The sequence below is a fragment of the Seriola lalandi genome, unplaced genomic scaffold (genome assembly GCF_002814215.2).
Source record: "Seriola lalandi dorsalis isolate HSWRI2012SDOR001 ecotype SW California unplaced genomic scaffold, Sedor1 jcf7180002054901, whole genome shotgun sequence".
NCBI classification, from domain to species: domain Eukaryota; kingdom Metazoa; phylum Chordata; class Actinopteri; order Carangiformes; family Carangidae; genus Seriola; species Seriola lalandi.
Genome location: NW_019525453.1, coordinates 1,000,270 through 1,071,539, shown reverse-complemented (window position 1 = coordinate 1,071,539; position 71,270 = coordinate 1,000,270). Strand labels below are relative to the sequence as shown.

The following is a 71,270-nucleotide window of genomic DNA, read 5'->3' as shown; positions in this document are numbered from 1 at the left end:
CAGCCGAGTGGAAACACAAACAGTCCGACTTGAAGGAAGACATGTCCTAATATTAGAAAATGATTTTCATCTGGATTCGTATCTGCACCAAAATACACACAGTGAGACAATCAGATGGATTTTGAGAGAGTCACTAAATTCTTTCTACACGGGGAACTGTGCATAATGTGAATGAGTCAGACTTGGCACTAATGAGTTACAGCCATCTGAATTCATGATGCTGCTCCAATACCACAATAAGTCAAATTGCATTGAGGGATTGTTTAGAGTTGTGCAAAGTGTTCAAGACTTATGACAAATTATTTAAAACCGGCAACAACAATTCAGTTAGTCATACAAAAACAAAATTTAATACCGAACAACAAACAATTTTTCAGGGTCATCAAAATATGTGCTATGACTAAAGATTTTATTTATGAAAAATCGAAAAAAAAATTGATTTATAAACGGTAACATGGTACTAATTAATGCTTCCTGTCTACTGCGTATTACTGTATATCTTTGAACAGTTTTTGGGATAATCTGCTAAATATCTGACAAGCGAGACAATGTTGGACAGAAACATAACTTCGTTCACAGAGGTAATAATTACAGTTTTACACTGAGTAGATGATACTATTCAAATTTGCATCTGGATGACATTGTGTATCTTGTGTGTTGTATATGTTGATCTTGAGCATAAAAACTACAACTATTGCAGGGATTAGCTGGGGAGGTGCCTAGTCAAATCAACCTGTGTCTTTGCTGCAGAGTGGATCATCTTCTGCGATCCTCTTGGAGGCAACACAGAGGACATCAGTTTCTCCTTGCAAACTGGGAAATAACTAATTTTGTGTTCCATCTAAGTGCTACCAAGGGTGATGACTGTTTGTTATTAGTAAAACACATGGATGACTGTGTACAGTTTTTTAGGTGCCTTCCTGATATTGCTTCAGTGTCTTCTACAATGAACTACAAGCTGCCAGGTTTGCAACATAAAACAACAATATCAGGTTTTCCACCCATAATAATAATGGAAAAATGTGGAGCCTACCCACAGTGATGATGCCTCTGCCTGCTGTGATAATGCTGCTGCCCATAATGATGACACCTGTGATGGATTTTTATACCCAGAGTGACATTTCTACCTGCTGTGATGACATCCAGACACCACATTTTCTGTGCATTAGCACCTGCCAGACTGAGGCTGAGTGTATTTACACCCTGACGCTCTTATTTTAACACTGAGGGGTCTCACTATCTTTCTTACCTCTTTTCTCACTCGTGTATACAGGCATACAGGAAAATATACAAATGTAAATATATTTATATACCCACATAGGCAGATTGAGACTGTCCTCTACAGTTATAGTAGTAGTTTTTTCCAGGATGAGTAAAAATAACTCCCTTTAGTGGCCTGTGGATTTTTTTTTTATCAAACTCATTGTAACTTATCAGTGCCTGCAAACTTTCCATGCAGCTTCTATGGTCACTCTTCAGTCCTCTATGTTATTTATTTAATTTTTTCTCCTTCATGTTTGTTTAAGTTGCTGTTTGCTGGTACGCCTGCTTGCATCATGTCTATAAACTCCTCATGTCCATGTGGGTCTTCCAGTTTCATGACCACTCAGTGTCTCATTTCACTGTTTTCAACTCTGCATGTTTACTTCCTCTCACAGATGCTCTCTTTGATTTTTACTGAGTAACTTTATTCATGTGTTTTTCTTTCTTTAATACAGAGAAAAACAGAAAGTCTAAGGTGTTATAAATCAGGAGGAGGAGACAGATGGCCCCTCATTTCCCAGCCACCTTACACACACACACACACACACACAAAAAAAAGATGAATTCATGATGAACTACACATGAAGAGAAGAAGAAAGCCTGATTCTCAACTTACCTAGTCCAGGTATGAAGGTGTTCAGAAACAGACAGATGACAGCAAGAGGGAAAGGCATTGTGGGTATTGCAGCCCGCAGAGGTCCCTTCTTCTCCCTGACCTCCACCACCACTCCTCCGCCTGCAATAGGGGCCCCGGCCATGGCTTTGGCCCCCAGATTGTCCCCTGTCTTAACACGCCCCTGCTCTGTTCCTCCTTCTTTCTGTGCCATCCTTCTATTCTATGAACAAAGACTAAGACTAGCTGGTGATAAATGAGGGTTGCTTTCCTCCCAGCCCTTCTCCCTCTGGATTTAGATTATTACTGATTCAGTAGAAGGCAAATATAATCAATGGTGATTGATTGAATCCCCTGAGGATTATCTAAAATATTCTGCAGTACATGAAACAGTTGGCTCACAAGTCACCACCTATTTCACATTCAGTAGCAAATAAATTAAAATATCAACACGTTGTCTGAAAGCAGTTTCTGCAGTTAAATGGATTTTAAAAAGCTATATATGTCCAAAGAACAAACAGAAATGCTTAATTCTAGTCCAGAGGAGGTTCCCAAAGTCAGTTTTGAAAAACCTTCAGATTTATCCAAGGAATATTTTGGTGCCTAAAAGCTTTTCATGAATATTCAAGCAAATTTCAGTCTACCCTGGAGAGCTGCTATCTTCTAAATTCCTCTGGAGAAGTCACCTCATACTTGTAGCTGTTGATGTCCAAGCAAGAAACAGTCTGAGGTAAGGTGAGACTTTTTTCTTCAAGATTGTTGACTTGTCCTCACTTCAAGTGACCACACTGGCTCAACAGACGTCAGTGGTGTCTGCCATTTTTTTCCATGTCCAACATATTCTCCAGGAATGTTGATCAGTGACACTTCCTCCTTGTTTGAATGTCTTCAGAAAAATCCTCAAAAGATATGAAGCACTTTTCAGAAATTTCCTCTGAAGTCACTTTTCTTTTTCTTTTTTTCTTTCTTTCTTTCTTTCTTTCTCCCTCTCTCTCTTTCTCTCTCTCTCTCCGTAAAATCACGCTCAACCCACACACCTCTCCAAGACAGAGAAGAGAAGGTGCACATTACAACCCCCCTTTTTCTACTAGGTCATCTCCCTCTCTCTCTCTCTCTCTGCTTCTCTCTCTCTCTCGCTCCCTCTCGCCTCCCTCTCCCTGTCCCTCTCTCCCTCCCTCCCTGCGTTCCCCATCCTCTCCCTCCATTTAAAGGAACAGTGCACCAATCTTATGTTACAGTTCAATGAGATCACATTCAATAAGCCATAATTTGGTGCATCAATCAAAGCTAATGCACTCAATGACTAAATGCATTAAACTGTCATTTAAATTAATGAGCAGGATGAACATACATACTTAATGCTAATAGATTACATTGTTGTTTGTGCACATTTACTTCATCCATTCGTACATTGACAAGAAATTTACTGTAACTGAACAAGCGTTTGATGAGGAGAAATAGACAGAGAGAACAAAAAGACATTTGCAAATGTCCCCAGTTTCAAACGATGGTTCATTTAATCCGATGGTAATGACAATGTACTATTATAAAGCATATTTTCAAATCTAATTGTTGCTCATCTGTGTGAATATATAACCTGCTACACCAACAAAAGACAAATATTGAGTGAAAAAGAAACAAACACAATCAAAAGAGCGGAAATCAGAGCAACTCTGAGAACCCTGAAATTATTCTCAGCCTTTGTATAGGCCTCTCTCTCTCTCTCCCTCTCTCTGTCTGTCTCATCTTTCCCTCTCTCTCATCTCTATTTGGTTTCCTAGCAACCTAGAAAGCTGTAGGTAATTATACAGAAGATATTGATCTCTAGGTTTTTGGCCCTTTCTCTTGTACCCCTCCCCCGCCTCCCTTTCTAATCTCTCCATTTCTTTCTCCTGTTCAATTCCCACTTTTAATTTCCTCTTAATCTGAATCACACAATTCAGCAGCTGTAGAAGGTATTTTTACTTTTTCTTGTCATGCAAAGCCGCGTTATCATGTGTCTGACAGGGCAGGACTCTAAGAAATCTGGGCCACTCAACCCAATCACCATCGGATTGTTCAGCCAAAGGCATGCCTTGTAATCTGCTGATGCTTATTACCATGACAACGTGACAGGAAAAGTTATATGGCAGACATCTTACAGTGACATTTTGGTTATGAGAGTTACACCAGGGACTGAGAAATTTACCTCTGTTAGAGGAGTGCTAAATGACCGACATTAGACTGGTTATGTACAATCTAATTTCCCTTAACAGTGAGTATCCTAATAGGCCTCTGATTGTGTGTGTGTGTGTGTGTGTGTGTGTGTGTGTGTGTGTGCAAGACATATTCAGCAGTGTGTGATATGAAACAACTAACTAACTTGTTTATTTGCTTTTGTTTGTTGGCTGTAATTGTCGTCTGTCATTACCTTTCATTTGTTTTCTGTACCTGAAGCAAAGTGTGTGTGTGTGTATGTGAGAGAGAGACTGGCACGCATCTTCGCACATGCTGTGACACTTGCTAAAATAAGGTTCTTACACATTCAAGTGCGTGATCGTCACTTCTCCTGCCATCTTTTTGAGTATTTCTCCATCCTCTCACACTGCTGCACATACACACACACACACACACACACACACACACACACACACACACACACACACACACACACACACACACTCTTATTCTCTCAAGGTTTAATTTATATTGATATCATCTGTCATGAAAAGCTGACTTCACACACTGGTTATTTATATATCTGTGTGTGTGTGTGTGTGTGTGTGTGTGTGTGTGTGTGTGTGTGTGTTCCTAATGGCATCCCATTGTGTCCCTTGCCCTGGACTGGATCATCACCACAGTGACTGTTCACACACTCCTTTATTCTTGCCTTTCATCTGCAGACTCTGCCTTTTATGTTTCTCTGTTTTTCCTTGTCTTTATATCACTCAGTCTCCCTGAACGCCACATGAATCCCCCATACAAGTGAATCACAGCTGATTGTGTTTTCTTTCAGCTCTTTATAAACAAAACAAAAACCACATCCCTAGGTCTTGGTTGACAGACAGAAACAGCCATTGAAGACATCTCTGCACAGAAAGTAATGATTCTTTCTATATCTCTGATGAATTCAATATGAAGCCAGTTAAAATACTCAGCTGTGGAAATAACTAAGTACATTTACTCACAAACTGTACTTAAGTACAAGTTTGAGGTGCTTGTACATTACTTGAGCATTTTAATTTTCTGCTGCTTTATGTTCCCACTCCTTTCCATTTGCCCTATGGTTATTTGATAGCTTGAGTTACTTTGTAGATTCATATTAATAAAATAAGATATAATCAACAAATGAATTAGGATGTATTTGTAACCAAGGTAGTTTAGCCCCAGATTACTATTATGTCACTGTCCCTTTAATGGGGTTGATAGGTTGTGCTCAAAAAGTGCTTAGAGTGACTCTCTTACTCTACAAACACCTTTTTTTGTTTTTCCCTCGATGCGATGCAGACCTGCAAGAGATAAGCAGCCACCTGAGCCACCTGCTGGATTTAGCCAAAGTTAGAGCTGGATGACAATTAGTTGTAAGTTTATGCTTGATGCTGAGGACAAGAGTTGATCAAAGAGCTGTGACTTCGCATATGGATGCTTAGACTGCGAACATTTCATATACCTGTGAGTTAGCATTTGTAACTCATTGTCTGCTACTTTAGCATGCAAACTACACTGGGAAATGATGCATGCAGATAAACAGAGTAGATAAAAGCTCTGTACTTCTATCAAAACCAGTCGGGACAATTGTGAAGGGGTTAAAACTTTATCATGAGTGTGTGATAATTGTTTTGCAAGTCCTGCTCAGGCATTAGTCAGGTAAATTGTGTGTTTTATACTTCATTATCATGTGGAGTGCAGCCATTGTGCGTGGCTAGCATAAGCTTTCATGCTGCTAAGCTAAGCTAAGCTACGTATGAAGTCTTCTAAAAGCATGTTTGAGTACAATAAATAGGTCTGTTAGAGAAACACTGTTTAATTTCTTTCATATGTTTATGTTGAGTTAATGTACTTTGAGGTATACTATGGGTTGTATTGTGTTACATTTGTTTGAGTTAATGGAAAAATAGGAAAAACATTTTACAGCAGTGACTTTATTTAAGCAGATCAATGGACATTTATGATGATTTATGAGGACTTGTGAATAATTTTCCTGCAGTCTCTATAGGCTGGTTTTGAAGAGATCTTCTGTTGAAAGTAGAGCCATGGTCTGGCCTTCCTGTGTCCACCATCTCGTCCTGTCGTCCATCCACATATCCATCTCATCTGCCTCTCGCAGTCCTCCCAGGAAGTCGCCATCTCCACTCAACCATCAGTCATCAGTGAGACAAGGGCGGTAGGACATTTTGAGTACACTCATTTATTGTCATTTGTCATATTGTTATTTTATTTAATTTGTTCCTTATTCGTTGAACTTTGAAGGGTTACTGAGATATCAGTGGTTTTTTTGGGGGGGGGGTTAAACTTGCCTGTTTTTGCCTGTTTTTGCCTGTTTTGGGTCAATAAGTTTAAAGGAGAAGCATCAAATGTGTACAAGAATTTTTCTATGTACACTTAGTGGGATTGCAGAATAAGACTGTTATTATTTTATATGCTTGTTGTTGGGTATCTGGGATCTGTTTGCTTGTGATACAATACTGGTCATATATTTAATTTCCTTACAAAAAATGGTGTATTTTTGTGACCAATTGAATATGATACCCTTCCCTTGTTGTGTTTGACATGATGACATGATGTTTCATGTCTACTAGTTTAGACAAGTAACGAAGCCCAAAGAAGTAAAAAATTATCCATTATTTCACAAAAAAGCAATGATTAAAGAAAACTTCATAAATGAATGCAAGTTTGTGAAGCAGAACTTTATTTATTCTTCTTCCCCCTCCCTTTAATCATCCTACAACACCCCAGATTAACAGAAGCAGCCTGACGCTGAGCTTGGTGAAACCCTGAACTTAACCTACCTGACTGTATAAAAAGCCATGCTGAACTCACAACATACAAATAGCTCCTGTAATGAAGGGCTTTTACTTGTAATATATTTTTACACTAATATATTGGTACTTTTACCTAAAGCAGCTGAACACTTCTTCCACCACTAGTGACTGTAAAACCTCAGGCTGCTTGCTTGTGTCCTAGTTTTGTTCTGCTACAGGTAGGTCACGCTGACGGACATGCTTATATGCAAATTAAATAGGGCATCGCTGAGGCTCTCTTCTTGGTCTCATTAATTTTATCGCTGCAAATACAACATGACAGAAGATCAAGTGAGATATGGCTTTTGATGTTGTATTCATTAACTTGATTCTTTTGGCATTTAGCCCCTGATATGCTGAGAACTCACTCTATTGATTAATGTGTTTGGTGCTTTGAAAAACATCATCACAATTACAAACAAGAAGCACTAAGCGGCTCCATCTCCCGCCTGATTTCTTTTCCTTATTAATATGCAAATCTGTTCAGCAAGGTCCTCCAGAATCTAATCAGACCATCTCCTCTAATGGGTCACCTGTGGTGTGAGAACAAAGCTTTTATCATGACCTCTTATTGAGTAATTGTGCTCATAAGATCGTGTATGTACACACATCCACACACACACACACACCATATGAAGTGGCATGGAGGGTGGCAGGACATGAAAATGGGTTTGAAACTATTTAAAGAAAGCCTGGGTGAACGTCATCTGAGGTGTTGTTCTGGGGCAAGAGATGATTTTCAGGTCACTTTGTCTTGAAATATCAAAGTAAGAGCAGTGGGAATGAGACTTTATCTAGCGATTTTCTAGTCTTAACCACCACTCATAGGCAGCCACCACAGCACAGGTCACATTCACCCGGTCACACACACACACACACACATTCAGCTTCTCTAATATAAACCGATGGTACATCATCAGGAGCAATTTGCCAAGGACACATTGACATGCAGACTGGAGGAGCTGGGGATGGATTAGTAGAGCAGCTCTACCTCCTGAACTGCTTTACATTGTCTTAAATGTCATTATACGGAATATTTTCCCTTGAGTGTGTTTCAGTCTTACATTGACTCCAGATGGGAGCCATCTGAAAGGGTTTTAGTTATCACTTTGTAGGCTTTACACATAACTGACTATGCTGTGGTTTAGCTGATTTAAAGAACTGAATTGTGATCCTTCAAACACCATCTCACTGAGCTGTCGTTCCTCAGAGTGCAATTACAAATGTGATTAAAGAAGTCCTCATTTTGCTGCACCTAGAGCATTAGAAACCAGGCTTTGGAAACCACTAAGAGACAGTTCTGAACTTTAGAGAATGTGAAAAGGAGAGAAGAGCGACATCTATTGGACACAGAGCTGCATCAGACACTAAACTGAAGATACAGGAATGCTGACATAGGGATTATCACTCATTTACACAGAATTGGAAAAACGTGATGTTTTGGGTTTTTTTTTGTTTTTTTTAACTAATTCCCCAAAGCCCAATTTACTCGTCTGTTTAATCTGATTGTTTGTGCCTGACTTTTAAGCCTTTGTGGTGCAGATGTGAGTTTCCTGTGGCTTTTTCAGTGAGAAACCACATCAATTCTGATGCTGCACACAACAGATATTTCAACAGATTATATATGTGTATAATCTTACGGTCATAATGTCATAATTCATTCTTTCTGTTCAAGCTTGTGTTACATGATAAATCAAAATAAAGAGAAAATAATAATAACATATATATTTAATTTTTTTATTTAATGTCAGAATAATTTTAGTACATGATTCATTAGAAAAGATATTACATAATCTTTCAATACATCCCTTGAAAACACGTCAAAATAGACGAAAGAACAAATAATAAAAAAGAAGTCAGAAGAATTTATTTTTAATATAATAGAAAAATAATCTATATAAAAATAGAGGCAGCTATGACGATAAACCACAGGTTTCCACTACACTGCCGCTTCAAAGTGCAGTGTTATAAAACACGCTGGGTCAGGCGGACTCCTTGGACAAAGAGCTCTCTGCTTTTCTAGCCAAGGCTTTTTCTTTGGCCTCGATGATGTTCTTGACCCACACCACAGACGGGTCGGCACAGATTTCCCTTTCACTTGACATCGTGAAGCTTAAACGGAGACAAAGATCGTTGTCAGTGTCAGTTTTTGTGACAGAGATTTGGTGTTTTTTTTTTTTTTTTTTTTTTTTAAATGTTTCTGATAAATGTATATTAATATATGAACTCATGTAGATGCTGTGCATTTGATACTATTTGTTGAGGTCTGTTTTCATACTTGCATGCCTGTACATAATGGTTACAGCATGTGTGTGTTTGCTTAAACTTTGTGCAGCTTTGTTGTCGTGTTGTGTATTTGTTCTCGACACACAGCTACTAAAGACATGAGTCAAATGTGTTGTATATTTTTAAACAAACAAGGCCGTTAAACTTGACTCTGAGATAAGTTACTCACAGGACACCTTCCATTGGACACAGTTTATCTGTGTATTTGTAGCTCACTACCTTCTTCTTAGGGAGGGGCTTAGAGAAGAAGTCAAAGCAGCACTTATCCGGTCCGAAGCTGTCTGTGACGCCGCGATAGAGACGGAACAAAGAGAGAGAGAGAGAGAGGCAAAGTGGGATTTAACACAAATCCACTAAAATAAAAATAAAATGAACTTTTTTGTGTGTTGTCCTTTTATCATGTGGAGCCTTTAGAGGCCAAGTTAACACATAAAGAGTCCTCCACTGTAGCTGTAACATGTTGAAACAAGCTGGTATATTTTAAAATGCATAAATGTGCATTTTCTCCCAACTTTTGACGCATTTCATAATGTGTATTAATAACTTTTATCTTTTTTTAATTTAATAAATAACTGTTACTACTAGGTTCAGGGGGCTTATGTGGAACCTTTTTCATCCCAAAACTCAGAAATCAGACATGATAAACCTTGTCAACTTTTAAAGTAAGGAACAATATCATTTACCATTTTACCCGATATAAAAAAAGATGAGGTAACACTTTATTGTTCTCAAGCAGAGATATTAAGTTAGATTTTCCTTTTTACTTACTTAAGAAAAAAAAGTTATGTTTAGTCAACTTACTCAGAGATGCCAGAACAGCGAGGGATGAGAAAAGCAAGGTGCAGGCCACCAGCACGACGGGGTTCTTCATCATCATCATCATCTTGTCTGGATGTTTCTGTCGGCGTCTGTCGTCTCTCTGTCCACTTCTCTCTCAACCCCTCACTTTTATTATGCTGCCAGGTGTGTGTGTGTGTGTGTGTGTGTGTGTGTGTGTGTGTGTGTGTGTGTGTGTGTGTGTGTGTGTGTGTGTGTGTGTGTGTGTGTGTGTGTGTGTGTGTGTGTGTGTGAGAGCGAGCGAGCGAGCGAGCATGGGTAGGTTCCATGACATACCTGAAACCTACATAGCCTGCAAACAGCCTGCGGTCATGTGGTCAATGTTTCTCAGTAAGGAGTAGTCGGGGGGAGGGGGAGGGGGAGGCGGAGGACAGGGGATGTTGTGGGTGAGAGCAGATTCGACGAGTCAATAGAAAACATCTCGGTTGTAGTTCAGTCACTGTGCATGAGTGTGTACGTGTCTGTGCAGTATGCAGATGCACTGTGGTCTTGAGCCCCACTGATTCTGCTTCATTTGCTTATAGTTTCAAATGATAATACATGACAAATGAAACATCTTCGTTGTTAGAAATGTGTGTACTACACAAATTACTCTTCAAAATGTAGAGTATGCTTAGAGCAGGTTAAGAACTAAACTTCTCATACAGTTTCATACATTTTGGAGGTCTGAGAAGCACAGGAGCTAAATATATGTTGCTTTCTTTTTATTTGGTCTGAAACATCTTTGAGATGTGTGACAGAAGAGTGATGACAGGAAATAGAGGGGACAGAGATGGAGAAAGGCCCCCAGTTGGATTTTTCAACAAGTGAAAAGCTGCGGTTCATGTTTAGCACCTTATAGCCACAGGAACTCTCTTGCCCACCTCTCAAACTCAAACACGGTCGACACACACACTAAGAACTGGATGCCTCCCCCCTTAATACTTTCATTTTTTCAACCACATAGTGTAACATACATAGAATAACCACATTCTAGGTCAATATCAAGTGTAAAGAGTAGTTTGTAAGTGAAATTATTATCACATGAGAAAAGGTGATATTAAAGTTGATTTGATTTGGAAACAAATTTTATCATTTCACTATATACGTAGTTGTATCACTGAAAGCTTAATTCTTACCTACATTTTTAATGATTACTCATCTACTCAATTTCAAATGATACACTGAGCCTGACTTATCTGTGTCTGCACTGTTTGATGTGGATGTTTGTGCCTTTGTACGATTTGTTGTGTTTAAGGTGTGTAAGATCCTGTGTTTTGTAAATTTGACTTTCGTTGCAAATTTAATTTTACAGATCAGAGCACACATCTGTAAAGCTGCTTCTGCTACTAAGATGCTGGAAACAAACAATAAAAAAGTATTCTGGTTATGTGTCATGGCTTGTACAGAAGTTAGACAGGCAGACAGATGGATAAATTTAACAGACAGACATACACTGACACAAAACCCCAAATGCTGACAGCAGCAGAAATCCACCCCGTGCTAATTCAAACTGAAACCTGTGGTTTGTCACAGGGGTTAGTTAGTCAGGGGTACAACACAACAAGAATGCACAAATGTAGATGTGTGAAAACCAAAATGATCTTCAGTAACTGATATCACTTATTTCTAACCGATACACACTGATATTAGCACAGAGAAAATTATGTTGTTATGGTTTACTGTATATACTGTATGTGGAAGCCTCAAAACTTCTTCATTACGACTTTAGGTTTTGGGAAAATGACCAGCCTACTTGTAGAACCTTGGGACCAAAGATGAAATTTAACATTGTAACATGAATAGTAACTGGGCTAAAACTGCATAGAACAAATGGCTTGGTTGTGAACTCAAGTTGAAGATAATCACATGTCAAATCCATTTAGTTATTCTCAATAGGAAAGTTTGCCACTTTTAAAAATAAAAAAGTCAGATTATTGATCTTGGCTAGTAGTAAAAATATGAAATAAAGCGTTCTGTGGCTCGGTAAACAACTCTACATGGATTAGGGAATTTACACGAATTACATCACTGGAGTAAATTAAGGTTTGGTTCGGAAAGTCTGACATGGAAAGTCTTGCTTGGTGGTTGGTAGGAAGAGGAGGGCTGCATTTGTCAGCATCAGCAAATTATCACCGCAACCTATCTCATCTTACCTTCTCGCCTACCCTTGCCCTTAAGATTGTTTTCCAATTTTGGTTACCTCAGCAAATCTCCACCGAATTGATCGATCGGAGAACAGATCTAATTTGTCTCTTTTATTCAGTCATCTTGTTCAGTGTTTGTTTTTCATTCTACATTCTAAATTACTTTCATAGTTATCAAGCATACCAAGCAGTACAAACCACATGGTGGCCCAAGTAAGCAGCTAATGTTACTGTCATTGAAAACTCCCAGTTTATCGGTTAAACTTTAAAACTGATGTGACTTTTTTTCATTTTTATCTTAGTGTTATATTGCTGCTCATGCTTCTCTAATGACATGTTTTGTCTAAACATTAAAGTTGTGGTGGCCAAAGTTAGCAGCTAATGTTACTGAAGCATTATACTCTATCCAGATAGTATAATTAATTAATCAATTTAGCAGCAAAAGTTACTCACAGTGAATCATATTACCTTCACTTTAGAATCATTATGTTGTAATATTTATTTACCATACTACTTAAGTTTTAGGAGACAATGGTGGAAGTTAAACCAACTGTCATTGTTTCATTTCCAACCAATATTGAATTTGATGGCCAGAATTAGCAGCTAATGTTACTTTGAATTTTTTCTTTTTCCCTTGACATTAAGTGACATAATTAGTGGCCAACTTGGCAGCTAAGGTTACTTACAGTGAATCATGTTGCATTCACTTAAGAATCATTGTATTGTCATTTTTTTAATTTGACCATATCACTTACTACTTAGGAAGCAACGCTGGAAGGAAACAGAGCTGTCACAGTTTCATATCAAACAAAATAGAATTTGTGATGCCCAGAAGTAGCAGCTAATATTATTTTCACTCTGTCCTTTTCCCTTGACATTAGATTGTTGGAGGCTAAACTTAGCAGCTAATGTTATTGAAGAAGTTATATATTATCCAGATAGTTGGCCAGTTTAGCAGCTAAGGTAACTGACAATTGGCAAAATCACATAATGTTGCATTCACCTTAGAATCACTGTTTTCTTTTTCCTTTTTTTTCTACTGACCATATCACTTCTCAGGAGACAATGGTAGTAGAAAAACGCAACTATAATTTGTGGAAGCCAGAATTCAGAAATCAGTTAACCTGAAAAACAACGCAGTCTGTGGCACAAGGCCAGAAATGTCACAGTAACTGCAGTGACCACTTGGAGGCAGCAGAGTCGTATGGGAAGGAGAAGAATGTAGTCTTTGCAGTTGGTGTTTTTCCTTTTTACTCCAGTCACAGCTAAATTACGTTCTTTGTGTGCAGTGATTTGTTTGTGCACCTGTATTTTTGTTGTAAGACACCAGACAAGCCAGTAGATTTGTCTGATCTAGTTACAGAAATCGTGTCTTAGATAAATAAATCATTTGAAAGCTCAGATTATTTTAATGCTCACAAAAATTTGTAGATGGGACGTGTAAAATAAGAATCCCACTGTGATCTATATGGGTGGGAAATGATTTCTATGTATCAGGAGAGGAGAGTGGCCTCTGAGTGTGCAGTCATTAATGACTATGCTTTGCTTTTATTATTGGGGTGTAATATTATGTATGTGTATATTTAAGCTTTGTCTTTTCTGAGAATACATCCTGTCTGTCAGTTTAAGAGGAAAATGTTTAGCAAACAATGTCCACCCTCTCCTCTCTGCACATCCTCTCCTCATCCTGGCCCTTGACCTGTTCAGATAACAGACGCTCATTCATCAAGTGATTCAGTGTTCCCTCGGTTTTCATTCAAAGTGAGTGCTGGATCTCTAAGACGACTAACCTGCATGCAGGAAAAATGCCAAACAGCAACGACTGCAAATCTAAATAAGACAATTACAGCACAACACTACAAAAGCCTCAATAAAAGAGTTAAATCACAAGTCCAGCAGTAACGGATGCTGAGAAGTGGTGAGATTAATCTGGATCTAAGAAGTGAAATGACACACAAGAGACTGAAAAAAGTAGAATTAGTGCTGTGGAGGGTACAACATTTAAATACAGGGAATGAATTAGTAGAGTAACGATAAGCAAAACACATTTTTGAGTGGACGGTGACTTTAAACGAAAAATCCTCCTTATTTTATCATAAAGGCAACAACTGTGGGAACTGTGTAATTCCTACCTTAGATGCATTTAAGTGCAATACTGCCTTGACATCGACTCACGTTGCAGTAGAATATGTCATTTCAAAATATATACTCAAAGTAGTACATGGAACTCACTGTGCTCACAATAGTTGATTAGAACCAGATTAAATGTAATGACTAGTTATTGCCCACGCCTGAATAAATGAGACCTGCTGTCTACAGCTGAGTCAGTCTGGAGCCTGTTTTCCCTAAAAAAAAAAACATAATGTACTCTGATAACATATCAGGGAATTCCTCATTCGGAGAAGTCTTGCATAACAATAATGAAAACTTTGTTCCTGCATGTGTACACACACATTCACACACACATTAAAAAGATACAGGAAAATCACCAAATTTAGGATTAACTGGAGGCAGTTCAAAACACATTTCATAAATAACTATTGTAGAAATGTGATTAGCACGAGCAGCTTAATATATGTTTCTAAAAAAACCCTCCCAACCATTAACTGAGGATGACCGACTGAAAAGACTCCGTACAGGAATGGATATATTTTACTGTTGAAATCAAGTACTTGAATTGGCAGTAAAGACTCATTGTCATAGGACTTGTAAGACAGTAGAATATCCAAGGTCTGTTTGGTTTTGATGATAAAATAAAATCAAGAATGAAATACAAAAGTTTGAAATTTTATCAAAAATGATTAAACAGCAACATCCTGGAGGTTATTTGTCAGGTCTTTCGGGTGATACATGGAGGAAATATCGGATCACAATAGTGTGTTATGTTGTGTAATCGTTCTATGTAACAAGAATGTCAACTATTGTGGTGTTTTCTTTCCCAGAGACACTGTATCTCCATACAGGCTGTTGCATAACTGATTCGTCTGAGTGAAGTTGATGATGAGATGCTTTTCAAGTTTGTTTGTAAGAGACTTTGTAACAGTTAAAACAAGTGAAACTAGTGTCGTTTCGGGATGTGGAGCATTACTTCATGGGAGAATTTCTAAAAATAACAATCAACTTTATTTGTCCCCCTCAAGCCTGAAAACCATTTAACACTGAGGTTAAATTTATTCCCCGTCCACACGTATAAAGGATATACCCGATATGCTTCCTGGTTTCCAAACAATGATGCTCGTCATTTTAAGGGTCAAAGTATCAGACCTGTTTGGCAGGAGTCTCAAAAGCGAGTTGAGATGGACATGTAGCACTCACTGAATGGGCTCAATGATTGCATCACATATGCATGTGTGCCTATATTTGTGCGTGTGTGTGTGTTTTTCCACAAGATGGTGACCTCGTCCATGACCTGCTTAAGCCAGGAAGAGGTTCAAGGAATGGCCACCAGGACCTGGGGTTACTTTTAACACACAGAGACACAATAATTGTTTCCCTCAGTCACAGGATGCAAACATAGCAGAGACACATGACCTGACAACAGTTCAAACAACATGTGCAACGTCATTCATTGTCTTTATTTTTCATGGTTTGTAGCACGATTTAAGTTACTCAAGTTTATCCACCTTTGTAATCACTATTAGATTCATATGTGGGATGTAACAATATCTGTCATTTAAGAAATTTTAAATGAACCCTTGGTACAGACTTGGTATCCCTTCACACACCAGTAATAACAAAGTTGTCAGTCAGACATTGACCTACTACTAATTTCATTTAAATTTGTGTTCCGTTTCATTATCACGCCCTGCTCTTACACTTCATGTCGCTATGGAGACAGAGGGCAATTAACAGTAGAGTGTCACCATTCGGCCGACCTTGTGACCACTCCACCCTCAAACAGACACGCACCCGCTGAAACAGCGATGAGTTGTGACTCAGAGAGAGTCATGAGTGGATGTGTCAGTGTTCTCAGCTACTATAGTTTGGACCAGGTTTAGTCCACAAACAAAACTGTCAGTTTTTGCCAATGGGAAGCTCGTGAGGGATCAGCTCATGGTCACAGCACATGCAACTTTAGTGGAGCAGCTTGTGCGTGTTTGTGTGTGTGTGTGGGTGTGTGGGGGGGGGGGGGGGTTGAAAAGAAGCAGATGACCACTATAACTGTCAGAGGTAGCACATGTCTGTCTGCAGGCCCCCTCAGGTCAGACTGAAGTGCTTTAGAGATGAACAGAGCAGGAGATAATAAACTCGCCTCTCCCTGATGTGTCAAGAAACACATATAAGTTTGAAATGTTTTTAAAACAGAAAGGGAACATCTGGCGAATTCTAACATATATGCAGGCCTTTAATGTCAAGGGGGTTGAATTTATTTAGAAAAGAAATTGATCAAACAAGAAACATTCAAGTTACACATTATATACAATGTCGTTGCAAGGCCTGTGTGTGCATGTGCGAGTGAGCACTTTGTGGTCACCAACATACCCACTTACATTAAGAAGCTTTGTTGTACTTAAGGATATAATCATGTCATTTTAATAAGTAATTAATCGGATGTTATCAAAATGAGTAATTAAGTAGGTAATTAGTAATTATGATAATTATTTGTCTTCCATCCTTTTTTGCTTTATCTAATACATTATGATGTTTCAGTGTCATTAAATGGAAATTGAAAGCCTGTGAATGCATGTTACTCATTAATAAGTCAATCTGTTAGATTGGATGTTTATTTTTATCCATTTAGTCAACTGGTTAAAAATAATCCTGTGTTACATGACAACTGAGTTAAGTCCTCCTCCAGAAAGACGGTAAGATGAGGCAGAAAGCTCCAGACAGAAGCCAGTGAGTGGGCTTTTAGTTCAAATTGTTTGGTCAAACTTTCTCTCGGTATTCTTCTTTCTGTCTTTCTCCTTTTCTGACTTACAGTTGTGGGATGATATTAGCTTGGGTTTACAGCAGTCATGACGGTCACGTGTGTATCTGAGTGCATGTGTGCGTCTGTTTGGGTGTGTGTGAGAGAGCGTCATCCCCACCCAGCTTTCTGAAATACCCGTTCCCTCGGGTGTTTGGGTGTTTACATGTAATCATGATGTATAGCTTCCTTCACCAGACAAACACACACATTCATCACATATATTCCCTGCATGTGCACAAACACACACACACACACACACACACACAGTTCATGATATACAGTTTCCCCCTGAAATGATAAGATACCAACTAAAACCAGAGACATGATTCAGCTGTCTCTGACTTGAAATTCCTTTTTCCTCCGTCTGTCTGTCTCACTGTCCGTCTGTCTGTCTCTCCTCTCTGTCTCCATGGGCACTCTCCATCGTTCTGTCTTATTTCCCCGGAATTTCCAGGAAACACTAAAATACTGCACTTAAAATAGTTTACTGTTTTTTCCGTTGACTTATTTAATTTATTTTCTCCATTTTATGATCTGGGGATGGTCCCTGAGCAATGACCACTGCAATACACACACACACACACACACACACACACACACACACACACACACACACACACTGGGCATAGTTGCCTGTACAGTCTCTGATCTTTGTTAATTATTCTCCAAATAAAAATTTGAAAAAGGCTCATGTTGATACCAAATCCCTAAGAACTGAACTTTGTTTTTCATTATTTTATCATTAAAATCTGCACAAATATTGCTGAGGCTTTAATTCCTCTGGGTTCTTTCCCTTCAGTGGCCTATTAGATAAATAAGAGTAATACAAAATTAAAGTTGACTCTGAGACTGATCCACATCAAAAATATTAACATCTGTGTGTGTGTGTGTGTGTGTGTGTGTGCATGAGTGAGTGAGTAAGGGTCAAGGTGGGACAGACAGGAAATGGAGGACAAGAGCAGAACTTCCTGTGTGAGAGGATAGAGTGCTGCATCTTCCCTGCATGTTTGTGTGTGTGCGTCTTTGTGTGTAGGTTAAAGGGGTTTTGAGTCACAGGCCGAGGGGATGCTTTCACTTCCTGCCCCCACCCCCCCCTCCACCCTGATGTGCACACACACACTTTACATTTGACAATTTATATTTTAAATGACAATTTCGCAAGCTCATTCGTACTGTAGTTATTTCATTTGTAGGAGCTAAAGAAATGTTCTATAGACAATTTTTTTGTGGCCTCAAACTGAACATGTGTGTGTGTGTGTGTCTTAAAGTGGGAAAGAAAGACCCAATTCTTTTCTGAAAATAAAATCCATTCCATTTTCTTTACTTATTGGTAGAGGTTGTTTGCTCCTTACTACTGAGAAGTTAATTTGAATCTTATGACTTGCACATTAGAGAAATTAATTTAGACTGTTTAAGGTTCCAGAGTGGGTTTACTGTAATTTAATTCAAATAATTTGGTATATAATCAAATTCAATTCAAATTTTTGCATCATAATTGAGTTAATAGAATGTTATCATCTACAATATGTTGTAGTCTATCAACATCCTTACACAAACAAAAAAGGGCAGTAAGTTGAGTAAATGAATTTTATTACATTTCTAGACTGTTTATGTTGACAGGAAAGCAGTGAAGTACAGATTAAGCAATGCATCACCATCTCAAAAACAGACAAAATACCATAACACCAGTGTTTCCACTTAGTATGTTTACCAGTAGGCAGGAATTCATGTTGCAATCCCTCACAGTATGAAACCAACTTCAAGTCAAGTTCAAGGGCTTTGTATAGAGAATAGGGAATTCATATTCAACAAGCAGATATTTTATTGTCTGATCATGGCTCTTCTGTCAAGTATGAGCAAGTGATGCAGTGAGTGTTCATGGAATGAAAGCAGTCTTCTTATGTACATTAGATTCACAGTAATAGCACAGAGACGCACAGGGAAGGACATTAATGGCTAAACTGGAAAAAATGTTTCAGTTAAATCAATTCTAAAGCTCAAAATGTCTAATTCCCAACACATTAGTGAACATATCATATGGGGATCCAATTTTAGTTAGTTTATTGTTTCAGCTTATGATAGCGATTCATTAAAACTATGATCCTAAAGTGAAATATACATACACACATATACTGGCATAATGCTACGTAATACATCAGAAACATTGTAAAGAGGAATTACATTTATTACATGTGTACAATTTTAAATACATGAAATAGAAAGCCAATTTTTTTTTTCTTCAAAAACTAAAAGAAACATTTTGAAAAATGTGTCGATTAGTGTTTGTCATCATCACAAAATAAGCAAAAAGCTGTGTGCTCACTCTCTGGACTGCAAAGTTTGGTTAGTGAACAGCAACTGATCAATTTTCAGTTAATAACCCACTGGAGTAATCCCAACTCAGTAGCCTATGCAATGCTTAAGACTTAGTACATATACGTTACAAATAATAACACTGATACATGTGTTCATATGCATACATAGAATAGTCAGGTCTGCCCACACAGAACCATGAGCGCCTGCACGTTCAACAGCACATTTATACTGAGCGTGTCAGCACACTGATGTGTCCCATAGTATGGTTTCATATTATAGTCACAGTATCTTTTAAACATGTTAATGAGATTCAGAATTATTTAAAAAATCCTTGAAGAGACAAACCACTTAACATTCTTAGGTTCTCCCCTGCTTGTTTCCCATGAAAGAAGCATCTCCTACTCCATTGTAAAAGAGCCTCTTAATGTCCATCCAACAACACAAGATGGTGACGATATAAACTCCATCCCACACACAATAACTAACATCAGCACATCACATTTTTAAATTTTCAACAGTTAGTGATCGATTTAGACCGTTTTCTTTTTTTTGTGTTAACTGGAGGTGCTCCACTCTGTCGTTGTGGTTACAAAATACAGACCGGGAATGGTGCTCATTTTCTGTGCTTATGTGAGTGTGTGCGCTTTTACACATTGGTATGTGTTTGTGTGTATTCTCAAGCCATTTGACAGGAAATCTTTGTAGTTGTTCAAGATGTCGCCATGAAACAAAAGCCATACTCAGCCGTGCCAGGAGACCAAAAATAATGCAGGACCTCTCGATACAAGGGCTGTGAAATGTTTTGGTGGTCGTGTGAAATACTGCAGTTGAACATGAGTTTTACTGAGCTGATTACAGTTGACAATATAATAACAGTTCCTATTATAGATAAAGTTTTAATGGGGATAAACCATTTATTTGCAAATTTTATATCCTTCTCCCAAAATAATCCCTCCAACAAAAAATTCTTTCTTCCTTCTTTTTGTCTTCTCATGTTTGCATCTCCCCCGTTTTCTTCCAGTAGTTTAGACCGACTTACATGTTTTCTGTATTCCAGTGTTTATGTTTTAGACTTGTAGTTTTTTTTTCCTTTACTAATCAACATATCAGTTGTCCTAACATCTCTAATACCTGTCCTACCTGACATTTCCCAATATCTCCACTTTACATAAAAGAAAGAAGACACTGGTCTAAAAGACTTGACTTTAATTAAAGAACTCATCCAGATCCAGTTTTTCTACCCTGGTAAAAGTTATGTCAGCACTGCAGAAATATTGCATTTAAATCCAAATCTTACTAGGAAGTCAAATCCTATAGAGCTATGTGTAAAAACTGAATTTAACTGAATAATTTGTTCTAATATTTGCCTCTTGAAGGTAAGGAAAGACTGGGCAACACGGTGGGTTGTGTGGGGATTTTTTTTGCTATAACGCTACAGGAAACTTCTTCTACCTCTTTTAATGCGAATCATTTTCTCTGGAGATGGGTGTGGGGTCTACTTACAGGTTTTGGAGCAGGGGGTTGAGGTAATCTTACATTTACTCAAGTATTTTCCTCTTGGATGGGGGCACCAGGTGTGCTGGCAGCTCTGATGGCAGTTCATGTCCTTCCAGTTTCACTTTTATCAGGTGATTGGCCAGCGCAAACTCCTCATCATCCAGCATCCCATCCTTATCGATATCTGCCAGCTTCCAGATCTTTCCCAGCACTGTATTGGGCAGTTTTGACTTCACCATCTCCTTCTTGGCGTTGGCTCCAGTCACCTTTCCGTTGACAGGAGATAATGTGTAGAAAATCTCATCATAAGCCGGTTTGTCACGTGCGACGACCCACTCCGCTTCGTCGATGCCTTCACCGGCGCCTTCGCCATACCCGTGGCCGAAGGGGCCGTCCAAAGTGCCATCGAAGGCACCGCCCTTCACAACTGGGTTAGGACGCTGCGTTTCTTCTTGACGGACCAGGACCATTAAGCCAGCAATGTCATTGGCTAGCATGTCGTCAACTGCCTCCAGGAGTTTGGGTTTCAGAGGCTGGAACTTGGTGAGATCCTGAGCCTGGAGTTGATCCTGGAAGACCGAGGGGGAAAAAAAAAACACATCACAAGTTTAAGTCTTATCTATCTAGACCTCTATCTATAAATCTACATTCCTTCACTCTTTCCTCTTTACCTGCATCTTCTTCAAATTTGGGAAATCTCCAGGTGATATCTGATGCTCTCTTTCAATGCGTTTATAAATATCTCCCAGACTGCCGATTAGTTCTTTCTTCTTGTTTTCCTTCCCGAACACAGAAGGCATCTCTTTCTTCAGTGAGCTGATGATATAGGCATGGACCTGCATATGGAGAGAGAAAGAGGCTCACGTACTCAACAGAAATTCACTGGCACAGCAAGATCAAGTTGGACTCTTACGTTTTAGTGTTTTAGGTTACTGTATAGTCCTTAAGATTTCAGTTTTGGTTGATTTGGTGACACCTGTGGTTAGTGGTGGTACCACTAAAGTACCACAAAAGTCTTAATAATAAGTCCCAGAGTTTATTCATCACTAGGCTGAATGCAAATCGAGCAGTTACTCTGTTTAGAAATCCAATAAAAAGAAGACGAATAATATTTTTCTGTTTACATTGCAAATTTGATGTCTTCATCATAAATTGTTGTAGTGACACAAATGTTTCCTCTTCAAAATGAGACGAGCTGTTCCACATTTCCAAATTATGTCATTACGTATCTTATGCTCTGTCAATACACCCTTCTCCTAAGTGTAATGTGAAATTCCACCCAACGTGAGACAAAATTGTTCTCATGAGAATCCATGTGTATTGAGAGCGGGAGACACAGCTCTTTCACTGTTTTACAAAACTACATCACTGATTTGCATAAGATTTACACGAGTCCTCTGAATTATTTACAATTCTTGGACAACAGTATAAAGCAGACAAATACAGTTTTGTGTTAACCATCTTTTAACATGGCAAAAAAAAATAAGGTTCTTTCAAGAAACAATGAAGGACTTATGAAGCTAAACATTAACTCATGACTAAATTATATTTGCAGTTTCTTTGTGATTTTATCGTTGTCCCGTTCTCGACCTTCAGTGTTCTTCCCATGTAGTTTTTCTGGGTCAGACCTTTTGATAAATGGCTAAAATGTAACATTGTAAGCAGCAGACTGTTGAGATCTTGGAGTCTGGGGACACTCAATACTCCTTTAGCCACATTAATCATACACTAAATCTCCCAGATTACCTTAATATGGACATTTGTTTCTAATATTCATGACAAATGAAAACCTTGCAAAAGTATGGGAAAACCCATATTTGTTATGTTACTGGGGTGATGTGTGTGTATGTGTGTGTGTGTGTGTTTTTATGATTCCCTGGATCTACCACACACACACACTATCAGCTGTCAAACAGGAAAAATGCACTTATACTGTTTGAGTGTGTGCATGTGTACATCCTCTGTGTTTCCTCAAACTACAACAGGCAGCGGGCTGTCGCCTCTCATACCTGACTTCCTGTCCAGAGAGGAAACAGGAATAATTCACTCAGAGGAGAACGACTACATTTGTCTGGTTCTATTGCTTCTGTGACAGCGACAAGCTTTTTCAGTCAAGGTTAACAGCTGGACAGGGTGGAGAAGATGAGTGAATAAATAGGAAACACACACACCTGTGCTGAGAAATGCAACATGTCAGTGTATCAGCAGGAAGTCCATTATTTTAGTTTATTACAAATGTCTAAATAAAAATTTTTGTGTCATCCCTTAAAAGCTAAGGGTTCTGTTCTATTAGGAAATATTTGAGGAGGAGTGTGGCCAAATACGGTTTTAATAATGTAAATCTAAGGAAATTTAGGCAAAAATGTATGTAAATGTGGAACAGGTGTCCAACTGCTGTAGAGGTAGGAAATGTTAGTTACAGATATGTGCCAGTGCTTATAATATCCACATCCACTATTAATTGCGTCCCAGAGTCACCTATAACTACTGTAGTTACAACTGTGCCACAGCCAGATTCTCCATCAGTGGGATTAGGTGTGTGTCTGTTTCTTCCCTAAGTGCCTTACCTTGGCTAGTCTTGCCCTCTTGATCAGATCGTTGAGTTTTCTAAGCGCTGCATTTCTCGGTAAAGACTGAATGTCCTTAAATAAGTCCTGCTCCTCCGCCTCAAACAGCTTCCTGTTGTCAGGGATCAGCAGAGGGTGGGACCAGAATGAACCGATGTAGACACGGATCACCTGTCAGTGAGGGAGACAGAGAGGAAATTAACTGTCGGCGGGACCAAAACAAGACAAAAGAAAACAAAAATCTAGCCAATAGAATCTCATTTATGATATTTTTAGGCAATGAGCAAGTATCCACATTGATCGGTTTGTTACCAATAATACACATGAGCTCAATAAATATTGGCAAGTAATGGGGCTTCAGATGGAAACTAGACACCAGCTTTTCCACCAACTTTAAGTGTCCAATTCGAATCATTTATGAAAGGACAATATGAAAAATAATTGATATGATATTTACATGAACAGTTTAAAATGCTCTGACTGAAAGTAAATGCAGGCTTTGAAGTTTCCTCTCAGAAAAACCTATGGAAGATATGACAGTTGCCATGGTTACCATACCTCAGGGGTGTTGACTATTTTCCCTAGTGACCACATCAGGGCACCGTAGACTCTCATCAACTGCTGGGTCTCTATCTGGTCAGCTTTGTTCAGCACAACCCTGAACAACACAACCGAAGAGAACGGTGGTGATGAACGTTCACTTAAGGTTTACGTGCATATACGGAATGAGCAGGTATTCATGTCGACTTTGTGTAGCGATACTTTGTGTGGTGTTGGGTATAAAAGATGTCTTTAGGTCGAGCAGTCCTAGATCTTGTACCTTATTTTGTCTTCATGGTTCTTCAGGGCCTTTATCACCTCTGAGAACTCATCAGAAATGTCCAGTTTGTGGGCATCAAACAGTAATATGATCCGGTCCACTCGCTCCGCAAACCACTCCAGGACAGCCGCAAAGTCATAACCTGAGAAGAGGAAGGGGAGGGGGAGGAAGAGGAGTAGGAGGAAGACAAGGAAAAGGGAGGAACACAAGAGTGGAGACAATCCATGTGAGAGGTTGGGTGTGACGTAAAAGGTGGAATGAAGGTTTCAGATAAGGTGATAGGAGGGTTGTAATAAAAAGAAAAGGTAAGAAAAAGACATTAATTGCGAATTTTTCCTCTCTTTCCTTCTCTAATTTCTTTGCGCCCATACTTTTCGGGTAAAGGTCAGCACAGCAAGTTTGTATGCTGATAATCAACGGTATCTGTTATCAAGGAACAGTGAACATCAACTGAGCTGTTGCAATATTCCCGAGAGAAAACCATTACAATAGCCTCAGGTCATAGAGCGCGCAATAAGAAGGACGCCCATATTACAACATGTTGAGAGAAAAGAATATCTGTTTACTGATGCAGATGGTGTTGCCAAGGTTCAAACTAAGTGGCTTTTAAAAAACTAAATGAGGAAAACAGCTTCATAAATCTTTAACAATTTATTTAACATCACCAAGTAGCAGTTTTGACTTTAACAACCCTTTATGCTAAATAAGTGCAATGCAATCATTAATGAATTAATGCATGACTGAGTGGATTAATACTTAAATAAATGAATCAATGGCTGAGTCTGTCAGCAGCAGTTCATCATTGACTCCTTTGACTTTCCATCCTGCTCAAGGACTTGTACCTGGAGAAATTCCACAGGATATGAGGAAAACAAAGAACAAAGGGCAGGACGAAAGACTAGTGAGCTAAAATTTACAACCAACACTGAAGGACACATAAGAGATGCAGAGTCAATGGTAAACCTGTTACAGAACAGATTATAGAATAGCAACTAGGATATGCTGCCAGTTAGTAGTGGGTAGTAGTTTTATGTTAATACAGTGAATGTCAAATGGATTTTCTGAAGAGCTATGTTTGCGAAACATTTTCTCCCTTAAACTAAATCTACAGATTACACATTATCATTTTTAATATCTAAAATTCTAAATCTGAGCTGGACTGATGCACTGTTCCTCCTCACAGGGAGGCAATCTTACTATACAGACATAGCTGTGATAAAAATCCCCCTTTTTACATACTCGCTAAAGTGCTGTTATTGCTACTGTGGCTGCACCGCTGCTCCTCCCAGTAGAAGAATAGTTTTCACTCTGGGTGAGTGGTTTAACAACAATAACTGTTCAACGAGACCTCTAACACTCTGATGGTAATGTTGACATGAAGCCTGAAACTGGTCATCTTTCAGAGCAAATTAACGTTGTTGACTATTCAATAATTCATCACTGGGACGTGAGCAAAGGTTTAGCAGTGGTAGCAATAAGCATGTAAAACATGGCAACTGTTTTAGCTGTGTCTTTTTGCCCTGTGTGAGCACAGTTGAGGGGGGGGGGGGGGGGGGCACACAGCTGCTTGAGCAAAGCTATGGAGAGTTAAGAGAGAGATAGATACCTTGATATTTTGAATTTTAATGGCTTGTTCTTCACACAGTGCACTTTTCACATGGTGCGGGGGAAAACAAGACGAAGTCAAAAGCTCTAATATGACCAGCTAAAGGCTGCAGTGTTCATTTCACTGCATAGCATTAAAGAACAAACAAAATCAGATGAGTTAAATTTACTAATCATAAGGCCTTATCACAGTGTGGATAAAATGTGGCGGAGGTAAGGGGAACAAAAAAAACACTTCAGGGTTTATTTTTTTTGGCTTATGGATACCTATAGTGACTTTTACAAAGATCTGTTTCCTATAACTTAGCAAAGTCATCTTTTAATACAAGATGAAATTTTGGTTTTCAAGCACTGCAGAATACTTTTTTGCTCAGAGCCAAAAACTTTAGCATTCACTCTCTGTGGAACATGAGCATCCCCCAAAAGCATGTCTGGTAATTAAGTGTTGAAATATCTTGTTCTAATAGTTTTTGACAGATTATCCACCGTCACCATTATAAGGCCCTGCTCTTATCTGGACAAGGAAAAGGTTCTACATTTCTAAAAAAGAGAAATTCTCTTATTAGTAGCACCAACAAAATCCTAAATGAAAAAGCAACTGGCTAAATGTGTCCATCAGCTTCCATCAAGACCATGTGATACCTAAAATATCCAATTGGCTACCTAACAAAGTAAACTCAGGGACACAATATATAATTTTATCTTCCCAAAACCATGTGACAAGAGTCTGATGAATTAATCAAAATATCATTTTATTTTGCCTTCTGCAGCTGCTTGATGCCCAGATTTGTTTTCTACAATACCTCCATAAGGACATCTATGTAGGCAGCTATAGCCTGACAACTCCTCATCTGGACACACACACACACACAAATGAATAAAGACATTGATAAAATAATGAAACAGGTTAGACACACAGCATACCCATATCACATATACACATGAAACATGAAAACATGAATGCACTAACCAAGTAGATGGAAAAGGATGAAAAGAAAATGAATATGAACACACACACAAACACACACAAACACACACAAACACACACAAACACACACACACAGACACACACAGACACACACACACACACAGACACACACACACACACACACACACACACACACTTTGTCCCCAGAGAAAACACAGCTGTGCTGACTCAGCACAGGTTAAGTTTAGCCTGTATTTTTTGTTATATCTAACAGACAATGGCAGGGTAACACCTCGCTGTGCAGTTTATTTGGCTTGACAACACTTTCAAGGGACACTTGGACCAAAAAAAATAGAAAACACAACAGAGCTGATGTGGTTCTGTTTCAATTAAACTACTTCAAAATATAAACATAGGCTGAAATTGTGTTAGTGCTGACAAGACATTCATTCTCTGTTATTTCTCGATTGAAACGCTGCAGACAACAATGCTCTCATGGCAAAAACATTTCCACATTCAAGTTCTGAGGAAAATCCAGATCCCTGCAGACCCAACCCTGTTATGAAGTAATGCGTTGAACCCGATGTTCCTTTTTTTTGCTTAGCTTTTGTGTGTTCTTGCATATTTTATCATGCCAACACCCCGAATTTCATGGTGCTGTGCATGCACAACTTTTTGGAGAAATGGAAAAATTGAGATCATAATCTGTTTTGCAATTGAGTGCAGATGATTTATTCTTATAAATCAAGATAATCTAAATTTGTAAATTATTTTTATTCCACTAGGATCTGCTGTGATTGAAATCAGGCCCTTTTAAGACCAAGTAGTAATCTATTTATCCTGTTATTTTATATTGATACAAGCCTTGATATCGTGAGGTGCAAATTATGATAAATGTACTGTGATGACAGTCAATATTACAACCCATCTGGGCCTTACTTGGCATAAGAAAACATTAAACAGTGCAAAGTCACCACTGGTTGTTTTAACTGAGAACAAACAAGAAGGAGGGAATGGACAGAGAAGAAGGGGCAGAGGGGGAAAAGCAAAGAAAGAAATTCAAAGATGGACGGACAAAGATGGAGAGAGGGAATTTGTGAAAGACTAAATTATAGCTGTCTTTTAATTATCTGAGCTTTTTTGTTAACGTTGGCCGTTGGTATGGTAATGCCAGCTTTTAGCTTTAGGAATTCCAGCCATGCCAGACACATGTCAGCCTCAAAGAAAGCTGGGAAGATTTCTCGTAAGCCTTTCTCTCCTAAACTTCTCTTCCCACCGTAGTAGTCTCTCTTCGCATTTTCAGTTCTGCACCATAGCTGGGAGCTGTCCACTACTGGATCAGCTCAACTTAAAATGTACATAAGAAGCGAAACTGAAAAGCATATCTCTTTTATCTTTCAATTTTTCATTGAAGAGCATTTTACTTGCAAAAAAAAAAAAAAATGTTCAGGTGAACTACAGAAAATTCCCATGGACCGACCTGGGTGTCAAGAGATAAGCACCAATGAAGAAGCAGAATGAAATATACAAATTAACAACTGTTAAAAGTTATTAAAAAAACATCTGTACTTCCCTTGGTTGGCAGTTTGTCCCACAAATACTGAATTTTATTTCCGAGCCAAAGCTAAAACATATGTTACTACTTTGAACTAAATTGCCTCTTAAATCTGCTGCTCTGTTCATTGGGATTATATTATAAATTCAATTCATGAAAATACCTGATCACTGTGATTTTCATGTTTTAAATTCAGTACAGAACTATGCAGTGTGTAAAAATGTAAAAACTGAACTGTGTGCATACATGTGTGCGTGTGAGAGATAGTGTATTCCAAGCTGACCTTTCTGTCACTGCTTCCTGCTCTTTGAAATGACTGAAGCATAATCCTCCTGATAGCTAAAAGCTAAAATAAACACACTCACACGCGTGCGTCCAAAGGAAATGCTGACATTGTTGTTCAGAGTTCAGTGGAACTAAGGGGCTGCAGCTGAATGGGTCCAGTGAACACACAGACACACACACACACACACACACACACACACACAAACTAACAAACAGTGAAAGATAAAAGTGTGAGCCTCTCGAGTGTGGTGTCTTACCTCGACTGATTCTCTGTTTCTCTCCAGACAGAATCCCTGGTGTGTCGATCACACTGATGCTTTCCAGCACTGGGTTCGGCAGCTGGGCACACACAAACCTACACACACACACACACACACACACACACACACACACACACGCGGAGACATAAAAGTATCGGGACAGAAGTGTAAAACATTTTAACAACAAACATCATCCACACCAGACCTCTAAATTTGCCTCCTCTCCTTCTCCTCCTCTATCTCTGCTGCTCTGCCTCTCTTTCTTTCTCCAGCTGAAACAACACGACCAGGTTAGCGGCTGTTCTCACTGTGAACCCCCCTAATCCCCACTGACAGTCAGTGCTGTCTCCTTTCAGCGGTGGTGGGCCCTCACAGTGGGGACACTATCACAAGAGCAAGAATAAAGAGTTTTTTGGCAGTTTTCCCTTTTCCAGAAGGATGACTCTGCAAAGATGACTGCCTGTCTCTCTCTCTCTCTCTCTCTCACACTCACACTCATATACACACACACACACACACAGCCATTAACAGAGGAAAGCCTGACCAGTGAGCAGAGGGAAATTCAATCACACAGGAATGTAGAGCTGTTGTGTGGATTCTCACTCTCACTCTCTTTTTCTTCTCCAATCTCTTCCTAACTTTTTCCTTCTGCATTCATATACTTCACCTTGGTAAAACATTTTGTCTTTTCAGCACACACACCTCCAAAGATGTCTACCAATATCTACCACCAGTCCATCTCAACTCGTATTTTGTGTGTGTGTGTGTGTGTGTGTGTGTGTGTGTGTGTGTGTGTGTGTGTGTGTGTGTGTGTGTGTGTAAGCGTGTGTGTGTGAGAGAGCATCTACCTGTTGAGGAATGCGTTTCCAAATGCGTTCAGCTTTCTGAAGGGCTTCTTGGGGTCAACCACCAAAGCGTTCCCGGGAATGACTCCCTCTGTGTCGCCGTGCATCACCGCGATGAAGGAATCCGTGGTGGGTTCGGGGCCTATCCGCATTCCAGGAAAATCCTGCTCCAACAGGTAGCTGGAGGTGAGATGGTAAGAGATGGCGTTAAACTAAACAAGACAAGATGCTTCTGATAATCTATACACCGTGTAAGAATAAACCAAGATAAAGGCCTTTTTGTAACGCTGGCGTAATCGTTCCAAAAGATGCTATCTGAGACAGTGAACAATAGTATAGAGGACAATGTGTAGCATAATGAGACATTACAGGAGATTAAAATAAATATTAGCATTTTTAAGTACGTGTGTATTTAACTGAGAAATTGGGGTTAATTGTTATTGTATGAACCAATCATGACAGAAAATAACCATTTCATCAAAGAGGTAATTCTCCACTTCAAAAATTGTGTGTGATTTGTATGCATCCCTCATAACCTTTATATAGTTCATATTACTATTGAATCCCTGAATTCATTTGTAGGCAACAGGACAGATGTGTGCTACATCTGCAGCCCCTTATTTTAAAGAAGTACCACATGCCTTTTCATAGCGATTATGCTGAAAGGAAATTGGTCTGGATGGTAAGGCACAATTCGAAAATACCCAGAAAAGCAGCCTGCCTTGAATTAGAAGCTGCTGGAACAAAGATTAGGGGAGATTTACATCATCAGAGGCTGGATGGCTGCCATTAACTGACTCCAGAATAAACAGAATTGAATTTGTTGTTAACATGGGCCAAGAAAGGTCCCAGTGACGAAGGGTTTTGTGATCAGGTGAGAAAAAGAAAGACAACTTATGTCAAAGTCCCCGAAAACTCCCTTATTCCTCAATCAGCTCCTCACTGTGAGTGTTGGGATCCAACATGAACATCACATTTTATGCCAAAGTCACAATGTGCAGTAAGTGAACATAATGAAGAAGAAAATCTTAATTGATATCTTACAGCACAATATCAAACCTTGAGCACAACGGCACTAGCATTCCCAAAAAAGAAGTCTTTGGTTCAGCTCTTCCTTTTCTGACAAGAAGAATGGTCAGATATATTACCTTGCAACAGGCTTGTTTGCTCACTGATGAGCAGAAACAGCTGACTGGGGTGGAAAGGTTTGAGGGACAGGCAATCACAAGTAGATTTTATGCATGTTTGGTTTTGACTTATTTTTTCAATAGACCTGCAATACATTTCTCAAAGAACTCAGACCTGCGATGGTGTTTTATAGCCACACACAACTCATGTTAACTTCTGACCTCATCTGTAACCATGGCAATACAGCAAAGTTTATACCTCACATGTTTTTGAGTGTGAAAGGTTGAATCCTCAGCTGTTAATTCAGTCACATCGCACATGTTGCAAATGAAGATTAGTGTGTTTCTGTTGAGTTTCACAACCCAAACAGTGTGAACACAGGCCATAAAAAAGAGATTTAGGACCATAAATGTCACGTGTGCATGTGGGATATGTATGCTTTTAACTGCTACCAGATGTAAAGATGGATCTCATATACATCTTCTCCACAAACAGACAGACATACCTTGTCAGAGGAGCCAGCACTGCCTGGTAGAGCCATCTCTCTGCACACGTGTCTGTGTAGTGTGAGTCCTCCTATCTGTCTGTGTGTGTGTGTGTGTGTGTGTGTGTGTGTGTGGGGGTGGGGCTGTTAATATGTCAATCTACCAGATTGTATGTTTGATAGCATAGGCGTACTGTGTACATATATGTGTGGAATTCACACACACATCAGCCCACATGTATAGCATTTCATTTATCATATTCTGTGCAGGGGGAAAAAACCTGAAAATTTCCAGGCACAGACTTCACCAACCCACAGCCTCAACATTACAGTTTGAGGTTAAAAGCCCTGAAGCACCAAACAAATCTACCTATGAGAAAAGAAGACTACAAGGGCGGTCTGAAAAACATTTGTCACTGCAACATTTTTGACTTTATAACATCCTTACTGCACACAAAAGTGTATCCAATCACCTTGAGGGAAAACTTGTACCAGGGACAAAAGTGGAAAATCAATCATTTCATCACAAAAATGAAGACAGGCTCAGATTACTGACCTCTGCCTAACCGCCAAAGAAGATGGACTATATTACCTTCCATCAGCGTCTCTTGTCCTCCATTTTCTCTTTCTTTTAGACAGATATTAATTTACATTTTAAAACATTTAAAATTCACATCAAAAACATCATTATTAGAGCTTCTCTTGTTAAAAGAAATGCACAAACTCCATTTTGTTTTCACAAGAGAAGCACAAGCCCCACAGCACAATTGCACTTGACCTACTGGCAAAGTAGAAAATAGCATTTTCCTGTAGTTAAGGTGAGATTAACAAAACTGGCAGAGCATTCAGCCACATCCTGCACTGCTCCCAGATTCACAGTGAGACCCTGTGATATGAAATGCAAGAGATGCTGTGACTGTAGCAGCTCTGACCGAGGGTTACTCAGCAATTTGTACATTCTTCATCTTACTGTTACACTGTTGGCGGTGAAGGGTCAGGCTGCTGAGTGGTGGGTGTTGTCATCAGTGAAAGGGTAAAACAGAAAGAAAGAGAGAGAGAGGGGATCAGAGACAGAAGAGAGAGAGCAGGGATGTCTGCACTGTCCTGTCTTATAGCAGGAAGTCACTAACAGCATCCTCCCTGCTGTGGCTTTCAACTAATTACCTACAAGGCCCTGCAAGCATGAGTGTTTGTAGATGTGTGTGTGTGTGTGTGTGTGTGTGTGTGTGTGTGTGCGCGTGCGTGTGTGTCAGAAAGGCAAGATGTCAGCAGAAGTCCTACAGTTCAAAAGAGGCCTATCACCCAGATGCTAAAATCTCTCTCACAACCCCACACACACACACACACACACACACACACACACACACACACACACACACACACACACACGCCATAACCAGAATTACTCCAGACCAGCTCTGACTGAATTCTGAATGTAAAACATTTTTTAATCCTAAATAAATTACTGTTGAAAGCAGATTAAACAGCAACAAATTTGAATTTGTATAACCTTAGGCATGCAGTTTGCACCCTTGTGCCAAATACATCCTTGTGCAAAATGACGTCAGATGAGTGTAACATACGAGCAATTGTTCCCAATGTATAAGCTCCAAGAACACACTGATAATACATGCAACATAATATTTGTGTAACAGAGAAAAGAACTAAGCAGAAAAAGTTTCTTTACTTGACTGACCAGAGCCTTTTTTAAAGTATTCACCGCAGCATTTTTGAGAAATTGTTAACTATGGGAGTTTGATTGATTTCCTCAAAGAAAAAGAAACAAGCAAACACTGGTTTTTGCTTAATTTTACAGGGCTACTCTGATGATTCCCCAGACTAAACACACACAGTTCATAAACATTTGTCCTAAGTAAAGAGAACTCTGATCATCCATACACAGACACAAATGCATATACACACACACCTTATCAGAGAAGGCTGCAGTGCCAGGCAGTGCTGCCTCCATATGCATCAAGTCTGTCTGTGTGTGTGTGTGTGTGTGTGTGTGTGTGTGTGTGTGTGTGTGTGTGTGTGTGTGTGTGTGTGTGTGTGGGGGGTGTGCGTGCGCGTGTGTAATGTAGGTCATATAAACTTTTTATGGATTCAATAAAGCTTGCAGAGGTGTGGCACCAAGCAATTAGGTTGAGTGATTTTGTGTGACTGATGGATGATCTTTTGTCTTCTTCTTCTTCTTTTCAAATAGTGTTTTTTTTTTCCATGTCAATTCAATTTTGCTCAAATTAATTTTAATGCACGGCCACTGCACCCCTCTTCACTGCCAAAGTGGAGCGAGGGAAAAAGGCAGTTTGGGTGTGTCAGCCTCTCCCTTTCTATCTTTCTGGTGGCCTCTGACTCTATGTGTGATTCCACTTTTCATATGGAGGTTGGTCATATGTGTGTATGACTCTATGTGCTGTGTTCTCACCGTATGAAGCTTGTCTTGCCAGTGGAGTACTGACCCACCAGTAGGACCATGGGCTTGTTGTCAAAGTCAGCATCCTCCAGAGCCGGGGAGTGGAACTCGTGGAACTTGTAGCTTTCCTCCAGCGGCAGGAGTTTGGTTTTGTAAAGCTTCTTCAGTCCTTCGCTGACAGTCTGAAAGACTTCTGGCTCCTTCTTCCTCCTGTCGTCGGTTCCAAGCCAGCTGAACATGGTTGCTGGTTGCTTATTATTAGAATAGTAAAGCCTCCAATTTGTAGAACTAGTCAAAGATGCGGTTTGTTGAGCACAAATTTGTGATATTGTAAATATTAGTTTCAATGTCAATCTGAAAGTGAGATTTCACCACATATAAAACAAGATGACCTCCAAATTAAAACTAAAGAGCCAAGAGCTAACTTAATTCAAGGTCCACCTCAAATCAAAAATGGTACATTACATACATAAAAACAATTTTTAATTACTGTTTCCTATTTTAAAAGGCTGTTTTGAGGGAAAAGGGAAAAAAAGTTAATATTTATATTTATAGATGAAATAACAGCAAAAGTCCTGCTTCCCTAAGTGGGTGGTGAGTGGTGTTGTTGTTGATGGTAATATTCAAGTTTGGCCTGATATTATATTAAGCCTATTTAAACTATTTAAGATTTTGTCTCTGGTAGTGCCTACAATTAAAAAAAAAAAAAAAAATTGAACTGTTCTATTTATCAGAATTTAAACCTGACCCTTCAAATGCACTCTCATCATCCAGTCCATCGGTCCTCCAAAGTCCAGGCCACTTATGCTCCTGGGCCGGAAAAAAAACACTGCATTCAGGGAGTTTTGTTCTGTTTACCAATTTATATCAGTAAACAAACACTGCCCAGAAAAACCTAGATCATTCTGCTCATGCACAACATCGCGTTACCGCTATTCAATTCCGTCCAAGAGCTAGCGGAGGAATCCCAAAAATGATGCACCGAGCTGCTGTCAGAGCTCAACCACCGTTATTGTTCAACTGCTCCCGCTCTTCTGCCAATAAAACAACCCAAACCTCCTCAGGGTCAAATATTATTGCTGTCGCTTTCTAGTCAAAAAATAAAAGCAACCTGTTTTGCTAGCGCTACGGTTTATTTTCTGTCACTGCACAGCGCTGGATGTAGCAGCAGCTGATGTCCTGCAGCTCAATTTAAATGCCAAGTCGAAGGAAACCCGAGCCCGGCGGAAGTGCCCAACGGCTGGCAGTCCGACCCACCGCGGTCCCGCCCCAGTGATGCGGGAGCTGAAGCCGGGCCGTGCGACGCCATGATGGATGAGGAGAGATGGAGGCGCTGCCGCTGAATGACACCCCGCCACCTAGAGGTTAAGAAATGTAAAAACAAATTCTCTTTCTAAGTGAACAATACTAGTCGTATTTGTTGGTGACAACATTAATTAGTCTCAAATGTATTTGTTTTAATAACCTTTCTCTCTATTCAGCAATTTAGAATAAAAGCAAACAATCACAGAAATGACTATGCAGTAATAGTTATAATATATATAATATATAAGTCTACTTACCTATATAAGTGCCTTAGAAAGTTTTGTCAGCAGATATCAGATGCAAGGTATCAGGGCAGAGTAATTTTAATATGAAGTGTCCTTGCTTTTACTCTCACAGTAAATTTCTTGATGGCTGTTTGCAATTTGACCAGCAGATGTCTCTATTTACTGATTGTTTCAGCTTCTAGAGGCAGGTGTCAGTGATAGAAGTTAAACACAGTACAGAAAGGGGAGCACACAAGTGAATATTTTAAAACTGTAGATTTATCCAGGGAATTTGCAATAGCTGGTAAGGGTACTGAAACTATGAAATACTGATAAAAGTATAAGTGGCCTTTACCTTTGTAAATATAGAACAGAATAGATGAAACAAGTTGACTTTATTCGGTTTTGTGACATACAAAATTATGAAAAAACATATTACTGATTTATTTCCCATAGTAAAACCATTTTAACAAAATACAACATCATGCATGTCATCAAACTTACATTGCAGATAAGGTGTGTGTCAGATTTCCCCTTCCTGTGGCTCTGGATACTTGCAGGTTACCAGTGCACAGGAAGAGATTTTACGGTAGTTTCCATATGAGACTATGAGACAGCACAATGCTGATAACTGTACAGTGTTAGAATACAGCATGTATGTTTACAGAATCCTTCAGACATCATTTTGAGTTGTCATGCAGTCATGTAGGCAGAACTACGAACAAAGAGATGTAGAAAGAGGAACAAAATTAACAAGAGACCATAAGTATTTCTTTCTTTGTTACGTGGTGAAACATTATTTGTGCGGCATTCTTCTGAATAACAGAGGTACCAAGCTGAAGTGACAGTATTTACTGTGTTAATCACTTAATATTCTTGATGGTGTGCAGAGGTGATAATAGCAAATAATGAATTCTGATAAATTGTAGGTGAGGCAGCATCAAATATCTTGGCACACTTCTGAACAGGAATATGCTCGCAAAGTTCAGAGTAGGAACCAAAGATAATGAAATAAAATAACATTGACTGATTGAGAGAAGTTTGACACATACTGTGGGCCAGGTAGCTTCCTAATTAATTCAAGAGAGATAAACAAATAAAGAGGAAAGTGATATAGTTCTGTCTTCATCATATACTGAATCAACACAGTAAACATAAAGAAAAACTTACTTTGTCTCTGACCATCAGAATTTCCTTCATACGATTCTGTGATTGTGAATCAGCACAGAACTGACGCTACTGAGAAAATGAGGAATACTGTCAAAAATGTATGGACGCTGGTTTTGGAGAACCATGTACGTGTCAGACCACGTCACTGGTCCAGAACAGTCCATTAGTGCTCTGAAGTTTCGTGACCGTGGGTGAACGTGTTTATGTTGCACAGAATTTAAAACACAGAAGAATACAAAGACAAAATAGTAATATATTAATAATTATACAAATAAGAATACAAATAATAGTTTCCCAAAAATTGAGGTGATCATAGTGTGATTACTTCATAATGATTAGTGTGGTTTGTGATAATAAAGCAGCAACATTCAGAGATATAAAAGTAACCCTACTACAGTACTAAGTGCTCCTAAGAATTTGATATTATCACAAATTATTGGGGGTATTTAAAATGTACCCCCAACATAGTATAATATAATCATATTTTTAATTATTTTTATTCTTAATGAAATTCATATCTTTCATGATATGAAATTCAAGTGGATAAGTGAGGAAGAAGAGCATTGTTTTATAATATCGGGGTAAATGTGTTGATGAATATCATCTATTGGTCCAGTGAAATCACCAAATCCCATTTGGTCAAAGTATCATCCGTCTCCGACCCTGTTTCTCCCGTCTCCATCTCTCTAAGTGCCTCGCCTCCTCCTCCTCAGACCCCTGTCTGACAAATACATTTTCCAACTTCAACTCGCTCTTCAGGGCATTCACTTTCTCCTCCTCTCCTGCCATCTTGTATTTACTCCCTTCCTGTCCCTGCTTCAACCCACCCATGGCTCCCTCCTTGTTGAACTTCATCGCCATCTCTGGCAGCAGTAGTTTCTTTGTTTCAGGATCCCAATTAATACAAATACTTCCGTTGTCCTCATCTTCATCGTCTTCTATACCATTTGCTGTAGCTAGATTCAGGACAACACCATAGTCATTTGGTAACAAAACTGATTGGTCTTTGTGGGAGTTGGGGATGTTGTTGATGTTCTGGGAGGCATAAGCAGACATGAGGGCTACTTTCTCACTCTCGCTTCCTTCCTCCTCAATTCCATCTATCTTTCCATCCCTCTCCCCCATTCCTACCTTCTCATTTGTTTGTAGATTTGTTAAAGGAACACAGATGTCAGTTTGGGGTTTTTTGGTAAGAAATAAACCTGGGCACTCTCTGTCCTCCTCTCTGCTCACCTCTCCCTTCGTTGCTCCCTGATAAGAAAGTAACGATCCCTTAATTTGGTTCACCAAAACTGATGCCCACGCCTGCGCCTGTACAAGTGTGCTCACCTCTGTCTGCGCATGTGCCTGTGAGTGTATCGGCATGTGTGTTTGCATGCGTGTGTGGGTTGACTTCTGCGAGAGGTAGGACCTTGCATCAGGAGAGTCAACTCCAGCAGGGTGACCAACCTCAACTATTAATTCTTTCTTCTCATAACTGTTTTCTGCTTTGCATTTCTGGCCTTTACCGTTCAGATTATTCCAATCTTCTCCTCCGTCATTGATTTTAGGAGCTATCCCAACAAGCCCGTAGTCGACGGACAAATCATCAGGCTCTGTGGGTGTTTCAGGCCTCTGGGGGGAATATCTTGGAGGGGGACATGTGATGTGTTTCTTGGGGCATGCAGGGTCTGATATGGCGGTGCCAATGCCTGATGGTGGCTTGTTTTCGATGACACTGATGAGGATGAGGTTGAGCTTCTCAGGAGGGAAAGTCAGAGGAGTAAGGTGAAAAGAAGGTTGTTTCTGGAGATTGAAGGAAAAGGAGTGTGGCATTCAAAGACTGACCATTAAGATTCAAAAAACATTTTTAAAATCGACAGTTCTTGTCTGACATGCCATGCAACAGTCAAATTTGGATTATCTATTTCTCAGATACTCTACCAATTAGACACTAAAATTAAATCAGTTATTTAAGGGTTCCTCCAGTGATTTAATAGTGCAAAAGAAATTGTACAGATATCCTTTTGTTACAAAAGACATTATTTAAGTGTTTTCACAAGTTTCTCTATGACAAGTAATCTGTTCCTCATGCCCTTTAAACACACAATTACCAAAAAGTGAAGAGTCTTATTTGTTGATACCAATATTACATATTTATAGTCAAGCAACTTTTCACAGTGCGAGCGAAAAGTAAACGTTCTACATAGTGCTAGCTCTCTGCTAGTGGAACAGTGGGTGGCTAAAGGTTAAAAATCCAAGTGAACAAATTTCTATTACAATGAGGACAAAAGTTAGACAATAAAATAGTTCACTTGCCAGTGTGTGTGTTAGTGCATGTGTGTGTTTACATTACCAGTGTATGTGGGCTCTCCTGTCCTTTCCCCATCAGGTAGTTACGGAGAAAGTAGCCAACCACTACGAGCACACATATGCACAAAGATGGAACAACAATACCCCAAACCGCCCGCTGCAGCTGCTCAGTCACGGGGTCTGGAAGGAGACGGGAATCAGGAATGTTTCACACAAACACACACACACATACATACGTACATGGGTGTAAAGGTTCATGTAGGGAATACACCTTCCAAACCACATCGGGATTCACCGTAGAAAATTTAAAACGTCCTAATATCAAGCCGAAAGCAACACTATTATCTTTATTGCCGCTTTGTAAATGTCCAAACTCATACACAAATACTTCTCAGGTGCAATGAACATGTTTAGTCACATTCCTTTCTACCTGTCAAACAGATAGCAACATATTCTCCCTACCTTTAGGCGTGGTTATGCAGTGCCATGCGGAGGATTGGCATAGGATGGGCATGGAGACCAAACTTGCCTTGGCACGGAAGCAGTACTCTGTTTCATGCGCCATCCGCTGATACTTGTATGGACTAGAGACCACTGGGAAATGATGCTAAATAAACACATACAAGCACACAAATATCATATAAATCCTTAACTGGTTCAGTGGTACAGATGAACATGAGAGCTTGATTTCATGCCCAGTCCGTGCCAGGAGGGTGGGCAAAGCTAGGATTTTTATATATTTCTACTCACCGTCTGGTCACGATGGGAATTGTGGATGAAGAGGCTGTAAGTCATTTGGGGGTATAATGTTGCCATGGGAATGACTGGGGTGTGGTTGTTAGGCTGATATCTCACAGGTCCCTTCAGAGTGATGATGGCATTATTGTCCTCTACTTCCACAGTAACCAGCGGTGGACCAAAACTAGCTGTACAGGTAGACAAAACAAATTTCTTTTGGTAGATGTAAAAATATTTTGAGTTGATATGTCAATTCTGAGTTATCAAAAAGTTTGAATGTCACTTTAACTTACTGTCCGTCTTCGGATCGAATCTCCTCTCTGTCAAGGTCCATTTGGAAGATCCTTTCCTGCCCACAGCACGAACTCTGGCGTAGTATCCCTGCTCCTGATCCCAAGTCTCACTGCTCAGATCGCACCATCTCCGCACTATATCAGTGCACTGGTGCACCGCCCTCCAGTGCACCCGTTTTCCTTTACTTCCTTTCACGCTATGCCCGTAGCTGGGAAAGACAGAGTAGGCCCACACATATAAGAGGATGGCTGTCCTGAATCCCTGCACAAGCTGGGATACCAACAACCAGTTTATTCAATGCCCCCTCACGCAAGGAACCTCGGGTTATATAGGCTGTTTGTAAGATCAAGTTATGTTTTTTGCTCTTTGTCTGTAAATTGCTGAAGACAGCCTATATAAGAACATTATCTTCCACTTTAACCAGGTAAAGCCAAAGATAGTTACATTATGGCCAATGCACCATAAAGGAAATAACTTTATAATAACTTTAAATTTAAACTTACATTGCATACTGCACTGTAAAGTGTGTGTCTACAGGTGTGCCATTTCCTGGTGACCACTGCACTACATTCATGAGATTCACTGAGGAGAAGTTGACGTTGATGGGGCTGGGAGGAGAGGAGGAGACTGAGGAGAAACATAACAAGTTTGAGAGTAGATGAGACACGTCACATACATTTAACATGAACTCAGGTTTGTCACTATAATGTCTAGTAGTTTCAGGTTGTGCAATACACAAATCCCCCCATTTCTCCATCTTGCAGGCTGTTTAACCGATCCTTAAACTTCCTCTTGTGTTTATAGTACCAATAAAATAATACCTCTAGTAAATACATCACATAAAAAGTAATGGGCTATAACCAAACTTTGGCCTAACACACAGAATGTAGGAGTATTGTTTTGCTTCGACTCAATTCGCTTGTTATTAAAAACATTACATTGGACAGTTATACACAACAAAATTTACAAAAATGTCAGTTGAATTGAATTAAGTTCTCTAACAACATAATATAATATAAACTATTTCTGCACAGGACACATACTGATGAAAGTGAGTGGTTCATAAGTTACAGAACTGAACTGAAGCCTGTAATTGCTTGAATGTGAAGTAGAGCGCCATATGAATGCCAAGAACACAACAAAATGACTGGCCGGTGACCAATTTTTTAGCCTTGACACTTATGTGCACAGTGAAATTTGCTAGTTTGATACTTGAGGTTTACCTAGAGCGAAGTTTTTATAATTATGCCTGCTTGGGCTTTGAGGACACCATAAATAAGTTGATTTGTGTACAACATTTGCATAATGGTTCCAATGCAGGTTGGAATAATTCAACAGTTTGTATTACTACATTTCGATAAATATCATAAAACTTATCAGATTTGAACCTCACTCTGATAACGATTGATTAATCTGCAGCACATTTGACTTTGATAGATATTCAAAACAGTAGTTTCCTTCATTAATCACTGCGGTGATGACTTTGTCTTTTTACCCCACACACACGCGCATGCGCACACACACACACGGTTTCCTTACTCATTAATAGAAACAAAATAGCCTGAAGTTGCCCACTAAACTGTAATGTATGCAAATGTAGCAGCTGCTACTGGGGAATAGGTCTGACGTACCCAGTAAGAATAGAAAACAACAATCACACTGTAAGTTTAATGCTGTCATACCTGTGCGGTGAAGAACCCCCAGGTTCAGAAAAATGAACACTATCCACATCTCTGTACGGAGCGGTCATGTCTTCACAACATTTTCCGCCTGCGGTAGCTCCGCAGCCACTCAACCGGCCGGACAACGTCTCCTTCGGCAGTAATCTCCACCTGTCCGCAGCGAGATGTTTCTCCACACGATTAAAGAAATGGAAAGGAAGGAGAAAGTTAAAAAAAAAAAGAAAAAGGTTTAAGTCCGAGATCTGTGACCAACTAACCGGTAAACCGTCGATGATTTTCTGTTTAGTGTAACAATTCCCGTGCCTCAGGTTTCCGTCATGAGGAAGGAATGTGACCTCACTTGTTTGTGAACATTACACCTGTACAGGTACCGCGAGCGCGCGCGTGTGTGTGTGTGTGTGTGTGTGTGTGTGTGTGTGTGTGTGAAGGCGGCGGTGGTGACAGGTTGTAAAGAACAATGACACTACAAAGCTAAAACTGATAGCCTACGTGAAGTAGGAGCACACTGAGTAAACACTCACCAGGTAAAATGGCATCTGTATTTTTTGTATTATTATTGCTGATTAATAACCAACATGTAAGCAGTGTAGCTGGTTTAAGTGGAGCTATACCCTAGAGCGAATGTGTCTTTTTAAGAAACACCCCAGAGTTTTGGGTCTTTAGGGTCAAAATATGATTTCCCCAAAAGCCCCCCAGAACCCAACTTCCCCACAGGCTCAAATCACCCCTGCAGTGTCCTACAGTAAACGTAGCAGGAAATGGATCCCAAATAGTGTCAAGAATAATAACATTATTACAACAGAAAATAGAGCTAATGTAATAAAACAAATGCCCCACAGTTGATTGAGACACCTTGCTTTGGTCGACCCTGTGGTGTGCTCAAGATTAAAAAAATGAAATAAAGGAATGAAAATCACATAGTGAGTTCAGTGCAGTAATTTCAAGAAATATCAAACCTGAACATCATCCATATCAAAAGTCCTCCAAAGTCAAAGAGACAAGATCAGAACAATGTTTCTGTGAACATGAATGTGAAATTAAAGAAAAAGTAGCCCACAATCCAACAGCTTTCTGTACTCCAACATGCATTACAGCTTTGAATACAGTTGGAAGTGAAATTGCCCCAATGATAAATGTCATCTATGGTTCTGTTTCCATCTGTCTTCCATCCACGTGGGCCTGGGATGTGTAAGTATACAGTAACACGAGATACTGATTGGGGGTCAGACCAGGAAACATTGTGTCAAATCTGTTTACTTCGTGTTACCAATAAAATATGTTGTTTTTCTGTGCTTGACCTTATTCAGTGCTTTCACTATAACCTCATTAGTTAGTTGTAAAATACAATGAGGAGCTTTTGTTAGAACCTTGATGATCTGGAACTCACGATGAGAACGTTCTGTGACATCATGACTGTAGAACTCTGACATCATAACATTCACTGGAACCTGCACCTGCAGAGACTCTCCATTTCCATCCAGCACCCTGAACTGAGCACCGTCTCTGCCTTCAACACAAACCTTTTGTAAACCATTTGTAAAACTTATCTATTGTATATCTTTGTCTCAATATCTCTGTCTCCTCATTATAACGTGAACAATTACATCAGACACGTCTTCAGCTCTACAGCACAGTTTCAAGTCCAACTTCTTCTGTGAAACACAAACTGCTCTTTGTCACTTTCAAGGCTCTTCTCTGAGCTGAGATGAACCGACAAAGAAAACAGGTAAGATTTCTCGTTTGTCAACAATTTCTCATAGCCGGAAGGCCCCGTTAAGAAATACAGTATGTTGAATTTCTTTTTTTTTGTTTAAAATATAACTATGATAGGATGATTTTATGATTCCAGTAAGGTTTCTTGAACAGAGAAGTGCCATGTTTTTTCTCTCAAAATGCCAAAACAGATGAGACAGATAGATACTCCTCCTCAGTGTCTCTAATCAGTGGATTAAAAATTGAAAAAAGAACATAACTAACCAAGCGAGTATGGAAAATTAAGTTCAAATTAGGTTTATATTGCATTTTATTTTAATCAAATTTGAATTAACATTTGAATATTATATATGGCGGGGTGTGAGCTGTGTTTGCACGTTGTCCTGTCCCTAGGCTAATGTAGATTCAACTGTATAAATAAGTGTACTGGTTGTACGAAGCTGTGACAAGAGTCTTAAACATGAACTACATATATGTTTCTATTTTTCCAAAGCAGTTTGGTGCTGCCCTGTACAGCCCAGCTCAGTACTGGCCACCTGCAGTGCAGCTGCACATTGAGCAGCAAAATGCAATAGTACAAGGCCTCAGAGACGCCCTGCTCTCTGCAATCAATGAGATCAAGTCTCTAAAGGAGGAGAACACATCTCTGAAGGACAAAATGGACCTGCAGCAAAATGAATGGAGGCAGGTGGAGAGCCAGCTTCAAGAGGAGCTTCGTCAGAAAGACGAGCTCCTCAAAAGAACCATCAAGAAAAGGCAGGCTCGCACAAAGGCCCACGCTGAGGTCCTGGCCCTGCTCAGTCAGAAAGAGGCTGAGATGGACAGCAGAAAGGAGGAGTGGAAGGCCAGGTGTGGAGCACTGGAGGTGAGCCTGCAGGAGCGGGTTCAGAGAGAGGAGGACTGGAGCAGGAAAGTGGAGGAGGCAGAGCTGGAGGAGAAACTGGCTCAGAAGGAACAGGAGGAGAGAAACATTAAAAATGAGGAGGAGGACAAGAATCAAAAGGACAAAAGGATCCTGCAGCAAAGTGAATGGAGGCAGGTGAAGAGCCAGCACCAAGAGGAGCTCAGTCAGAAAGACAAGCTACTCAAAAGGAGCATCAAGAAAAGGCAGGCTCGCACAAAGGCCCACATTGACGTCCTGGCCTTGCTCGCCCACAAAGAGGCTGAGCTGGAGAGCAGAGAGGAGGAGTGGAAGGCCAGGTGTGGAGCACTGGAGATGAGCCTGCAGGAGCTGGTTCAGAGAGAGGAGGACTGGAGCAGGAAAGTGGAGGAGGCAGAGCTGGTGGAGAAACTGGCTCGGAAGGAATGGGAGGAGAAAATTATTAAGAACAAGGATGAGGAGAATAAGAGTCAGAAGGAACATGGGGAGAGAAACGTTCAAAAGGAAGCAAAGAACAAGAACTGATGATGAACTAATGACTGAGAGAAAAGAGAATAAGCAAAAGAAGAAGAGGGGGGAGAAAGAGAAGAACAGGGGTAAGCTACAGCGCAACATCCCTCTTCCTGATCACCCCACCCGGTTTCCCCTTTCTCCCTTCTTACCCACTCCCCACTTCCCCACTTCCCCATTCCCCAACCCTTGTGCATATATTCCTTATTGTAAATATGTACATATGTAAATATAGTTCTGTGTGAGTTCTTCACATCTGCCTGTGTTTGTCTTTCTGAATACAGATACAGGATTCATGGCTCTTATCGAGTACTGCAGTGTCACAGTATTTGTTTAGGAGGAGCAGATCAGATTACATTTTCATTTTCCTGTCCACATACTTTTGATTATTTTTGGTTTGGGCTAATGTATAATGTTGCTCTACATCTGCTGGATGTGTGAACAGTGTTACGGAGTCGTGAACTACATGTTATTAAACTAGCAGTATAATCAAATGATAAATGAACCTCCTCAAACACCATGGACGTATTTAAGTAGTTATTGTGGGCTAAGCTGTGGGCTTTGACTTGAGGCCCGTTTTTTTCAGCCCATGTTTGTTTACATTATGGAAAAAGGAGTGTACTGAATTATCTATTTTAAGTTCATTGGATGACAACTATCACTGGAGTACTGACTGATGAACTTCTTTTTTCTCTGATTTCTAAACAGATTTACCACACCAGCTCTCTACCACACCTTAATAACAATTAATTTAACTGATTTTTAAATGCAATATACAGTACAAAACATGACAAACAGACAACAACAACAGTGCTTTGACACACCCCTATAGTGGCATCTGGTGGCCAACCTGTGCCACCACTGCCATTAGCCTATCTGCAATTCAGAAATTATAGCTCATAGGTCAGACTTTTGTTGTCATGCCAATAACAATCACTATGATATTTGTGAAAACTGTAATTATCACACATATAATTATAGAGGCAGAGCCGCCGGAAACATACAATGATGATTAACTGAAGCGGAACTGTGCGTATTCCGTCTCTGATGTATCTCCGGATTGTTTTTGATGTTGCGCCTCCCACGACGTATTCACTCCGGTGCCTGTTAGCATTTAGCTTGCTGACAGGATTGTCTGCACTCACTGAAAGCGCTAACTGGACGTATTTTTATGATGCTTCGCTAAATATTGACTCAATTTTGATGCAGATATGGCGCTTTCTATGGAGACGCAGCTCCAGAGCATCTTTGAAGATGTTGTGGTAATTTGCAGCTTTATGAACTGGTTTTAAAGCTAACACTTGTTAGCATCTCAGACAGCGTTAGCCTTTTCCACTAACTGATGCTGGTTTTGCAGATAAATCATTCTAACAGGATTTTCAAGATAGAGTTTGTTTTTATTTACATTACTTTTTCCAGCTAGCTAAAGCTGTAGCAGCTGAGCTTGTAATGTTAGCCTAACGTCAATAACGGTAGGCTAACATTTCTAAACAATGGAGGCTTAAGAAAATTGTGTTCACAAGCTCTTGAAATTAATGCATGAATTCAAGTTTGTAATCGTCATTCATTACACATTTTTAATGCGTTGACCTGCCTATTTACCTTTACAATGTATCCAATAGAAATAGTAATGACATGTTGCATATGAAATATTATTTCACTTTTCCAGCCAATTGTGGAATTTGTTGTGATTTTCACTGACTGTTATGTGTGCATCCATTCTCATCTTTTAATACTAATGTATTTAATATTAACCCAGCTTTAATGTATTATGGTATTTTTACTTGCCTGCCTTGACAGTGAAAAGTAGCATTGAGAAGGGCTAATAGCATTAGATAAAGGAAGTAGTATTCCCCCTACATACGGCTATATTTGAATATCATGTACTAACGGTACTGTATCTGCATTTAAACCCCACAAGCTCTATTTAATAAGCTCTGCTGAGGTTACATATGAAGCCTGATACACTGTGTATTTATTCATTTATTTATTTTTTGGGCGACTGGTGGACTCCACTAAAGTCAACTTCTGTTCTCTCTTTTTTCTTTCTTTTCTCCTCCTGTTTTTAATTCTTCTGTTTAACTTATTGAAACTATATTTCTAAACCTCATTTACTGCAAGTCCAAAATGCCCTTCAATCAGATTTCAGTGCCCTACAAAATGTGCAACAATGGTACAAGGGCTGAAAAATTCATTGAAATATCATCAAAATCACATTTTTTTTGGATAAAGGTCCTATGTGTCACAACATACCATAAATGAAGCACTGTGGTGCTACAGAGATGCCCCGACCTACAAATCATATTCTCTAAATGTAAAGGAACATGCTTTGTGTACATGTTTCAGATTATGGGATTATTTTCAGATTATATATATATATATATATATATATATATATATATATATAAATTTGTGTGTTGATTGTTTAAACTGTGGTGTATCTGTTGATATTGTTTGTTGCTATTTTGTTTTTGTCTTTCCTTTTACTTTAAAGTCTCTGTTTAGTTTTTAGTTTTTCATTTTTGTTCGCATTGTATTTTAAGACCCCTTGTAAATGAGATGATTCATCTCAAGGATGACCATCATCATTACTAAGGTTATTATGATCGGTAAAAAAGGTGAAACTAAAGAAAAAATCGAAGGAATTGAAACATTTTTAATTAAACATTTTTCTCCTTTTTTCTCCTCTTAGAAAACTGAGATGATAGAAGAGGCCTTTGCCGGGTAAGATGACTCTAAACAAACAGACACACCCCTTCTGATGTACTGTTATCATTTAATTAAATCAGGTTTTCACTTGTTTAAGAAGGCATGATAATAGTTTGTCTTATTCTGGCACTTCCATTTCAGTAGTTCAATTAGCAGAAAGACCAATGAAATATTAGAATGCAAATGTATAATGCCTTTTATTGTCTTATCCATTGAATATGTTGTGCCTTAGGATGTTTATGGACACTCCAGAGGATGAGAGGACTAAACTGATCAGTTGTCTTGGAGCCTTCAGACAATACTGGGGAACACTACCACAGGTCCCTGCACACTCAGAAACAAACACATGTTGGTATATTGAATAATTAGCTGAATTTTCTTTAGTAACTTTCTCCATGTCTCTCTGCAGGAGTCTCATGAACAGTGCGTACAATGGATAGTGCGGTTTATACACAGCCAGCACAGTCCCAAGAGAATCTCTTTCCTCTATGACTGTCTTGCAATGGCTGTGGAGACAAACCTGTTACCGCCAAGGTACAGACAGTCACACACACTTACTTACAAATGAATACAGATATATATCTATTAATTAACACTCTGGGGCTAGACAAATTGAGTTGAGTCTATAATTATTGAGTTAATTTGTTGAGATTTACTTAGGTTTTTGCTTAGGCCCAATCACTGTCAGCTACTGCCTCAAGATATAATTAAGACAGACGAATGATCCTTATGGTTTATGATAATTCCAAAATTGAAAGGATTACTGTTCATTTATATGATAAATTCAGTCTCATTAACACGTGTCTCTCATTAATCTGATTCTGTTTAACACAAACACATTGTGTGTTGGACCTCTTATCATCATTTGTCTAATGAATCTCTGTGTCTGTCTCTAGGATGGTGTGTGTAGCTCTGATAAGCTCTGAGAGTCTAGAGTGGGACAGGACTCAGTTGTGGGCATTAACTTTCAAACTGATCCGCAAGATCATCGGAGGGGTGGACTACAAGGTCTCTGACACACACACACACACACACATACACACTCACACTCACACATACAAGCACAGCTGAGCCATCATTCCTCGTGTAATCATTGCAATTTTTTTTTTTTTTTTTTAATATATATATGATTTTTTTGACACTGTTAGAACATCAGCCTCGAAATGGTTTTCAGTGTTCATGTAGCTGAACATTTCTCCTGAAATGCTGTCAGCTGGAGGTCATGCTGACACTACAAGAGGTCACTTGCCAGATACAACAGACTTTGTTGACTCTATTTGGAGACTCTTGTTGACAGAGAGAACAGGCCTGCGGCAGGAAATTCCAAACTATATCAAACGATGGGAAGTGTTATAAGATGTTACAAATTAATCTAAAAATTCCAGTATGTTTTCTAGAGACTTGCTGGCATTATCGGGTATCACAAAAAATGTCAGTTTTCTCCAGCATGTTGAGCTTTTGGATCAGACGTGTTAAAACTGAGGTCTTAAATCACTGATTAGTCTTAATCTTAAGTGTGTGTGTGTATCTTTGTGTTTCAGGGTGTCCGGGACCTGTTGAAAGCTGTCCTGGATAAAATTCAGACCATTCCTACCACTGTCAGCTCAGCAATAGTCCAGCAGCTCCTGGCTGCCAGAGAGGTTATTCCTTTTAACCTGTTATTCCATCTTTTACTTTTTGAATTTAATTAATTGGAATTTCTTTGTATTTAATTGCTTGTTAGAATTATTTTCTATAAGCACACAACACCTAGCAGTTTAATGTTTTATTTTGTTTCAATATTTGTGTGTATTTTAGGTAGTAGAGTATATCCTGGACAGAAATGCCTGCCTCCTGCCAGCCTACTTTGCCATTACAGAAATCAGAAAACTGTATCCAGAGGGACAGTTGTCACACTGGGTAAGTGTATGTTCCTTGTGTGTTTTTTCTGCAGCTACTGTATATGTGTATATCTAACACTCTTTCTCTCTTATTGTGTCTTCTGTCCATTTGTTTTGTCTCTCCAATTTGCAGCTTCTAGGCAGTTTGATATCAGATTTTGTGGACAGTTTCAGACCCACAGCAAGAATCAACTCTATCTGTGGTAAGAAGCACATAAACACACACACACACACACACACACACACACACACACACACACACACACACACACACACACACACACTGGATCCTTACAGAATATTGATCAAAAAGAGCCAGATCTCAGAGTTCTGTGGTTCTCAAGGGTTCTTGTTTTTTCTGATTGTTTCTCCTTTTCATGCTTTAATGAAGTCCATTCCTTTTTTAAACCAACATATAATCTAAAGGGGAAAAGCAGTAGAAAATAAGTGACTAAAATAAACAACTATAAAGACACAAGAATAGATTTAGGCAGTTTCTACTGAGTGCTCTGTGGCTAACTCCACTCCTACATGTATACCACATGCCACAGATTTATGAATTGTTCTCACATTAAGTACATAATACAGATCATGTATGTGATGTGTGTGTCTGCAGGACGATGCAGCCTTTTACCAGTAGTGAATAACAGCGGGGCGATCTGTAACTCCTGGAAATTAGACCCCACTACTCTCCGCTTCCCCCTGAGAGGCATGCTGCCCTTTGACAAGGTAACATTTGTTCTTACGCACACTTCACACACCAATGCACACATTCCCAGAAGCAGTAATAATGTGTTTTTTTTTGTTTTGTTTTTTGGGCTCTAGGACCTGTTTGAACCACAGACAGGTTTGCTGCGCTATGTGCTTGAACAGCCGTACTCAAGAGAGATGGTGTGCAACATGTTAGGACTCAACAAACAGGTAAAACATCCTCTCCTTCTACTTCTGCTCCTTTGCTTCCACAGCATACCAGGGCCTCCGCCTGCCGTCACTTTTCCTTTCCCTTTCACTCTCTTTACCGACTCTCCCCTTTCTTTATCATTTTTGCCATCCCATTCTCTGCTCCTGCTGTTCCCAACACCTCTTCCTCCTTTTTTATTCTTGTCTCCTCTGCTGCTCCCAGTCTGTTGTTCTTTTTTCTCTCTACCTCATCCGGCTCATGTCTTAGTTTGCTGTTTCTCTTCATCTTTACTTGTGTCTTTCCTTTTTTATTTCTCCTCTTCTCCTCACCTTTTTCTCCCTTGAACCCCTCTCCTTCCTTGTTACCCTAGTAACACAGCTATAAAGACCATATGTAAAGCAAGCCAATGCTGTGAGCTTGACCCATAATGCACTGGTGTTAGTTTGCCCTGTTGGGTTCATGCAGTTTCAACTCAGCCCATCTCATCGACATCAACACATTTTGACTAGTAACTGTTGTGTCCAGACAGTTTGTTGCTAACAGAAAGCAATAATTAATGCTGTATATTGGATTTTCTTCATATTTTAACCATGGACAAATAAACTAGAAGCTGGTTTGCATGTTTGAATTGGCTGAGTTGATCCTAACTGTGCTGAACGGACAGTGAACAACCTAGCTCCTTAGTCACCACTTTCTCTCTCTGTCTCTCCTTTTTCCCCCTCTCTGTTTCTTTCTCCCTCTGTCTTTGTTTCTCTCTCTTTTCTCCTCTGGTTGTGTGTTGTGTTTGTCTGTCTCTCTGCCATGCGCTCTCTAGACTCTGAACATTGCCCAGGTATGTCGTTGTTCCTCTTCCTGGTCACCTGACCTACCAGCTAACCAGCCCATTGGACGCTTAGCTTTTTAGGCACACTGATGTCTTAGAAGTGGGAAGGTGGACAAGAAAAAAAAAAAGTTGAAATGGAGTAAAGGGAAATGCCACAGAGCTTGAAATGATCACAGCAGGGCTTCTTAGAGATATACCGAATAGAAAGAGAGATGTGGCCGTATAAAGACACAGACAGATAAACAGGTAGATAAAAGTATGATAGACAGGCAGCAGATATTAAATTATGTTGTACAACTCTGGATTAATTGAACTAGCTGACACTGTGGATTCACTGGACTGCTCTTTTGTTTGTATTTAGTCTCAGCCATTTTACACAGTCTGTGGTTCCATCTGATAACCTGACATTAAGTGTTTCTGACTTTAACCCCTGCTGTTGACATTTCAAGTCCTGCTGCACTGCATGTGTGGATGTAGTCTGGTCTGTGCCTGTTGTTGGCGAGGTCCTCTCGTGTCTGACCCAATGCTGCTACTTTGTTGCACTGACCTGGGCAAAACTACACTATTTTGACTAAGTGGTGGTCTTCATTTGGGCATTATTATATGTTTTTATTATAATTGTTGTGTAATCATATTAATTAGCTGAAAACAGTCTGGCGAATCAAGACACTTAACAGCTATCTTGCCAGCCTACCATATAACAAAATTGTATAATGTAAGTATAGTGTAATAAGCTAGACAGTAGTAGCAGGAAGATTGTGCACCACTTACAGCAAAGACAAATATTAGAAAGTCTACAGGTCAATTAATTATTATTGAATTATTCATTAATTTTTCGGTATGCACAGGACAGGTTGGTTGGATTTTGGTTTTACATAGCACTAAACTATGATGAGTTGAATTACAGTCTGCATTTGCAGTTGATGGATCTTAAAAATGACTTTGTCTCACTGACATGTCTTCTACTTTCAGTCCAAACTAACTTTTGATGCTTTATTGTTGCAAGACATTAGCAAACCTAATAAACTAATGCAAATTGTGTGATCCAAAATGATCAACGATTGTAATTTGTAATAGTCATGCTCTGCTAATGCTGCTCCTTTATAAACTGACTTATTCTCCAAAGAAAACCTCTTGGTTACTGATAGGTTGATGTTTGTAGTATTAAAAAGTTTCAAGCTTTGATCACAGCAAATGAATAAAAATAAAAAGAAGACATGGAAAGTGTGATTCACAAAGCCAAATCCTCCTCACAGTGAGTTTTCACTCAGTTTTGTTGTATTTTAAGTGTTTGAGCAGTGTTTTGCCCAGGTCGGCTGATGAGTGACTCTGATTGGCTGTCTGACTGGATGAGTGAACTCTGACGTGTGTTGCATGATGTTCACTGGTTAATGATGCGCATTAATGAAAGACGACAATAGTTGTTTGGGGTTTATTTCAGTTTGTACCTTGATGATTGTTAGTGAGCCACTTCGTCAACTTCAAGTAGCTTCCAGTGGGACTGAAAACGTGAGGGAGACTTGTTTTTTTTGTGGATAATATTATGTCCATCACAAAAGCTCCTCTTATGGTGATAAATAGGATAAGATGTTGAAATGAATGCTAATGAAAAGTGCTTAACCTGCAGGTTAATAGCCAAGGATATTTCCTCAAAAACTGTGGCATAGCAAATGCAGCAATAATCGACTTACATGTCATGTTGCTCTCTGAATTTTGTATCAATAGTTCACAGACCAAAATTATACAGTTCATCCAGACACCCAGATATTATCCAAAATGTAATTACACATTTGTCATGATGACCTGACAAGGTATACTAAGCTCTAGCCTTGCCTCTGTTACCAGAACTGTGAAATTCAAAACACAAGAGTCAGACATTGACTGTCAGTGGCAGACAGTTGGCCATGTTTACTTGCTTTACAAGCAATTACCAGCAGTGATTACAACTGGTGGCTGACTGAAAATCAAGTAGAGAAAAATGATTAATTGTGGAGAAAGTTACACTTAAATTGTATTTGACGCAGATGCGGTCCTGTGTTTTTAGCTTGTTAGGGGTTAGAATAAACAAAGTTGCCATTGGTTGGGATGTTGGTAGATGATAGGTGAGATTATAGACCTGCCACCGGTGTGGTTTTTGTTGGCAGGACACTGGTGTTTGGACATAACTAGGTAAGCTGTTTGGCTCATAGTAGATGTGGACCCTTCTCTCTTTCTCTCCATCTCTCTCTCTGACCTTCTCTCTCTTTCTGTGTGTGTTTTGGGGCAGGGGAAGAGACGTGACGTCAGCTTCACAGCTCCTCTTTGTCTTCCCAAGCACATCACTTCCCCACTTTCCCAAACCCTGTTAGCCTGCATGCGGGAATGTGTTGCACTGTTTGGTTCAGTTTGGTGTTTAGTGCTATGTCTTGCTGTTCTGTGCCATGTTGTACTGCGCTGTGCTGTGCTGTGCTGTGCTGTGCTGTGCTGTGCCTTGCTGTGCTGTGCTGTGCTGTGCTGTGCTGTTCAGTTCCTTGCTATGCTGTGTCCCAGTTGAATGAAAAGGGCTTTGTTAAGTCCTGAAGTGCAGAGATCCTCACTCCTGCTCTGTCACTACTGGGTGAAGTTACTTTCTCCATGAAATTCAATAATTGCGATGCATAGAGCTTCAATCCAGTATTGGTTTATAGTACCATGTTTACACAGTCTTCCACATTGTATGCCAACTCTAGCCCACACAGAAGAATGTACTCGGTCCACAGTCGAACATGGACTGTGTTAACTGTACTACATGGCCTTGGGGCTTTGAAATCTTGTTAACGTGCCTCCCCCGCCTCCCCCTCTCTCCAGCTATTTTTCTGACTTTCTCTTGATTCCCTTCCCCTCTTTCCTTTCGCCTCCTGTCTTTCATTGAAAGTCCCCTGTACACATGAAACTCACAACATTGCTGGTTCAGTTGCCCCTGTGACGTTCACATATCATACAGTTCTATTCTATATGGAAACATGTTGTTTCTGCATGATATGATAATTCCAGAAAACCAGGTTATACTTCCCACAAGACCTCAGCTGAGCTCAGTTTTACTTTTGTGTTATAATATATTGGCATTAATACTGTCTTTATTTATTAAAGGACAATCCAATGAATCAACATAAATAACTAAATAAATGTGCTGTTGTTAACCACCAAGCTAGTTTTCAACTGCAGTCCTTTGGCGAGATGTTCTAAAAACAGTTACCTCCTTGCAATGTCAAAGTTTAGACAAGATTTGACTTGCCTAGATTGTGGGTGTAATGCTGATTGGCAATTACCCATAAGCACGTGAAATTTCTTTTCTGATTGATTCGCTCATTCTATGTAAAACCTTCAAAATAGAGAGCTGCAACCTTTTACATGCCCTGGAGCTGTAGCAGAGGATTTGATGGAGATCTTACTTGGTCCAAATTACAATGAGGTAGAGTTGTTCTGATACCGATACTAGTTCTGTAAATGCCTCCGATACTGCCTAAAATATGATATCAGGTATCGGCAAGTACTCAAGTCTATGTACAAATCTGATACCCGCAATATATTAGTGTAGGAAGTGTTATTTGTTTTTTTATGATTGACATTATTTGGATAATATAAGCAAGATTTATTGTATTCATGCATCTGTTCATGTTTTACAAATGGTTTAACCAACAATGACAGCAATTATATCACATCCATACAGGGTTAGCAGTATACAGCTGTCAATTTTTTTTTAACACAATGGTATCTGATCAGTACTCGGACAGATACACAAGTTCAGGTAGAGGAATTGGTATCGGGAAAGAAAAAAATGGTATCAGAAAATCTCTACAATGAGGCAAATTCCTGGAGCTATATGGAGACATAAGTTTAGCTCCCACTCGTCCATAATAAGATCACAGGAAGATACCAGAACATCTGGATATGAAGGTAAATGGAGATGGGGTCAGAGGAAGGTATACCCAGCTGACAGAGGCAGGAAGGAGATGCAGTCCTGCATGCAAGGGATGGGAAGAGGTTTTATAAGTCAATTTGACTGCTCGACCATCTATCAGCATTAAACTTTGTATGTGAAGTATATTGATGATAACCTTCCTATCATTCTTTCTTCCCTCTGTCTTTACGTGTTTCCTTCACCCCTCTTTCTTTCTTGGACGTCTTTCCTCCCTTTTCTCTGTTTAACCTCCTCTCTCTCCTGCCCACTGTTCTCTTTATCCTTTAACACTCCCCTCCTCCCCTGACAGCATAAGCAGCGTTGCCCGGTGCTAGAGGAGCAGCTGGTGGACCTGGTGGTGTACGCCATGGAGCGCTCTGAGACTGAGGAACACTTTGACGCCGACATCGGAGGAACTAGCCAGCTACTGTGGCAGCACCTCTCCTCTCAGCTCATCTTCTTTGTGCTGTTTCAGTTTGCAAGTTTCCCGCACATGGTGCTGTCGTTACATCAAAAGGTGAGGAGGAAGACGGGAGGCAGAGAGGCTTAATGAGCCCACTAATAAATGATTGGATTGCAGTCACACAGATGAAAAACACATACAATAAGTGTAATCTTAAAGCCACTTAAGAGGATGGTGTGTTGAAACATATTATTGATAGTGTAAATCTTCAATGAATCTGATAAAAGTAATTATATTTACACTGCAAGTCAAGCAGCTTGCAGGCAGCTCAGGTGGTAACAGCTGAATTTCAAATATTCAATGGAGAGTTAAGTGAACTCCAGTCACATACATACAACCTTTAGTTCAGTAAATACCGTGCCAGCTCTCTGGCCTCTCTAACTCCTGTATGTACAGTAGAAAATGCAGGGCAAGAAAGTAGAATATCATTTAAAACTGTATTTATTATTAAAGTTATGAAATCTCAGCTCATGTGATCTTTTTTGTTGAGCATTTCTTTAGTATTTCCTTCTTTCACCCCTTTCCTCTTGCAGCTTGCAGGCAGAGGTCTGATTAAAGGGAGAGATCACCTGATGTGGGTCTTGCTACAGTTCATATCAGGAAGCATTCAGAAGAACGCCTTGGCTGACTTCCTGCCTGTCATGAAGCTCTTCGACCTGCTTTACCCAGAAAAAGAGGTTCACATCTGCTAAGAAATTATCTTGGTTTACTATGATTATTATCACTTGTGCCCCATTTTAATTGATCATTTCTTGTCTTTTGCACTGTGTGTCTCGTTTCAAATGTTTTCTAATGCAGAATGTTTTTATTGGCAGCTGTAGAAGTGTTATTGGTAGTTTTCTCTTGTTAACAACTTTATAGGCAGCACTAACAGATTTATCTTTGTTTTTTCTTCTCTCACTTTCAGTGCATCCCAGTTCCTGACATTAACAAGCCTCAGTCCACTCATTCCTTTGCCATGACCTGTATCTGGATCCACCTTAACCGCAAAGCTCAGAATGACAACTCCAAACTGCAGATCCCCATACCGCACTCTCTGAAGCTACACCATGAGTACGTATCTTTAAAATACTATACCATGAAGTGTTTGCTTTGCTTCACTACCTTTTTAAAACTGTGCTCAACCATAAGAGTTTGCTTCCAAACTGTACCACAAATGAACCCAGTAAATAGTGAAATAAAATCAAGCTAACCGTGAGATCTGCTGTGTAACATGATGACCCGACCTCCACCCCTCCCTGTCTGTTAGGTTTCTCCAGCAGTCGCTGCGTAACAAGACTCTGGGCATGTCCGACTATAAGATCGCCCTGCTGTGTAACGCCTACAGCACAAACTCAGAGTGCTTCACGCTGCCGATGGGCGTCCTAGTAGAGACCATCTATGGTAACGGATCTATGAGGATCAACCTGCCTGGCACCAACTGTATGGCATCAGGATCTGTCACACCACTGCCCATGAACCTGCTGGATTCACTCACAGTACATGCAAAGATGAGGTAGGGAGGATGGAGATGAAGATGAGGGAAAATGAGATGCCTCATTGTTTGTATAGATACTGTTTAGAAGGACAGACGATGAATTTTACAGATTATTTTACTCATGTCTTCCTCTGCGTCTTTATAAGTCTCAGTCTGCCTGTCTGTCTCCAGTCTGATCCACAGCATTGCCACACGGGTGATAAAGTTGGCCCATGCCAAATCCAGCACTGCTCTGGCCCCTGCCCTGGTAGAAACATACAGCAGGCTGTTGGTCTATATGGAGATCGAGTCATTGGGCATCAAAGGATTCATCAGTGAGTACATTTTGATTCATTTTTTTGGGTGCTGTCACGGTGTTCAGAAGCTCAGACTATCCAGCAGTGAGGAATAGAAGCAGGAAAAAAGATTAGAAAAAAGGCAAGAAAAATGATTAGGACATTTGATGAACTTGTATCGTTTACACTCACAGGCTTCGTATCTTTAACCGTTGTAAAGCAGCATTAAATTAAACTGACACTAGTCTGGCTGGAGATTGGCTTTAGAGATGCCTCAGTATTTCCAAAGCCAGTTTGTTACAAAAGAAACTACACAGTTTTACCATAAATAGAAAATAATACAAACAAATCAAATTTGTGTATGGTGGTGGATATGCATTAATGTTTATGCCTGAGAGACAAAAACAAAGCAATCAAAATCTATCTATATGCGTCCACTATGTTTTCAGAATTTATAAAAGTGCTCAGCATGTTCACGCCAAGTTTGTCAGTACAGCTTCGGTTGCATTTTGAGCAGACTGAATCAGAACAATTGTGTTTAACATTAGTCTGTCTCTCTGTCTGTTCAGGCCAGCTGTTGCCCAATGTGTTTAAGTCTCACGCGTGGGGAATCCTTCACACTTTGCTGGAGATGTTCAGCTACAGGATGCACCACATCCAGCCGCACTACAGAGTCCAGCTACTGAGTCATCTGCACAGTCTGGCTGCCGTGCCCCAGACCAACCAGAATCAGCTGCATCTGTGGTAATGTGCACACACACATTCAAAAATATCCAAGATACTTACTATATATCACTACACAATACTGTCACTATTGATCAACTATTACTATGTATATTATTGTTTCATTCACTATTGTGAGTCTCAGTTCCAGTCACAAATACCAATGCCATTAGGATTTCTACTGTAAGACATAATAAAATGATAATCATGTTGAGTTATTGATCTAACATCTTGAGTATAGGTGGTTTACATATTAACCTGACAATCAAATACAATGTGATGTCCAACAGAAACACCCCAAACTACATAGAAAATACAACACAATTCAACCAACACTTTGCTATAGCACATGTATGTGTTTTTTTTATTGTGTCCACCTCCTGTAATTACAACTGAGGATGGTTGAAAAAGACTAAAGAAATTTCAAGGCTTCTGATAGTGTTTCTAGTTGTCTTATGTCTATGTCTTTGTGCCTTTCTTTAGTGTTGAGAGCACAGCTCTGCGGCTGATCACAGCGTTGGGGAGTTCGGAGGTGCAACCCCAGTTCACCCGCTTCCTCAACGACCCAAAGACGGTTCTGTCAGCGGAGTCTGAGGAACTAAACCGAGCCTTGATCCTCACCTTGGCCAGAGCCACACACGTCACTGGTAGCTCTCACTCTGGATTTACTTCTTTAGATATTTCTCTTGAGGTTTATTTGAGTTGTCTGTCCCTGTTTCGCGTGCCATACGGTCACCCACTTTGTGTTTGTATGAAGACTTTTTCACAGGGTCTGACTCCATCCATGGGACTTGGTGTAAAGACATTCTCCAGACCATCATGACCTTCACGCCTCATAACTGGGCCTCACACACTCTGTCCTGCTTCCCTGCTCCACTACAGGTGCAAATATGGTCACTTTGGCATGGATGACACTGACAAACTCAAAGTATATATATTATTGTTTTCTTAAATCAGATTCCTCCTCTTATAATGACTCCCACCCCTCCATTTCCTCCAGGCCTTCTTCAAGCAGAACAACGTCCCTCAGGAGTCTCGTTTCAACCTGAAGAAGAACGTGGAAGAGGAGTACAGGAAGTGGAAGTCCATGGCCAATGAGAACGACATCATTACCCACTTCTCTATGCAGGGCTCTCCCCCACTCTTCCTCTGTCTGCTGTGGAAGATGCTGCTGGAGACGGACCACATTAACCAGATAGGCTTCAGGTGGACTCTCATTATTTTGTGTCCCTATAATAAGACCCAGCAGTTACACATTTACACAAACATGTACTTAGTATATACGTTTGTAATTTTTACACGTGTCTACAGTGTTTTATTTTCTCACAACACTGAACACCAGTAATGACAGTTGATACTGGTTATATTTCCATGAGACACCACTATCATATGTGGTAATGATGCATCTCACCACTGATGTTGAAGCATTTTAGATTCACACTAATTGGCGAGAGAGGTCTCTAAACAACATCTGTAGCTAATTGGTCCAGTGGGAGAATACAGCAGTTGTGTGGTTGTGGGATGATTATCTAACTGTAGCCTGACTCCTTATCCCTCAGGGTCTTGGAGCGTATCGGGGCTCGTGCGCTTGTGGCTCACGTGCGCACATTTGCAGACTTCCTTGTCTATGAGTTCTCAACCTCGGCAGGCGGACAGCAGCTCAACAAGTGCATCGAAATACTCAACGACATGGTCTGGAAATACAACATAGTCACACTGGACAGACTCATTCTGTGTCTGGTAAGGACAAGCTTGTGTACAGAGAAATATAATGGGTTATTTAATAGAACACACACACACATATGATATGCTTCTCTTTATATCTCCTGTAAATCTGACAAAGACTTTGCATCACTCTGCTTTTCTCTTCTCCCTCCAGGCGATGCGTAGCCATGAGGGCAACGAAGCTCAGGTTTGCTACTTCATAATCCAGCTGCTGCTGCTGAAGCCCAACGACTTCAGAAACCGAGTCAACGATTTTGTGAAGGAGAACGCCCCCGAGCACTGGCTCCAGAGTGACTGGCACAACAAACACATGAGCTACCACAAGGTACACAAAAAAACAAAGTGAAATTAAATGGTGAAAGATCCCATTTTTAAAAACACAAAATTAAAATTGTAAAATTATTGTGACGTAGCTCTGTTAAAAAGTTATTTGTTGTTCTCCTTTCAGAAATACCCAGAGAAACTGTATTTTGAGGGTCTTGCAGACCAAGTCAACCCTCCCATGCAGCTCCAGCCACAGTACCTGCCAATCTACTTCGGCAACGTGTGTCTGCGCTTCCTGCCCGTCTTTGACATCGTCATCCACCGCTTCCTGGAGCTTCTTCCCGTCTCCAAGTCTTTGGAAACGCTGCTGGATCATCTAGGAGGGCTGTACAAGTTCCATGGTGAGTAAGACTGTCTAAAAATGCAGGGCTATGTAGAAAGAAAGAGCAATAGCAATAAATGTTTGGATGAAAAATGACAAAGGGAAGAAGGGCCGTCTCCTGGGATTTGAATTCCTGAGTTTGGTTGTGCAAACTGATCTGTGTGCACTGTTGTGATTGTGTACAGACCGTCCAGTCACCTACCTGTACAACACACTTCACTACTACGAACGACACCTGAGGGACCGAACCAGCCTGAAGAGAAAACTGGTGCACGCCATCATGTCTTCACTAAAGGTATGCAGAGGGAACGCACATACATCCGAGTTAATATATCAAATGTTGTAACAATTTACACGATATGTTATTTATTAAAACCATACATGTTGTTGTCTCATTTTATATGTTGATCAATTTTATTTATTGTTATTGGCAGCAGTTTTTTTTTAAGAGTGTAATGTTTCTATAGGACAACCGTACCCCAGGTTGGTGCCTTAGTGAGACCTATCTGAAGTTTGGCATGAACCCCAGAGAGGACATCGTTTGGATCCCTGATGATACCTACTACTGCAAGCTGATTGGACGCCTCGTGGACAATATCCTTTATTAATCTCATCCTATTGTTAGCTGGATTTATTACTCATTATGTTTACATGCACAAAATATTCAGGTTCTTGCAAACTGATGTCTAGTTCATTTGTGTACAATGCATAGAGCTGACTGTTAACCCACAAGACAAACTCCCATAAAATCTCCAGCTGAGACGCATACTCCAAATGTACTGTGTACATGTCCAAAGAATGCTCCTAAAACCTGAATAATGTTGGCATACCCCACATGGTTTCACGTGAAAAAGGCCAGTATTTGGAATATGCTGTTTACATGATCCATATCAAATTCTGAATATTGTCAAGTTTGCAATAATAATGGAATATTAGTGTGCAGTAAGTTAGTATTCTCAGTAACGACTACCTTGATGCTGGCTAACAGAAAGTCACGGGGCTCTGGGGTACCTGAATAATATATTTCCTTTACTGCTGATAATCCCTAAATGCCACTTTGCTTTAATGTGAGACAGTAATTGTTTGTAGCTCGGCAGTTAATTTAATCTCAGTTCATTTTTAGTGCAGCCAGTGGGGTTGTTACAATGGAAAAGAATTATTGAAAGCAAGGTAGAATCTGTCAAAGTGTCTAATGTGTCAACAGCCAAACAGTGTTAAAGATGGAGAACAGACATGTAATTAAAACTGGGACACCTAGCACTTCCCTGCCACTATTAAACCTTGTTGCCTCCTCCTGTGACGTTCACTCTCCTTAACTTCCTTCTCACCCATGGCGGGAAAGTCACCCGGTCCTTTCCCCAATTGTGACTGGAGGTTCAACGAGTTCCCCAACCCCGCGGCCCATGCCCTGCACGTCACCTGTGTGGAGCTGATGGCTTTGGCCGTGCCGGGGAAAGATGTCGGAAACGCTCTGCTCAATGTTGTGTTGAAGAGGTATGATGGACGAACAGCATGTCACCTTCAAACATATAACAGCTCTGATTGTTCAAGGAAAAATGATGCTAAATTTGTGCTCTAGGAAATGGTAAACAGATTTGTTATCCATGAAAGCATCAGTTTATGTTCTCCTTTTTACCCTTCAGCCAACCCCTGGTTCCCAGAGAGAACATCACAGCTTGGATGAATGCCATTGGACTTGTGATCACTGCACTTCCTGTAAGAAAACCACACGCAACAGATCTTCACAGTGCTTCATTATTTGATGAAGTCACATGGAGCTTGTTCACCATGACCACTTCTGCACCTCTTCTCTCTCTCAGGAGCCCTACTGGATCGTTCTCCACGACCGCATCGTGTCTGTGATCAGCTCTCCGGCCCTGACGTCAGAGACGGAGTGGGCCGGCTTTCCCTTCGCCTTGCTGGACTTCACAGCCTGTCACCAGAGCTACAGTGAAATGAACTGCAGTTATGTGCTCGCCTTGGCACACGCTGTCTGGCATCACTCATCCATCGGACAACTGTCTCTGATACCCAAGTAAGGAGGTCTTCAGTCTCTCTTGCTCTTTAGGTCCTTTTCATGATTTTTAGCCTAGCATCATTTCTGATTGTCGTGTCATTATAAATCTGTTGGTGTAGATTCCTGTCAGAGACTCTGAAGCCCATCGTCCAGACGGAGTTCCAGTTGCTCTACGTGTATCACCTGGTGGGGCCGTTCCTGCAGCGCTTTCAACAGGAGAGGACGCGATGCATGTTGGAGGTACACACACAAGTTTGATTATAGATGCTTTAGATGATAATTGTTACATCTGAAAAAATGCATAATTGGGTTTTATAACGTTCCCTTTATTTCAAGTTTGACGCATATATTCCTGTGTGCTTGTGCGTGTTTCAGATTGGCGTGGCCTTCTATGAGATGCTCCAGGCGGTGGACCAACACTGCCAACATCTCGGCTACATGGACCCAATCTGTGATTTCCTCTATCACATTAAATACATGTACACTGGAGACAGTGTGAAGGAGCAGGTAAGCTTAAGCCTGGGTTTTAAATGGAAAATGTATTAACTTTAAACCCAACAGCCTGTTCTATTACTTTGACAGGTTGTCATTATAGCGTTCTGCTTAGGTACACAAGCATGTTTTTCTAAAGGGAACAGTAAATAGTGAAGAAAAAAATACAACGGTACAAAAAAAACTGACAAAACATAACTGGTAAAAAATACTAAAAACAGACAAATGGAGACCTTCGTCACACAGCTTTCAAGTAAGATGACATCCATGAACTCGCTGCTCCTCAGGAGACAGTTTTGTGTTTCAATTTTCCATTTTTAGTTTGAATCTGTCACCCCCTGTGCAGCAAGACAAATCCCCATGAGTCAATTAGAGGAGATGAAACTGTAGCTTCACTTTGTGCTCGAAGCTTAGAGAAGTGTACTTTATATCAGATGCCTTTCAAATCCTTAATTTAATGGACAAAGCCACTATTGTACACTGAGAACAGTCTTTATTCATGCTATACGCATCCTTTTTTGGGGTTTGTGGTTCGAAACCAGTGATATTTATATATATATATATATATATATAAATGAATGTGATATTGTGTTGAACTGGTAATTCCACTTTATCTTAATTTTACTACTGCTTCAGAGATTTAACTGTGCAGGTGAGCTTAAACCCAAACAACATCATATTTGTGGCATTTGTTATTTTTCCTCACTTTCCCTATGAGTCGTCATTATTTTCCTTCTTTTCAAATTATCCTTCTGTCAACATCTGTGTGTTGACCTCTCTGCCTCCGTCTCCATCTGTCTCTATCTTTCTCTAGGTGGAGAAAATCATCATGACTTTGCGTCCGGCCATGAAGCTGCGTCTGCGCTTCATCACACACAGCAGCAAGATAGAGACCTCTTCATCGGCTGCCGCTGCCACCTCCACTTCCACCCCCTCCTCCTCCTCCGCCCCTCAGCCCCCTCCCTCCTCACTCTCGTCGTCCTCTGCTGCCGCCTCGCCCTCCTCCACACAGCACACACACACGCCGATGTAGGCGGCCTAGGTAAACACAAAAACAGTTACAATCATGAGGACGGACATCTACACACACAACGCAGTCAGATATGTTGTTTGAGTTTTTGAAACATTTTTGCATTTGTTTTTATTTTTAACTTGGATTATTCTCAAAGTGAGGATTATACATGTTTATTGTACTTTAATAAACAAGAACACTGTAGAGCTGGTTGTCTGTCCTAATCATGAATCTTCTATTTCGTAAAACTCAACTTGTTGCAAAGTGAAAAAGCTGCTCCCCAGGAAACTCTCAAAATGTATCGCTTTGACATATTTAGAGAGCATCTGAAAAAATGAAGGATCTCTGGCAAAACATTTATCAGAAGGAGCATCTCTATACCAACAAACTGTACATAATCTCCAGGTCTCATTTAGTAGGGTCACAAGGAAACAGCATTTCTCGCTATTATCATGACATCATTTTTTACCTTTGTCTGCAGTCATTTTTATATTGTATATTATCATTACTATTTCATTAAAAAAAAGATTTTGGTATCCTGGTATCAGCTTTTTATTGAAGTTGTGTGTGTGGTTTGAGCCTTTTATGTACAGATGCAAAGCGAAATTACAGAAAACGTTTGCTCCCATCATTCGTCCCTCTTTGGATTACCCCACTAAAAAGCTTTTGTCTTGGGCTGCTGTTTTGTTAGTGTTGCCCTGATAACTTCAGCCTGCTGTTTTTCTGGGTGTGAATACCACACTCTCTCTGTCATTTCAGCCAACCCCCATCTCTCACTCTCTGGACAAACACTTTCTTTAGGTGAGTCACACTCGGGCAGGTCATGACCTAGACGACCCAGTTTCTGAGAATGCTGTGCTTGCCTACCGTTCCATAAAAAATATGATAGGAGCCGGACACCAGTAGGGGGAGTCCAACATTTGCGGTTGCCTTTAGTCATGACTGTTATTTCTAAAGCATAGATAGTGACGTTAGAGGCCCTATTGGACTCTATGCAAGAGGGATGTCTCCAAAACATATGAGATATCCCGTTACATTTTAGAAAACCTAGCACTGAGCCAAGAATGCTTAGGCATGATTACAACATTTGGGTGATGGGTTGTATCCTGGATTTTTGCCATTTTACAACTGGCAATGAAACAAATGGTGAGAGAGACTTGATTCCAAATCCTATATCCTAGGGGTATATTTGTTGGGTCAGTAAATCAAATTATAATTAACATGGTCCCTTTGGGTGTGACAGCAAGCTCAAGAAGTGAGGCATTGATGATGCTTCTAGGTCTCATTTTTCCAAAACCTGTAGGAATTTCAGATGTGAGCAAAGACAAGAAATCATAAGCAGTTGCCTCTGTTGCAGCACAAGAAAGAAAAATGGACCAGACCTTTAAAGAATCATTTAAGTTTTTTACTGCCTTCATTGGTTGAAACTTTGACCTCTTAGCGTCACTGATGGGAGTGGTTGGATGTGGGCCACCCAACCAGCACTGCGCCAGATGGACGTCACCTCCACTCCATTACAAATCTGTACACAAAACTGCACCTGCTGCTCGTGCCAACCTGAATTCACTGCACGTAAATGCAACGTGAGAAATTTGAAATTTTGACGTGATGTCGGCCATGTTGGCATGGTTTTGCCCTGTTGTCATGTTACAAGCGGAGCTACTGTTGTGGATATTGGCACACCCACCGGTGACAGCATGACACACCCAAGTGTACATTTGTACATCAATGCAGGTTAAACGCCTGTTTCTTGTGTTTTCTGACGTGGCAAAATAAGGTATGTTTACTGCATCCTGATGCCAGGATGAGAGACTGTTAAATTCCCACATGAGTGTGAACACTTTGCCCACTCCCCTCCGATCAAGGCTTACCTGGAAAGATCCTTTCACAGACTGAAGTGTCACTCTTGAGTATTTTGAGTGTCCTAATTCCCCTCAGCACAATATTTGAATCCCGACGAAACGCTTGTGTTTACGTAGAAGAAAAGTAAGGTTACGATCAATAATAAATTATTCCTACTCATCCACACTCAATTACATTACATCTTCAGCAGGTCAGCTGTAACTGTATTACATGCGTCTTATGCAAGCTGACACTTAATTACATTAGAGACCTGAGCATCTCTTGTGATTTCATCCTGATGACAGTGCAAATTCAGCTCACAGTCATCATCGCTTGTGACTGTTGAGAAATATTGATTTTAGTTTTTTCTAGACATGAAGCCTGATATCATTATTCCTCTTCATTTAAGTTTCATGTGTACTAGGTCAACCGTGACATAATCACATCACAACTAATGCCGTGTACTCTGGGCGTTTTATCCCATTCTTCTTTATGTGTGTGTGTGTGTGTGTGTGTGTGTGTGTGTGTGTGTGTGTGTGTGTGTGTGTGTATGAGTCATCACATGATCTCTCTATAAGGCCTGAGATATGTAGGTCACGGTATGCACTGTTGGGCCTGTGGCTTACCCACAAGACGGCCCTAAATGTAACGTGGCAACCTGCAGGTCTGTGGGATGCGGATGCACAGGGAGATTGATATCACAGCACGGTCGGGTAAAGCTGTCGTTGCATATGTGTGTTTCTGTTTCAGCTCTGCTCGTGTTGCGTGGGAAGCCCAGGTTTAAATTTAGAGTAGCCGTATATAAGTGTTATGAGCTGCAGATGGCCTGGTGAATGTGTCATCTTGTATCGATTCTGGACATGTAATTCACTTCTGTGAAACATCCTTCTCATACTAGTTGTTTCAGTACCTGAATTGGTCTTAATTTTTCAACTTAATGATCACAATACAATAACTGCCATTAAAAAAAAAGAGAGCAATGAGTAATACTTAAATGAATTCAGTTTTAGGCAATGCCTGTTGAACTGAATTAGCTCCATCCAGATTATTGCCTCCCACGCACAGCTAAAATAAACACTGAGTCTTCTTTCATAGATTCCTTGCAATACATTGGATAATGTTTCGTAAGGATAATTGGTATGATCTATCATGCCACATATGCAGTACAGTGCATCAAGCCATTTTTTTGGCCAGGCTAGAATGGGTTTATCGATGGTAGTGTTGGCCACTTTGGTCTATACTTAAATATCTCAACAATTAGATGTGTTGCCATTAAAAAAAAAATGTACAGGATGAATGCTACTGGCTTTAGCGTTCCCCTGATTTTCTATTGTGCCACCATGAGGTCTCTCAACAACCACTGGATATGGAATGTAATTCAGTATGGATAATATAGATATATAGGATATCGATATTTGAAGGTAAATCATATGCTCCCCTGACTTTTCAGCTAGCACCATCATCATGCCATTACTGTTTCACCAGCACTTTGGTTTATGACCAAATACTTGCCAAAATACTGACATTCCCATGGGCTTCAGCTGTACTTTGAACTTAGTGCTAATTAGCACTAACATGCTAAACTAAGTTGGTGAAAATGAGAAATATAACCAACCAGACATCAGTATGTAAGCGCACTGATGTTAGCCTTTAGCTCACAGCACTGCTGTGAATCCATGAACCTTGCAGCTGCTAGTGAACACTTGCCTGACCAGGGGATCGTGCCAAGAACGCAACAATTTGGATTTATGTTATTCTCTGTTTGTACAGAAGATCAATGGACATGTGCATATTCAGATTCACATCACATATAAATTGTTTTTTGCACTTCAATAATCCGTATAATTAGGGTTAGTAAGTAGAGGGTCACATATGCAGGTCATCACTTTCTTAATGAAATTAACTCCTCTTTCTGCCAGTGTTGTAATCATATTGTTCTCTGGTAAAAAAAAAAGAAGAAAAAAGCTTCAGTTACGCACTTTACTTAGAAAAGTCCCCCTTCATATAGATACTGTTACTTTGCCCTTTTTTGTTTCTGACACACACACACACACACACACACACACACACACCCTTACCCTTGTAAACTATTGCACACTCAAGTTTTTCCTCCATTCTTCCTCCTTCACATTCAATTACTGCTAAATGAAAAGCTCTGAGCTAAGCACACATGCACAAACGTAGACACAGTGCACTCCTCATCTGGAGTTGCCACGGTAACCGGGTGAATCCGAGGGAAAGTGAGTGTGTCCCCGGCTTTTGCTTGCTTCTGACTTGAAAGTATATAAGAGGGAGCATGTGTGTGTGTGTGAGAGAGAGTGGATGATGATCTTCTAACCCTATCACTCCGGATCTCGTCTGACAATTTTATTTCTTTGACAGGAAGCAGAGAGGTAGAGGAGAGGCTGGGAGGGTAATGAGGGAGGAACAGAGGTGAGAAGGGGGAGAAAAGCAGAAAAGATAGACAGATTGACATAAGTGACAGGAGAAGTTGGGAGTTGATTGTTGTCCTTCCTGGCACAAAAATCAAAAAACAAACAAACCATGTGCCATGTTGGAGATGCACTCATATCAGAGTAGCAATCAGGTCAGGATGGCATTAATCATAAAATTAAGTGGACAAGCATGTGTGTATTTGAAGAATGCACTATGGACTGCAATGGTGCCAAATAGGAAGCAATTACTGACATAATTGTCATTTACCACACAGTAATTAGGATTACTGTGGAGGGCAGAGACGAACAAGGACAAAGAGGGAACGTCAGGTTACTTCACTAGTTTTACTGCACACCGTAGACTGTGTCTGTCAAAAGGCAAAATGCAAAATGAATACATAGATTTAAAAATAAACCAACCATTGTCAAGGAAAATTTAAGGTGTCACCAGATACTTCTGCTAATACTGCTGTATTTTTGCATCTTGCCCAGATGATGGGTCACAAGTAGATTTAGCTTTTTTTAGGTTTCCAAGAAGAAAAGGTCCTGAGGCATGACACAATTAGCAACAATCATAAAGTTCAGACAAAATATTGTTATCACAAACAGCCATCATCTTTTGACCTTAGGCCTGCGTAGGAATAGAGCCTATGGGGAAATGGTGTTTGTTAAAGATAACTAAAAACATATTTAATATATAAACAACAATATTAGATTGTTTTTCAAAACACTACCATCCTTATCTGCACATGTGAAGGGAGCCACACAACAAACTGTTGAGAAAGGCTTTGTTCCAAGGCTGGATTTTATGTTATTAGCATAGTTACAAATCAGGCAGTGATATTTTGAAAGAGGTTTTCTTAATTCTGTAACAAAACCCAGAAGTTGCATTTTCACTTTGGATATACATTAGTGAGAGCTGAACACTCAAAAATTCAGCTTCATTAGGACTTGTCTGACAGTGGCAGCAACACAAGCAAACAACCCAACAACTATCAACATGTTAAACTCTGATTGGCGCACAATACTGTTTGTTTCCCAGCTGAGCCAGGCTCACTTCAAACCAGTGAGAAGAGCTCAGACAAAACAGAAAATATCAAAATGTCTCTTGAAAAATTACCAGAACTGTTCTAACTGTGGCAGAAAGTAGTGCACCTACCCATCATTCATAGGAAGACACTGGTTGGGAAAACAGGTTTTAGAGCCTGTAATGTCTTATTAAATATCAAAACAACAGTTTTTAAATTTTGGCCTCCATTTTAACAAACAAGACTATTACAGATTCCATGTTACTGTTTGTGACTATGAAAGCGCTCTATATGCAAATCAGCAACCAAAATCTATAATTTCCATACAAATGCACTTTAGCTGCAGCTGCCTTTTAGTTTAAACTGTTGTGTGCTCTGCAGATGGCTGATTGCCAGCACTGTGTTTCCAGCTGATAACAGCTGCTGTTTTCCAACTTTAAAACTGTTACACAGAATAACTTTTGTGCAGATATCGGTGCATTTACACTGCAAAAAAACTGCCTGTTAAACTATTTCAGAATTAAATTATCCCAATAATGAATCCGAAGGATAATTAGAGTAAAACAGAGATCCAAGAACAAAGGGGAGACGCGATGACCATCACCTTAATCATCACATGCACATTTCCATCTGGGTCCACACGGCTCAGCAGATAATGAAATAGGATTTCAAGTGTTTTATTCTAAACACTTAATCAGGCCTCACACAAGTAAGAGCTGGTGACTAATTTCTCTGACTGTAAACCATTTCAAATTCACTTTGATTCATTTTTGAAAGAGTCCCATCTGCTCAGCAGCATGTGTGCGTGTGTGTGTGTGTGTGTGCGTGTGTGTGTGTGTGTGTGTGCAGATGGTAATCTGTATTAAGATGATGAAGGGAGTGGACAACATCCTCACCTTCATCATTGATGATTAATGGAGTAAAAAACAACATCCTCCTCATCAGTGATCCTCTGTTGCTGGGTCTAAGCTGAAAGCTGCCCCAAAGGGAAATTGAACAATCAGAACAATAGAAACCAGCAACAGTATTAGGGTTATTAGGCAAAGTGAAGCGGTGGGAAAACACAGTGAGATAAACCTCATGATGTAACAAAATCTTTACACTATTGTCTGTCCTGAGAGTTGTATCTTGTTTGCTGCTGAGCCTCTCTCTGGCCAAAACAAAGCTTGAACATATTTCACAGCCTGAGTGGGGTGTGTTTGTCTGTTCAGAGGAGGTTTGGGTCTATTGGCTTCTCCAGCTGGTGTGTATGTGTGTGTACGTGTGTGTGTGTGAGAGCAGCCTGGACTTTGGTAAACACTTGTGGGTGCACTCTTGTCCATTTGTGGCTTTGGAGGTTTCATCTAGTATCAGTGGACAGCAGCTTATATTTACTGATATTTTGTGTGTGTGTGTGTGTGTGTGTGTGTGTGTGTGTGTGTGTGTGTGTGTGTGTGTGTGTGTGTATGTGTGTGCACTGCGTGGGAGGGAATGTTTGGGTACATTTGAAAGTGTGTATCTTGCTAATAAGGACAAAATCTTTGAGCAGCTTTTAGCAATCTGAGTTACAGTCACACAGACATTTTCTTGAGCAGAGCCGGAAGGATTATTATTTCAAATAAACCTTTCATGTCTTTATAAAGTAAAACAAAATGAATGTGTCTCAAACTGCTTTTAAGGCTGCATTTTTCACAAAAAAAAAAAAAAAAAAAAAGAAGAATAATGTGACTGAAAGCTCAGCTCTTCTTTGCTTTCAGTGTGTGTTTTAATTAGTGGCACACATGTACTCATACACACTCACACCCTGTCACCCACAGACATGCCCGGTCAGTTACAAAACGCACTCGACGGATGTGCAGTTTGCTGGTGATATTTCCCTGCCGTGTAAATTGCAGTGGTTATTAACACGGAGTCAACATGAATCTCAGTTTGAGGCCGGCAGGACAGAGGCGAGGCTGTCAGATACACAATCTGTGACTGACGACAGGAGGCGAAAAGCGAATCATCAATGAATCTTCAGTTTCCTCTTTGTATGTCACCATCTTCTTATTTTCAATGACAATGTGCACATCCCATAAAGCCACAATGACCACAAATACACACTCACAATCAAAATGCATCTTTATATGATCATTTTAACCCCGCTGAAGTCTACACTGCACCCAAGGTTTTAATTTATTTTGGATAATTTATAATCTATTATTTATATTTTACATTACTGCCAACCCTTTTCCAAAGCGTGGTGCAGGTTTTTGATGGGTTTCCTACCTTCCAGGCAACACCATGAAAATTACACGCAGAGTTAAAAAACTTTCTTCAGATAAGCAATCCATCACCGTGAACATAAATCATTTGAATTATTCTGTCAGTGTT

General features: G+C 40.0%; 6 protein-coding genes and 1 long non-coding RNA gene across 7 annotated transcripts in view; 3 read left to right on the top strand and 4 right to left on the bottom strand.

Moving 5' to 3' along the window:
* Positions 1-2,976, bottom strand: part of stum (stum, mechanosensory transduction mediator homolog) — an 18,298-nt gene extending 15,322 nt beyond the window's left edge. The window contains exon 1 of the mRNA XM_087180362.1: positions 1,880-2,976. Within this exon, the coding sequence (XP_087036488.1) occupies positions 1,880-2,090 (211 nt within the window). The 5' untranslated portion in view covers positions 2,091-2,976. The remainder of the gene's footprint in view (positions 1-1,879) is intronic.
* LOC147817743 (uncharacterized) overlaps positions 1-10,239 on the top strand; it is a 45,747-nt gene extending 35,508 nt beyond the window's left edge. The window contains exon 2 of the long non-coding RNA XR_015438716.1: positions 10,126-10,239. This is a non-coding gene — a long non-coding RNA (uncharacterized LOC147817743). The remainder of the gene's footprint in view (positions 1-10,125) is intronic.
* On the bottom strand, positions 8,600-10,095 carry LOC111672488 (C-C motif chemokine 5-like). The gene is made up of 3 exons (XM_023429917.2): positions 9,964-10,095; positions 9,332-9,443; positions 8,600-8,988 (listed from the first exon to the last, which is right to left on the bottom strand). Exons 1-3 carry the CDS (start codon positions 10,043-10,045, stop codon positions 8,859-8,861), a joined length of 324 nt encoding a protein of 107 aa, XP_023285685.1. The 5' UTR covers positions 10,046-10,095; the 3' UTR covers positions 8,600-8,858.
* Positions 10,240-18,610: 8,371 nt separating the features above from the next.
* On the bottom strand, positions 18,611-34,954 carry ehd3 (EH-domain containing 3). The gene is made up of 8 exons (XM_023430167.2): positions 33,756-34,954; positions 29,719-29,895; positions 28,868-28,965; positions 24,238-24,379; positions 23,976-24,075; positions 23,418-23,588; positions 21,522-21,686; positions 18,611-21,419 (listed from the first exon to the last, which is right to left on the bottom strand). Exons 1-8 carry the CDS (start codon positions 33,980-33,982, stop codon positions 20,892-20,894), a joined length of 1,608 nt encoding a protein of 535 aa, XP_023285935.1. The 5' UTR covers positions 33,983-34,954; the 3' UTR covers positions 18,611-20,891.
* A 694-nt stretch (positions 34,955-35,648) lies between these two features.
* il20ra (interleukin 20 receptor, alpha) lies at positions 35,649-41,771 on the bottom strand. The gene is given in 8 exon segments (XM_023430351.2): positions 35,649-37,142; positions 37,145-38,227; positions 38,778-38,914; positions 39,197-39,341; positions 39,485-39,660; positions 39,766-39,974; positions 40,270-40,393; positions 41,449-41,771. Coding segments are annotated over 8 exon segments (2,019 nt in total). The 5' UTR covers positions 41,498-41,771; the 3' UTR covers positions 35,649-37,046.
* A 2,018-nt stretch (positions 41,772-43,789) lies between these two features.
* Positions 43,790-44,624, top strand: LOC147817742 (uncharacterized). The gene is made up of 2 exons (XM_087180390.1): positions 43,790-44,026; positions 44,114-44,624. Exons 1-2 carry the CDS (start codon positions 43,820-43,822, stop codon positions 44,564-44,566), a joined length of 660 nt encoding a protein of 219 aa, XP_087036516.1. The 5' UTR covers positions 43,790-43,819; the 3' UTR covers positions 44,567-44,624.
* Positions 44,625-45,634: 1,010 nt separating this feature from the next.
* med23 (mediator complex subunit 23) lies at positions 45,635-64,149 on the top strand. The gene is made up of 30 exons (XM_023430154.2): positions 45,635-45,813; positions 47,244-47,275; positions 47,493-47,580; positions 47,670-47,794; positions 48,157-48,268; positions 48,802-48,900; positions 49,058-49,159; positions 49,274-49,343; positions 49,757-49,869; positions 49,966-50,061; positions 55,094-55,300; positions 55,780-55,923; positions 56,154-56,299; positions 56,496-56,741; positions 56,895-57,037; positions 57,568-57,742; positions 58,205-58,368; positions 58,479-58,603; positions 58,722-58,927; positions 59,281-59,461; positions 59,601-59,771; positions 59,895-60,111; positions 60,278-60,387; positions 60,560-60,686; positions 61,421-61,586; positions 61,736-61,808; positions 61,913-62,127; positions 62,229-62,349; positions 62,485-62,616; positions 63,416-64,149. The coding sequence occupies exons 1-30, from the start codon at positions 45,763-45,765 to the stop codon at positions 63,632-63,634; spliced, it is 4,176 nt and encodes a 1,391-aa protein (XP_023285922.1). The 5' UTR covers positions 45,635-45,762; the 3' UTR covers positions 63,635-64,149.
* Positions 64,150-71,270: the final 7,121 nt, after the last annotated feature.

Excerpts from the sequence above, each read along its gene's own strand:
- ehd3 (XM_023430167.2), bottom strand. The coding sequence starts at position 33,982 with ATGTTCAGCTGGCTTGGAACCGACGACAGGAGGAAGAAGGAGCCAGAA. Across the intron at positions 29,896-33,755 it reads GGCAAGACAAGCTTCATACG|CTACCTGTTGGAGCAGGATT; the intron begins GTGAGAACACAG and ends TCTCACCTCCAG. Across the intron at positions 23,589-23,975 it reads AAATAGTCAACACCCCTGAG|GTGATCCGTGTCTACATCGG; the intron begins GTATGGTAACCA and ends CCTCACTGACAG.
- LOC147817742 (XM_087180390.1), top strand. The coding sequence starts at position 43,820 with ATGGACCTGCAGCAAAATGAATGGAGGCAGGTGGAGAGCCAGCTTCAA. Across the intron at positions 44,027-44,113 it reads CCAGGTGTGGAGCACTGGAG|GAACAGGAGGAGAGAAACAT; the intron begins GTGAGCCTGCAG and ends CTGGCTCAGAAG.
- med23 (XM_023430154.2), top strand. The coding sequence starts at position 45,763 with ATGGCGCTTTCTATGGAGACGCAGCTCCAGAGCATCTTTGAAGATGTT. Across the intron at positions 56,300-56,495 it reads TCTCTGAAGCTACACCATGA|GTTTCTCCAGCAGTCGCTGC; the intron begins GTACGTATCTTT and ends CCTGTCTGTTAG. Across the intron at positions 59,772-59,894 it reads AACACATGAGCTACCACAAG|AAATACCCAGAGAAACTGTA; the intron begins GTACACAAAAAA and ends TTCTCCTTTCAG.
- LOC111672488 (XM_023429917.2), bottom strand. The coding sequence starts at position 10,045 with ATGATGATGATGATGAAGAACCCCGTCGTGCTGGTGGCCTGCACCTTG. Across the intron at positions 9,444-9,963 it reads CGCTGTTCTGGCATCTCTGA|ACAGCTTCGGACCGGATAAG; the intron begins GTAAGTTGACTA and ends GCGGCGTCACAG. Across the intron at positions 8,989-9,331 it reads TGTCCAATGGAAGGTGTCCT|CTTCACGATGTCAAGTGAAA; the intron begins GTGAGTAACTTA and ends TCTCCGTTTAAG.